At 34.6% G+C, this 72,089-nt stretch overlaps 2 protein-coding genes across 2 annotated transcripts; one reads left to right on the top strand and one right to left on the bottom strand.

The window, feature by feature from the left end:
• The first annotated feature begins 23,133 nt into the window (after nt 1-23,133).
• LOC113749777 (D-3-phosphoglycerate dehydrogenase) lies at nt 23,134-33,775 on the top strand. Its single transcript, XM_027293624.1, has 10 exons — nt 23,134-23,197; nt 24,527-24,656; nt 25,765-25,909; nt 26,013-26,140; nt 27,114-27,185; nt 28,817-28,943; nt 29,025-29,149; nt 29,408-29,449; nt 31,396-31,608; nt 33,422-33,775. The coding sequence occupies exons 2-10, from the start codon at nt 24,549-24,551 to the stop codon at nt 33,488-33,490; spliced, it is 1,029 nt and encodes a 342-aa protein (XP_027149425.1). The 5' UTR covers nt 23,134-23,197; nt 24,527-24,548; the 3' UTR covers nt 33,491-33,775.
• Nucleotides 33,776-37,917: 4,142 nt separating this feature from the next.
• On the bottom strand, nt 37,918-43,137 carry LOC113749235 (stromal 70 kDa heat shock-related protein, chloroplastic-like). Its single transcript, XM_027292921.1, has 8 exons — nt 42,401-43,137; nt 40,886-41,138; nt 40,051-40,130; nt 39,824-39,966; nt 39,649-39,747; nt 39,286-39,475; nt 38,772-39,170; nt 37,918-38,624 (listed from the first exon to the last, which is right to left on the bottom strand). The coding sequence occupies exons 1-8, from the start codon at nt 42,938-42,940 to the stop codon at nt 38,220-38,222; spliced, it is 2,109 nt and encodes a 702-aa protein (XP_027148722.1). The 5' UTR covers nt 42,941-43,137; the 3' UTR covers nt 37,918-38,219.
• Between the last annotated feature and the right edge of the window lie 28,952 nt (nt 43,138-72,089).

Below are 72,089 nucleotides of genomic sequence, written 5' to 3' on the forward strand. Positions count from 1 at the left end.
TAAATTATCCGGTCTCAGGTTTTAAGGGTAGAGTATCCAATATGTCTCCCATATAGATCTCTAACCTAGCGCTAACCTAGCGCTCTGATACCAACTGTGACGCCCCCACTTCTCCCTAAGGCGAACCAAAGGGTATCCGCGGGACGCCTGCCTAACTCTCGCCAGGACTCAAGCAATTCCATTTAAACTTATTGCCGGACCATACCATACGAGTCAATAACTTAGATACAATAAATGCGGAAGCGTTCAAGTTTAATAAAAATCATCCGATATCCAACCCGCACATCGGGTGTTCAACAACCATCATACTCCAAAAGTTACATTCGGATTCCAAAATACAACCCAAAAGTCAAGACAAAGTCAAAAGTAATAGAAACCCTAAACAAAAGCGTAGCAGGAAGGTTTCTTCGATACCTCGCCAAGTTCAATCATGTTAAGGAAAACAAATCTACAGGGTGACCAAAAACTCTCGTGAGACCAAGAACACACATGCAAGCACATTGCTCAAATAACAATCTCAATTTATAAGTCAAGCAATCATATTTTAGTAATTAACAATTTACTGGAAATATAACCAGAAACAATTCAAGGATACAGGAGCCCTCAGGAGCTATATTCCACTTGCACATTCAATAACTTCCACGAATTGACACTCCGTCAATCAGGTAGGTTTAGTCCGTAGAACTCCACTTAACCTGTCCCCTTTCACCTTACATATCCCTGTATCGGGCCCGCCTGTCATTTGTTTGTGGCGATACTACTCAAGTATGCCAAGCAAGACCTCTCACTAGGTCAAGCTTATATATCTCATGGCTCGCCAAGGTTCCCGACCAAACCCATGCCGGCTCGAGTCCAAGGTCGGTCAATGAGATTTGGGCGTCCCCATGTGCACTTGTGTGTCGAGAAGATTCACTCCAACGACGTAGGCAACTATAGCATACCATTACATTTCATTCATTCATTCAATACATTTCAATCATTCATTCAATGCATTTCAATCATTCATTCAATACATTTCAACCATTAATATTTCATTTCTAATGAGAACGAGTGTGGTAAAGTACACACTCGACTCTACTTTCAAGATTTCCAATCATTAATAACAATTAAACATGTAACAAGTTTACATACACCTGACACTCACCAAGTATTAGGTGTAAGTAAGGTCAAGAAAAGTTCAAGCGTCCACCGTGGGATTCTCTTGAAGGTCCTCGTGTGCGCCTGAGCAAATAATAGTGAATTATCATCCAAATCCCAAATATCGAGGAATAATTCGTTCACTAGTATTAATCTAGGGGATTTCGTGAAAATGAACCTCAATTACTCGTAAATCGAGGTTTGAGAGGGGTTTGATAACATTCAAAAGTATTTAAGTCTTTATCTAGGAAATCGGGGATAAAATGTTTAGATAATATTAAAAGAATAAAGGGTTCTTGAAAAACTTATTTCCTTGAAAGTTGGAACATTTCAGTTTTGTTATGAATCTTTGAAAAATCATAACTCACTCGGCATAAGTCGAGAATTGGAAAAATTTATACCGTTGGAAACCTCTTAGAAAGTACTACAAGTTCCTAGAAGACACTTTTCCATGAATCGAAGTGGAAAGTGCTCAAAAATGAGCTTAAAGTTGCTGTTCCAAATCACCCAAGATTGAGCCGGGGTTGATTTTTCGCTAACTTTGAAAATTCAGCAGAATTCACTCGTTGCAAACCAGCCCTTGAAATTTATAACTCAATTAGAGGTGAAAGTAAGGTTTAGGGCAGAACAAGCGGATCGAGAATCGGAGTTTCGAGCACCAAGATATGGTAGCTCAAAGTTGGGTAAATTTCAAGACTGTTAACAAATTTTCAGATTTGGTTCCGATTTTGGACCTTTAGTTAAGTGTCGAAACGGACTTGGATTGATACCAAATTTTGCAGTATAATACTCCTATATGAAGGGTATCTCTCTATCAACTTTCGTGGAAAAATACCTTCGGGAAGGTGGTTAACCAATCAACCAAAGTTTGAAATTACTAAGGCCAAACTGCCTTTAGCTCTCTTTCTCTCCGTTTCCAAACATTCGGCTAAGGAAAACCTCCAAGCATGGTTCATTTGTGCAAGAAAAGTCTAAGGAGTATACATGGTACATTTGGTAGGTGTTTAGTACCAAGAAATTCATTTGGTAAGGCCACAACAAGTCTCACATCTAATCTGTCCAAATCTAAGGTTTTCAAGAACAAGGCAGTCACCGTATTTTGATCATAACTCACTCAATTTAACTTGGATTTGGGCATGGTTGATACTGTTAGAAAATAAATTCATAGGGCTAAAATTTCACAGAAGAATCGTTTTAAGTTTCAGCATGCAACTGGCTCGAAATTAAGCCTAGAGTTGCAGCATCATCAAATCATTTCGGCAGAACGGAGAAACAGGGCAGCTGAATTCAGAAGAGTGGTGCGGTTCACACACATGGAACCAGAACGTGCATTATATACCGTTGGAAAGATGGGTATGTCTAGTTTCAACTGCCGCTAACGACACTTGATTTTGACATCGGAGTACGGAGTTATGGACGAAATACAAACACTGGTCTGGTTACGACGGCAACCGTTTCCAGATTACCAGCTTTGGGAAATAAATTCTTTTGATCAACCAAAACTCAACATTTTTCACTGAAAATTTGTACACAACTTCTACAACATATAAACAACACAATCAAGCCATTAAATCCTCAAATTTCTGCATTAAAGTGGCCGAACAAAGCAGGGGCAAAATGGTCAGATTTGGCCTTTGCACCCAACGTGAGTTTCCAGCAAATTTTCCTTCAACAAACCACTAAATTAAACACTAATCCGACATTATAAACATCATCAAGTACAAAATCAGCAACAACCCAAGAGTGGGAATTCATAGAGCCCACTTTTCCAATTTCTCCAACATCAACCACAACCCATATGCAAATTCAAGCTTATAAGTGTAATTTAACTTCCATAGGACAAATTTAAGGTATTAGATCATTACCTACTTTGATGGTTGGTCAAGACAGAAGTTTCGGCCCTTTTGAAGCTTGAAGAAAACCGTGGATAGCTCCTTCCTTTTGCAGCTAAATGGACTTCCCAAGTGTTGAGGTAGATGTAGTTGAATTTTTTTTGAGAGTTTGGTAGATTGAGTAAGATTTGTAGAGGGAATGTTGAAAGTTTTTGGTTGTTTCTTTGCAGCTGCTAGCCATCCAAGGAGCTTGAAGAAAGGAAATGGTTTACTGATCCTTTGGCATATAAGGAACGCTACTCGTGTAATATTTTAAGTACGTAAAAATCAATTGCAACTAGTGCGCCTACGCGCGCGTTTTGTGTTCGATTTCTCTTAAGTTTGTTGTACTAGTGCACTAAACCTCTAAGGCACTTACATTCATATAAATATTATTCATTCTTAATTGTCCCAAAATAATTATCCAAAGTCCCTCAATTAAGCGCACACGTGAAAACACCTATTTCCAATTTAGGCGCAATAAAATGAAACCTTCGAGAAATTCTTAGAAAAATCGTACTACCAACTATCACTTGAGTTTTTAAACCTAAAATTGCCTATTTTAGGACCATTGTATATATCTCAAATTTTTGAGCTTATTGCACTCCCAATTGGCTAAAGTGTTTAGACACGTTCTCACTTTTTTTTTTCTAATCATGCTTTTAAGAAAATAATTTTTTTGAAATGAGACACTTTAAAAATATAACAAAACTATAAAACCATGTACTTAGGTCTAATAAGGCTAGAAAATATTATTCGTGGCAAAAATCCAAATAAATAATTAATTTAGCCAAAATTAGGGATTTTAAGAATAATAGAATTTTTGAGTCCTCACACTATATATCTATATATGCAGAGTTCACTCACAAGAAGTAAGTCAAAATCAAGACATTCCTAAGATACAAATATGAAAGTAAAAATCCCTAACATCAAAGAAGTGAATTATCTTTTAGTTTGCTTTTACTACTTGTGTATACTAGTAGGGGTGGGCTGTGCTACGCACAACCAAAGCCCATTGAGATTAATTGATTGCTGTCAAGAAATATGGAAAATTTATAAAACAATATGAAAAGGAAATTTTTTGTTTAATGTTATAAAATAGTTCATTTTGAAAAGTAGTAAATGGAAAGAAAAGTATTTTATTGAAATATGTCTGAAAGTTAAGTAAAGATATCAAAAATTTATTTAAAAGTGAAAAATCTTAAATAAACAAAAATCATGAAAAGTTGTTTTGTTTGCTTTTTAAATATTAAACGTTTTGAATTTGACAAAAACTGTCACAGTTATTTTTAGATTACATTTTTCAGAAAGTTAAATATCTATAAATGAATGAACATATGTAAGCTGTTCATTCTAAATTGTAATGATAATAGAATTTTTTTTTCAATATAGCATGACATTGCTAAACCCCAAAAAAATAGGTACACTGGATTTTGAAAATAGTAAAACAATAAAGGAAAATGTTAAAAAAAAGATTTAGTGGTTAAGGTGTCGATTTGAAGAATATATATTGGCAAAAAATAATTTGGGCTCTTTGTAATTAAGATGATGTTATCAAAGATATTCATCATGTGCATGTGTAGATGGTGGAAGAAGTGTACTAAGAAAAATTTGAAATTAACTAACATTTTTTGTAGTTATGTTCATATCAATGTGGTACGCACAGCCAATGCCTATTGAGATGTATTGATTGGTGCCAAGAAATGTGGAAAATTTGGTTGTCGAAGAAAGCATTACGTAAAGGAGAAGAGTTTATAAAGCAATATGAAAAGGAATTTTTTGTTGAATGTGATAAAATAGTTCATTTTAATAAGTAGTCAATGGGAAGAAAAGTATTTTATTGAAATATGGCTGAAAGCTAAGTAAAGATATCAAAAATTTATTTAAAGGTTGTTTGCTTTTTAAATATTATACGTTTTCAATTTGACAAAAACTGTGACAATTATTTTTAGGCCACATTTCCCAAAAAGTTAAATAACTATAAATGAATGAATATATGTAAGCTATTCATTCTAAATTGTGAAGAATAAATAATAATGTTTAGTTAGTAATGTTGGTGAGAATGAAAATTAGTGAAAATGAGTACAATCAAATGGAAGCATATAACGGAACTATATTATACAGGCATATTAGCGAAAATTAGTAATGCTGGAAAGAAGTTTTAATTATACAGGCATTCTAAACATGAAAAGTAGACAAGTTTAATTTTAGGGTAAAATACACGGAACCCCCCTATGGTTTCGTGAAAAGACACATTACTCCCCTATCATTTAGAAACATACACATAAACACCATAAACTTCATAACTAAAGTGGAAATAGACTTCTTAACCGGCTGCAGGTTGAATACCCAAAATACCCTCATTTATAATAGAGAGGGAGAGAGAATCAAGAACTGACTCTCTCTCGTTCATCCTGTGTAAGGAAAAAAAACCCTAAAACAAGGGATTTGTATACTAAATTGTTGCTGAAATATCGTGAATCTGAGTTGAAAACGGCGTGATTGCATTCGGTCGCGAAGAAGGGAAGGTCAGATTGGTGAAGAAATCTGATCGTGAAGCTTGTTCGACATTTCTAGGTGCTAGAGGTGATCTAGCATCTGATCAACCTCATACCCATCCTGTTGACCAGGGAAGCCAATCCATCCCTAATTCAGCACTTCAGCATGAAAACATTCATGTGGTTGGCGTAGATGGTGACAGTAGTTCAGTTGGTGAAGCGGCGGAGGGTCCAGGATATCCTTCCCAGTTTATGAGTCGACTTGAACAGTTGCTGAGGGGAGTGTTTGCTGGTGATCATCTACAGGATGACAGTGGTAATTCCCAGGTTAGAGATGCAGATGGTGTTACCAGGCATGTTGGAGCTGCTGAAAATGGAAATCGTCCTAATGCAGCAGAAGTAGGAGCAAGTGACGAGGGAACCTTTCTGTCCAACGTATTGCGTCAGATTATGCCCATTATATATGAAAACGGAGGAGGATCTGGTTCCAATGACTCGTCTTCAAGTGGACAAACTACTGAAGAGAGGAACACACAAGGGTCATCGACACAGGGTGAAGAGAATGGGAATCGTGCATCCTCCTCTCGTCGGCAGGAAGACCCTCCGGCTGCTGAGCAGTCAGATCCAAAACGGCAAAAATCGGGATTGATTTTTGTTGAAGGTTGTTTTATTATTTGATTCCAGAAAGGACTTGGTTTATGCCTTTGTGGTTGAAGATGAAGATGAAATATCTGCAAATGAACTTGCAACTTGCTTTTTGTTCTTTTCTTATTCATTGATTATTTCTTTTCTTTGTGGAAACAATGGATTAGGCGAGGTCCATTTACTTCTATGTTGGGTTGCATAGTAAGCTTAATAATTTGCCAGATTGGTGAGGGTAGTTTGGAAATGAAACTCAAGATCTTTTCAAAAGAGCCTCGCATACCTATCATCAGTAGGTCGCTCAGCCGGTTATAGGTCTATTTCCACTTTAGTTATAAAGTTTAAGGTATTTATGTGTATGTTTCTAAATGATAGGGGGTAATGTGTCTTTTCGTGAAATTATAGGGGGGTTCAGCATATTTTGCCCTTAATTTTAATCTTGAATGTTTGGGTTGTGGAAGTTGAGCTGATGAATGCCAAGGCATCACAAAATAGCATTTTTTAAATCTCCATCATCCTCTTGGACCTACAGACATAGTACACCAGAACCCATTTGATGTACATTATTTTCTTGGACTCAGGACGTCTTCTTCCCATGCTGCCACGTGGCAGCTCCAAAGTTGAAGTTTAGCTTATTTCTGCTCGGCTGACATTGCTTGTTTCATTGGAGGAAGTCTGTTCAGCTGCTAAAGTTTAGCTTACTAGTATAAATACCCGTGCTACACACAGTAGATTACATTTTTGAAAAAAATTACAATCTATAGAGGAATTTAAAAATAGTAAAATGTTATAATCACGGGCACATGAAAGTATATTTAAAAAAATGAAACTTTGTAACAATAATTCAATATATGATAAAAACATCTTCATTATTTATAAACTATCACTTTGATGAAGGTTGGATCCTGAAAAAAAATAGAAATCTATATCATAAATTGAGCGACATAAGGGTCCAATTAAATATAGTTGAATATTTAATTTGATAAATAAATGAAATACTTACAAACAATCAACTCTAAAGTATTTCACGCCAGTATTGGGGGTTTAATTAATTCTGTTGATTTTTGTGGAGTTCGTACTATAAATGAGAATGCACGATTTTTGCATGAATTAATGTGTTGGTCGAATAATGCACCTCCATTTTCCTGACAATTAAAAGCATACATAATTCAAAATTATCTTTTGTTTTAGACAGTTTGTAAATAATATTGTATAAAAATATATACATATAAATAATGTATACCTTTGTTTTTAAATCTCTAAAATAAAAAGCATCACAACGAAACATGAATCGTGCATACCTGTCTTGAAGAGCAAGGTATAGGTTACCACTGAAATCTCTAACTTCTATGTTAACATTGTATCTGTTAAGAAGAAATTGTGATGTATGATGTAAAAAATTATATTAAAATTCAAAATATATGAAAATAATTACCTGACAATAGTGTCGACTACGTCATTACAATGGATACACACCATTTTTGCAAAATGAGATTGACATGGTTGTCCACAATTTTTGCATAACTCATGGAACATATTGTCTATGTTGATACTTTGAATGTAAGCAAGTATCCGAAAATATTTAATTTAAAACAATCCAAAGAATGTATAGATTAGAATTATTAATTCGAAACTACATGTAGATACTTGTTCATTACTTAATTAATTGAGAGGAATTGTACCGTAGGTATAACTGCATATTCGGATATCCATATTCTCTTAGCATTTGATATCAATAATGCTTGGGACATTGTAAAACTGCATGACCGCAACCACGTCACTAATTTCTGAGCACATTTATCATTCTCAAACCTGCAAATTTTTCAAATATATATTCGCAAGAGTATGAAATATTATTAATAATTTAATATTTTGGTATTTGTAAAACTTACCAACTGTGTAGATATTGAGCAAAATCCAAATAGTAATTGACATACAATTTGCTTGCTCGAATAGTATAAAGTGACGGTCTTGCACAATGTGCTATATTTATTGATAAACTATAAAAATTAAATAAAATAAAGTGAAAATAAATTGAATTACCTTTATGGGAATCATAGTGGCATGACGACCATCTGACATGTGTGGGCTAATAAGGATACCAACAGCAAGTGGAAAGAGATCTTACTCAATCTTATCATGGAATTGGATTTGAAGAGGTTTAATTGTAGTGGGTAGATGTGTGAGGAGAGTTAGTTGGAATTAACTTCTTGTTTGAGGGAAACATGGGAGTGTTTAGTTGGAGTTAACTTCTTGTTTGAGGAAAACGTGGGGGTGTAATGTGCCCATGATGTTTTTTACGAAATAAATTAAATGTAAAATGCTATAAAAATAGAGTTGAGAGTGGGAAGGATTGTGAAGGCTTGTTGCTAAAAATCCCTTCTCAAATTTATATAGATATAGATTTCTCCTCGGCTGACATCGGTGAAACGTTTTCCTAAGTTACTTTTGGTCAAATGCAAGGTACCAGGCTGGTTAAAAGTACATTATTCTTTTACTTCCTGCACGTGACCTTGTTTTTTCTGTCCTTTATTTGGTAGTGCATTGGTCTTCAGACTCTTCACAGGAAATCAGGAACGGCTCCACCAACCCCAACCACTCCAGTCTCGAGACGTGGGTTCCCTTTGCTCCACTGTTTTCATTAGCCATTCGACTCCCTCTCTCTAACCCTTACTTTCTCTTTCTTCTCGTCTTCTTCCTCATTTTTTTCTTCAACAATTGTGGCAGCAAAAGCTGACCAAACTTCTCAATCTAGTGAAAGAAGTCTTGATGATGAGAAAGAAAAAGAGTCTTACCTTGTTGTTCTTGTTGTTGCTCTTGGTCAGAATCAAAAACAAAAAAAAACCTAAGAAAAGAAAAGAGGAAGAAGATGAGAGAAATTAGAGGATGATTGAAGGGAAGATGAAGTGAAGAGTGAGACTGATGGTGAAGAAACGAGAGGAAAAATGGGCATTTCTGACTCCTCGGTCTCCACCCCACCAGGTAATCACGATAAGGTTAAGGAAAAGAACAATAAAAGGGCACAAACATGGTTAAAATTACAAGAAAGCCCAACCAAACATTAATAAACGGACGCACAAATCTCCAAATTTACGGGCAAAACCGGACCACCAAGGACATTATAGAGAAAGAAAATGCAAAGTCAATATCAGAAAATTCAGGAGCCACAAATTTCACCTTTGTGCTACATTGGAAACCCATGAAGCCATGAGAATTACCATCGAAACCGGCATATGGTTGCACTGAAGATGTCACGTGGCAACTTGGGAAGAAGCTACAGTAACACCAACTGGAACTTATATTGTAGTTCGAAACCGACACATGGTTGCACTGAAGCTGCCACGTGGCAGCTTGGGAAGAAGCTACAGTAACACCAACCGGAACTTATATTGTAGTTAGATATATACACACCTTTTCTTGGTAATACTGTAGAACTTGTTTGAGAAAGGAAGCAACTAGGCATCAGATTCTCGTTCTATTATTTTGGTGGGATAATTTACTGCCCTCTCCCAAGGTTTCAAAAGGATCATTTACCTCCCTTTTAGGTATTTGAGATCTAATACTTAACTCATCTTGGTCAAATAACTTTTTATTACCCTTACAACTTTGGAGATTTTATGTAGTTATACAGAGAAAAACAATTGAGCCACTTGTGACTAGATTAACCATAATTTAGAATGTAAAATATTTTAAAATCTTGAACACTAATTTTTTAATGATAATTATTAATACTTTAAAATTCTTTGTTGTCTTTTTTTGTAGTTCTTGTAATTTCTCCCCCCCCCCCCCAAAACAAAGATTAAAATTTCTATTCATATATTATTATTTCTTAGATTTTTTTTTAAGAATAACAGGATGAATACCAAAAAATTTTAAAAAAAAGAGAGTAAAGTATAAAAATATGTTTACAATTAAATTTTATTAAATTATGGATAAAATGTAATTACACGTAATCTATATCTTTCCCATCCTTTTGAAAATATTTGGTGTTTATTTTCTTTTTCTTTGCATATGTAATCCAAACTAGATGGTTAGAAATCGATTTTCTCTACTTTGATTCCTTTTCTTTTCCACAAATCATTTTCTTTATATTAACAGTAGAATTTTCTACCAATATTTTCAAATGTGCATGATGTGCATATAGGCGCTAATTTACTGTATTTGCATCTCACACTCTAGTGTGGAAAATGATATATATATAACACCCAATGGTATATCCTACCACGTAGCAGAAAGGAGTAGTCATTAAGAGTATAATCATCCAAACAATATAGGCATTTGCCACCTTGTAGCATCTATAAACACCTGACTTCGGTACCACAATAGCCAAGAGGTAACACAACCCCACTTCTCAGCTCTTTGCCTATTATTACTTTTTTTCTCTAAACAATCTCTGACTTAAGTATCAGAGTGGCCTCAGGTTTCTATGCCAATGCTTTCGTTGTTTACTCTGTGTATTCCATATCCAGTTAGTGGGACTTGGTAGTATTTGTTCACGCAATATGCTCTTGAAGTTTCATATAGTTGTTGGAAAAATTTATGTCTCAACGCTTGAGGTGTAGAACTGATAAAAAGGTATAAAAGTACATAATAATTCATAAAATCCATAAAAATGATAGGAGACTATAAAAGTGGCAAGAAGTGATTAAATTTTGGAACTTTCTCCCCTTTTCACAGATTTAATTATTGACATAAAGAGAAATAATGGGTAATGTGTCTAAAAGTTTTATGAGTGACGTCAAAACAATCTAGTCATATTTTTGGTATATTTGTATGCATTAGTTGAGTCTTTGAAGGGTAAAGAGCATGAAAGACACACTAACCTACTGAATACTCGAATCAAATTTAATTGAGTTAGAGTTGGTTCGAACTTAGTTGGCTGACTAATTAAACCAAATATGAACATCATTTTGTGTTAGGTAATATTTTAAATTCAGCTCAAATTTGATTAGATGAGCATAGAGCTTAGCTCAAATTTGACTCAATAAAGAATCGTTTGAATTCGGTTCAATAAATAAATAAGTCAAACTTGAATCACAATTTTAAACTCATTTAAATAAACAAATAAACTTGAATCCTAGTAAGTGGAGGGAATTGCAACTATGAGGAAGGTTTCAATGGTGCCTGTAAAATCTACTTTTGTTTTTTTAGTGCAAGTGGGAGGACTTGTAAGATCTACTTAATTAACCTTAAATGCAACAAAGTCCTTAAACCATGGAACACTAATTTGTGACGCTAGTGGATCTCGTGTTATTACCTTGTGTAACTTGCCTCCAAGAAAAAAAAAAGATTGGTTTCTTACCATAATTGTTTACCTCCTCCTCCTTTTTTTGTTTTGTTTTAATTACTACTTGCTCTTATCGGGCGCATAATACCATGTAGTAGGCAAAACTCTACCATAGACTCTACAATGGACAAGTTTTTGCTTGCCAAAATCCTTTTTAACAAAACTTAATTATAGGATTAATTACGTCTACCTTCATTGAGGTTTGGTCAAATTACAAAATATAACCTCTAATTTGATCAAATTATAATTATACCCCTCTAATGGCCAAATGTTTATCAAATACCCCCATCACATTAGTTGCCATTAAAAGTTAAGCTTCCATCATCAAAATGTATGCTTAAAAATTCTAAAATATCCTTTTGCAAATTGAATCGATTACATACACCTCCCCGAAGTTTTTCCAAATTATAATTAGCTCACCTAGAGTTTGTCCAACTGATAAAATAAATCTCTAGTTTATCCAAATCAGTCCAAAACTTTAAAATATTTAAACATTTATCAAACAAACAATTTTTACTAGTCGATTGACTCAATTGCAACAAAATTTTTGAATAAAAGTCTCAAACTACACATAATTAGTAATCCTTTATTGGGGGCATTCTTTCATGTCTACGGGTTACTATTTGTGTAACTAAAATCCTCAACAAATTCTAAGGCTTCCAGATAAAGATACTTATTTGGAAATTAGAAGTCGAAGTTCAAGAAAGAAACTTTTCCAAAAACAAGAATAAAAAGGTTAATATTTTATTATGAATAACAGATCAAATAGTCTAGCTAAATTTTATTATACCACACCAAACACTAGAAGTTATTGTAACGAATTATTGATGTATGAAAAAAGTGGATTTGGAGAGTATGGTAGCAAAGGAAATAAGACATATATAGACGAGATAGGAAGAAAGTTCTTCATTTTTTAATTTTTTTCATTTCTTAGTAGCAACCAATTGATTAATTTAATTTAATTTTGTTTTTTTTTTTATCGTTTGGATCACTTAAGACCCTTCTCATATAGTTGGCTATTCAATTGGTCGAACTATTAGGTTCTTTTTGAAATTTGAACAAATCTCAAGGGAGGCAAATGTAATTTTTTGCAGGGCTATTTTTGCCATTTCCTTGCTTCTTGTTAGTTGGGTTTGGATGCCCTGAGCGTTAACTGTAATTTGGTCAAAACCTAAGGGGAGGAGATGTAATTAACTCTAAATTATATCCTAACGCTAGAAATTCCTTTTACCGTGCTTGACATTGCGTACTACACCATGGAATAGAACAAGTAGCACACTATACGGTAGCCGTAGAAATCAAAACATCAAATGACCAGTTTTTTTGGTCTCACAATCAGGTAATCCTTTTTCCTTTTCTGTTGCGTATGATTATTTTATCAATTCGTTCTTCATTATAACATGATTGCACGTTTAAAACATATAAAGATGCATATTTTTCCTTCTTGTCGTACTACATTGGGATTATATATTTTGTTGGGCACATACTAAATTCAAAAAAAAGGAAGAAAAAGCAAAACTAAATATGAAACAATTCTGTTTTTACATAAAGGAATACTACTGGTGTTGAATTTTCTTTCTGAACATTATAAATAGTATCCGATTGCTACTTGTGTTTCAAGTTTGAGCGGTGGTTTTTCATGGAATAATGTTTATAAAGTACTACAATTCAAAAGCTTCAATTAAACAAAAGAATATAACACAATTATTCGTGTTGGAAGCTATGTTTTCAGAACCGGACCGGGTATCGACTCGGCCGAGGTCAGGGGTCAGGGGTCAATGGATTCGACCGGGGATCGATAGGAGGTCGAACCGGATGACGTCATAAATAAAAATTATTTAAAAATTAAAAAATTATATATAAAATATCTAATAATATGTTAATATTAATAAATGTATATTCATATATATTTGATGTTTCAAATATATTTAACAAGAAAATACAAAGAAATTAGAACAATCAAGTAGCAATTTATGTTATTTAATAAATATTAACAAGTTTAGAATTAAAATTATGAATTTAATTGAAAAATAACATCAAATTTTAGGACAATATTTATAAAGTATGAAATATTTGAGATATATTAATAAGTTTTAACAATTTAGGGGGCCAAAACATAATATTGAAAAGATTGATTTTTTTTTAAAAAAATGCCCATTGAACCGGAAAATCGGTTTTTTCCAGGTCAAACCCGGTCAAATCCGATTTTTGACCGATTTTGACCGAGCTTTAAATTTCCGATTTTTTACCATGACTCGGACCGGACACTTGGCCGGTTCTCGGTTCGACCGGCCGATCCGGTCCGAGTTTCAAAACAGAGGTTGGAAGGCTTGTCTTCTTGGTTGTGAATGTTTTGGAGTCAATGGAACAAAACTTTTCCTCTTTAGAGTTTTTTTTTCTTTTTTTTCAATTTAAAACACTAATTCGACTTTACACCCCCAAACTTGTATTCCATTTTTGCCATGCATTCTAAATTTTAATTTTGGATACTTTACACTATATTTTCTTAGATTGCTCCCACTTAAATCCAATCAACAACATCTTAGCAAAATTAATTAAATAGAGGACCATGCAAAGCAATGATAATATAGCATTTGGTTCCAAATTCAAATCTTTTCCTCTTTTGCTGACCACTTCTAGCAATGATTTACAGAGTCCTCTAATAGGCAAATTTATCCAAATAATCATGAAAAAAATCACAAAGCTAGGGGTCTTTCATATTCTTTTCTTAATCTAGAGTCACCGCACATGGCAATATTTTTATATTTTTTTAAACCAATGTCGGCAGTAGATTAATTTTTTATTTTATATTCCAGTCCCCAAGGATTGGAATGCAAAATTGAAATTTTTTTTAAATCTTAGTGTGTCACTGCAATTATTATTATTTTTTTAAAGTCTTAGTGTTTTGCCGCACGGTTATCAAATTTTTATTTTTTTAGGACACCTTCTTTTCTTGAGAAGACTGAAAAACGAAAACAAGAGTCCAGTATCCTAACGCAAAAAATTAGAGAGATATACAAAAAAAACAAAAATGCACTCATCAAGAATAGGAAGAAGAGTCAAGCTACACTTTTTTTTACTTTTTTTTTTCTTTGTTTTTCCAAAAGCGCATGTTGTCTGATATTCGTATTACTGCAAATACCAGCGGGTAAGTCAAAATTTCTTTAACCTCTTCACCAAATCCAATCTTCTTTTATGGTAATCTATATATAATCTTCTTTTATGATAAAACTTGTATACAAGTGTTTAGTGCTATTACTAAAGATCTGTTTTTTTTTTTCTCTTTTTTCTTTTATTGGTGTTTCTGCAGTTAATCAATTTGGCCTATTGAAATATACACAACTACAGAAGATTAGGGGAGGCGAAAGGCGTGGTGGCTGGTGGGCCTTTTGAGTAATGTCGTGTGAGGCGACACACTAAGACTTTAAAGAAAAAAAAATTGATAAGTGTGTTGCCACACATGATATTTAAAAAAAAAAAAATTCAATTTTACAGTCCAGACCCTAGGGACTGGAATGTAAAATAAAAAAAAATTAATGTGTCCCCATGCACGTTGTTTAGAAAAAAATTTGCCAGCATGTGCGGCAACCCTTCATTAAGAAAAGGATCTGAGAGACCCCTAGTTTTTTGTGGGTTTTTTTTAATGATTATTTTGAGAAATTCGTCCCCCTTATGTGTTAGTTTTGCTAACACTGTTAACGATTCCTTAAGTGAGATAAATATGAAAAAAAGGTAAAAAATCTCAGCGGCCACTAAACTATTGGTCAGATAATGTTTTGGCCATCAAACTATTTTTCGTCAGTAATTGGCCACTAAACAACTTAATCAGTAAACTCGTGACCATTTAATCGATAATTGCTCTTAATCTGTAAAATTAGCAGTTAATCTGTGAAATAGGGTCGCGTAATTGTTGGATAAAATTACCCCGCACTTTGCCACGTGTACAGTTAATTTCACAGATTAATAGCAATTATCGACTAAATGGTCACGGGTTTACTGATTAAGTTGTTTAGTGGCCAATTACTGACGAAAAATAGTTTGATAGCCAAAACATGATCTGACCAATAGTTTAGTGGCCACTGAGGTTTTTTGCCCTATGAAAAATTAGGGTACAAAGTATTTAAAACTAAAATTTAGAATGCAAAGTGAGAAATTTATATAATTCAAGGGTGCAAAGTGAGAAATTTATTCAAGGGTGTAAAGTGAAGTTAGTCCCAATTTTAATGACCGTGTACGATCTGCATTGTTGTGCTTCGCATATAGATTACTGAGCATCGCACATCAATATCTCGTGCTTCTAACTAGCTAATTGCGTCTCTGATTGATTAACCTTCACAAACATTGCAAAATGGATCAAAATTTATGCTTAGGTATTTGCAGCTCTTAGCTTTTAGGAATCCGGTAAGCTAGACATTTTTTTTTCTTACTATAATTAAGAGTTCCTATGACTTGGAGTCTGAGATATTGGATAATTGAAAGATTAACTACTAAATTACATGTTGGACGACGTTTGGCTTTTGCACATCTATTTCAATTAGAACAAACATGTAATGTTTGCAAGAGTTTCTCTCTCAATTAGCTGGAAAGGTGATTGAGAATAATCCGCATCTTTTAGGTAAATCAAATTTCCTCGAGTCAAAGAGTATCAGTTATTCTGGATAACATCATGCCTTGATTTGATTGATAAAACAAGTGTGATTCTGGAAGAATGCAATGGAGGAAGAAAACAACTTAATCAAATTTTATGCTAAAAAATTCAACAGGTTCGGGAAAGCAGTTGAAAAAAGCAACCAAACTGAAATTTCCATGGATGGGCTAAAGGGCTGTAAGAGAACTCAAAGAGAGTACATCTTGAAGAATGAGAAAATAGAGATGCAAGTTTTTCCAGGGCCAGAGGGAGATGACATTGCTTTTGAATGTACTCATTCTACTTCCATTTGATTCGCTCTGCAGACTATCTCTTGTATGCAAGGCATGGTTCAACTTGATCAACAGTTCTATCTTTAGGGATGCTCGATATCAGAAATCCACAGCTGCAACATTCTCTTTAAAGCAACTTGATCAGGGAAAAGTTGATAGATTGTCCCTGCAATCAGTCCTCGGATTGCCTCAGAATTTGTTCAGATATCTGCCATCATTAGGTGAACCATACAGATGTTGCTTCTATTTCTTGCAATTGCCTGATGGGAAGAGCAAAACCTGTTATGTAAACAATCCAAGTGATCATATTGGTTTTATTCTTGCAACTTGTAACGGTTTGGTCCTAGTTACAACAGAAAATCAGAGAAGTGTCATGCTCATGGATCACGGGGAAGCATGTAAGACTCCCCGGAGGAACCATTGGATTTGATGATCAATCATATGGAATCATGAGCAAGCACTACAGCAGTGGATATAAAATCGTGCACTTGTTTCGTGATAGGGAAAGATATGTCAGCTGTGAGATACTAAGCTTTAAAACAAGATATTTGCGTGCAGTTGAAGGGCCATCTCAATTCCTATTTCATTCACTCTCCCTTCCAATTTCAAAATCTGGAGTGTTGTATTGGCTACCTGGTGAGTCTGAGTGCACTTATCTCGTGTATATGAGCTTTGATGAGGAAGGTTTTCTTACGAAAAGTTTGCCAACTAGAAGTGCCTTGCATGATAGACTGATTGAGATGGATGGTTTCTAAGCTTTGTAACTCATTCCTCATTGCATGAAATGCAGTTGTGGATCCTGAAATGCAGTGAACTTGTAGAGGAGTGGGTGAAGCTGTGTAGCATCAGAAGCCATTGCAGCAGGGATTTGATTCCTGTTTGTGTTTCAAGCAACAATGAACAGATCTTTTTCAGGCAAAATAAAGTTCATAATGAGATACAGGCTTGTAATTTGGAAAGTGAGGAGATGCAAGCCATCAAGATTGCACCAGAAAAAGCATGTCGTTGGTATTTACCATATTACCTTCCCTGTCTATAATTCCCTTGCTTCATTAGAGAACTATTCAGAATTTTGTAGAAGTAACATATCATCCATTGAATCTCAGTTTGCGGTGTTCAGATTGATTACAATGTGGCTTCACTGTTCAAGCTCTTGATCGATTTCTAAATCCACAAAATTGTGAGATTTGGCAAATTGAGTGTGCCCTTGATTGGTGCATTCTTCATCTATAAATTGGTCTTTGCACTATGATGCCTATCTCCTACTCCTTGTCACCACTTACAATATCTTCATATATGTACTACTGGTAAAATGTCTGTTTTGTTACTAATATTTTTGTTTTTGATTGTTGACTCAAGCTATAGATTTCAAGAAAAAAATTTTATTTCAAAGTTTCAACATGCAAAGTTGGCAGTTTCGATGCATCTTTAACCTCAATTTTTTGCATTCGATTTTTTTCTTAGCATACTATCCAATGCTATCTAGCTTAGCCTACAGACAGAGCCTGAAAAGGTTGATGCATTGGCTTGAATATTATTTCCTCTGGAAAACAAAAAATTGATGAGTTTATGGGCAGAAAAAATAGTTTCACATTTGTTAGTTGGAGTTTCATGAAACTGTTGGGTGTTTTATCCGTGTAACTTTAAAGTGCTTGTAGCAGTTTACATCTACTCCTACTCTATACTAGGATGGGATCCAAAGGGGTTATGGGGGGAATTCAGAGGGGATTGAAACTATCACCAAATTAGACGGTGCTTACGTATCCGCTGGCCAAATCTTTCAAGAAATCCTGAATTTTTAGAATGCAGGTCAAGAGATTTGATCCCTTAATCTACAGCCATGTAGAACATTAAAACTTTTTTGGTAATTAACTACTCTAGGTTAGGAGTAGTTGGTTCAATACTCACCCGTCAATATAGAAAGATTAATTCTTAAAAAAAAAAAAGGTTTTTGAGCAGAACAAAGTGAGAATCTATTGAGTTTTTGAAAGAAACAAAAAAGCTAGTTAGGGCCAAGAAGTACAATGAATTCAATATCGTTAAGATATAGATATTCTAATTGAATTTTGGTCAATAACTTTCAAGATACATTCCAAGGACCTAAGTCCGTCGCCTGTCGTTTCAAAAAAAAAAAACAAAAATAAAGAAATAAAAAAAAACCAAAATTTCATTTTCTATTCTTTAAGGATGCAACATTCACTATCCTTTTGTTTTCAAAATCTTAAACATAAAAAAATAAGCTGGGTACTGAATTTCTCTGGTCCAAATAATTTGGGTGTAGTTCCATTATGATGGTTCCCAATATTTTTTTAAAAAGGAAATTTATTTTATTAACTTCTGAATTTTGACTAATAGAGGACAATTAACAAAACAAAAATCGTTGGGAGGCAAAATAATGACCAAGTTGCAACTTGGGTTTCGAAATGTTTGGGCTCAAGAGCTACAGGGCCTACAACAATTAGAAATCAATGCGCAATAAACACCACTATTGAAAAAGTAGAAAATATTTTAAGCATAAATTTTTTTTTTTTTTGCTGTAGCATAAAGGGAGTTAAAGTAACCAAACTTTGTTCAAAATTTTATCTAGCCTACTGTATTTTACTGGCGTCAAATGGACTATTAAACTCTTAAAATGTTCTATTTTGACCAGTCCATCTAATAAATTGTTTAAATCAAACAATATAAGCCACATATGAGGCGCATACTATAGTTTGGTGTCAAATGGACTAATAAACTCTTGAAATGTTCTATTTTGACCATTCCATCTAATAAATTGTTTAAATCAAACAATATAAGCCACATATGAGGCGCATACTAGTGTCAGGGCATTATCAAGATTTCACTATAAAATCAGATTATAGGGGCTGAAAATGTAAAAACTATGCAAAAACTGCGGTTAAAATACAAAACAAGAGAAAATTAGTATACTTGATTGTAATTTTTGTAACACGTTTTCATCTTTGATGTGACAAAACTATGGATGCTCCTGGGCGGGTTTTGTGAAAAAGTGAGAAAAGTCATCTTTTCTTGCTCTTGTTTTCACCATGCACACACGAAGTCACCCCAAATTTCTTTCGGAAAATTTTTCAATTTGGTCCCTTATATTTCAAAAAAAAAAAATTAGTCTCTAATATTTAAAATCAGTTAACATGGTCCTTTCGACATAAAAAAAAGAGTATGCACGTTTGGTCCCAAAACTCATTTTCACTCACTTCTTCGCCCAAAAACGCACACCTTCTTCACTTGTTCATAATTTCAAGCGCAAGCCATATTCACAGAGTTAAGCAAGTGAAGCAACCATGCAATTTTTGGTTGGAGAAATAAGCAAAAATGTGCTTTGGAACCAAAACGGCAGACTTTTTTATATGTGAGGGACTATTTTGGTTGATTTTGAATGCAAAGGACTACAAAAAATTTTTCTGAAAGTATGAGGTACCAAATTGGTAAATTTTCATAAAAAAATTTAATTTAATTCACATCAAAAGTTTGTTTCTTTTAGGGATGTTAGTGTTTGTTGCACACTCAATATGTGTGCAATAAAAAAATGCATAATATTTATGATAAACGAATTTTATATGAATTTTTTATTGCTAATGCAAACTTTAGCCTCTTAAAATTTTTTTTATAAAATAATTGGTATAGTAATATTTATGATGCTTAGGCTAGTTATATTGAAAAGTAAATAGTTAAAACAAAAATTTTTTCAAGATAACTAACGATAAACTATGTGTTTAGAAAGTTAAAATAAAGTAATTTTCAAAGGGTAATATGGAAGTTCATAGTGTGGCGAATGTTATTTACACCGAATGAAATAAAGGGTAAATATTTTAATTTTGAACTTATTTAGCTAATCCTAATTTATATTGACAACTACTAATTATGGTTATGAAAGATAACTATCTATTTATTCACTTTATTTTGGTGAATTTTTTACTATTTATATTATCAAATGTATAAACCCAATTCTCCTAAAAATGATTCATCAAATATATTTAAAATATTTTGATAATATTGTTTTATTAGTTGCACGCACATTATTGTGTACCTTAAACACTAGTGACAAATATTTTTTAAAGAATACATACTTTTAATAAAATATTATTTACACACACAGATATATGTGTATGTGTGTGTGCAATTTAGAAAAAAATTGTTTCTTGTATGAACTTATTTTACATAGATTTTTTATTACTGAACATGACTTTCCTCCTTTAAGATTTTTTTTCTTTAAGAGTATAATATGTTGTGTGTTTATGGTTAGTTATATTGGAAAGATATGCTTTGGTAGTCATAATACCTATGAGGGTAAAAATGTAAGTTCAAAAGGTGACAAACAAAATGTTTACGCCAAAACTCAAGGTTCCCACTTTATACATATTTATATATAGAATAGATATTATATATATTATTAATCGGGGCAGATTCCATGTGTGTGCACTTTGGGAAACATATGATGCTCTAAGAATATGAGCAATGTGTACACATGAAAGGAGAAAAAAGCATAAAAGTTTGTAAAAAGAAAAAAAAAACTAGATTATTCAAGTAAAATGAGGTCATGATTTTTTATCAATGGCGAAGGGAGTAGTGCTGTAGCAGATACATAGTAGTTTTAGAGTGTTTCAAATATCGTTAGATAAATACAGAGATTTAGATAAATATAAAGAAATCAAATAAGAGCAACTGCATTAATGTGGGAAAAGGAAGACGCGGTTTTAAGTTTTTAATTGTAACTATACCATGACCGTTTTGCCCTTAATAATAAGTGTCGAATTGACAATTCAAAGAATGATATATTTTGTTAACACGAAACCTGCTTAGACTTTATATATACTACACAAGCTTTATTACTGTAAAGACTAGTGCTAAAGGCGTACTCATGTGTGTGCAATTTAAGAATAAATTAATTTTTATGGAATTTTTTTTAATGAATTGATAGTTATCTTGGTAGTTATGTCAATTGGTACTCATCTTGGAAATTAAACCTTTTTTATTATAATAAAAAGTTTGGATATTTAAACCTATTGGTAGTTGCAACAAAAATTATTATGTTGGTTTTATATAATTGGATAGTTAGGATAAAATTTAGTTTTTGTGAGGATAAAAATGAAAGTTTAAAAGTGACAAAAGATGTTTAACAGATAATAGAGATTGATAATAGAGATAAAGGTTAGAAATAAGGGTAAATTTGAAAACACACAAAGTTAATACCATTTTAACTACCTACCGAGGCTTTATGATTGTGTGTGTGTGTGTATATTTATGATTGTGTGTGTATTATATACACACACAATCATACATACACATTATGTGGTATGTGTTGTATAGATCATGATTTTATATGTGTATATCCATGTATGTATGTATGTGTTGTATAGATCATGATTTTAATGTAATTATGGATGGATTTCCACATTATTGGAAAAAAAATCAGAAAACATGAAAAAGGAAGGAAATCACCTGGAGAAGACATGAAGAGACTTAGATATCATTAGGTGAAATGCCAAAAAGTGTTATATAGATATCATGCACACATTATATGGTGCAAATTCCATGTCGCTTAACTGATTTTTTTAGACAAAATGATAAAAATGAAGCATTTCAATGATCAAAATGAAATATTTCATGAGTTCTGTGGCTTCATTGACATGAAAAGAAGTACAGTGAATTAGATGAGATTTTAAAAAAGTTTGATGATTGATGGTACACTTTGCCCCAAATTTAATGAAACTATCCATAACACCAAAAATAGAAGTGATATACAAAATTTAATGTGCTTCGACTTAGTTGCCAAACTTAAGTCTGCAAAGAGAAGATTGTTCTTAGTTAAGAGAAAAAACTCCAGACAAAATAACACAATTTTAACCCTATAGGCAAATCCTTTTATAACATTCTCATGTAGTAAGAACGCTCTCATCCTATGTGTGTGTACCAAAACACTGAATGTAAATTCAATGACAACAAATATGCACTACATTTAGCAAGAAGCAAAATCACAAATCCTTCTATAACAATAATGTCTAATATTTCATATTCTCATATTCCAAAATTTTAGAAAATGAAAATTTTAGCTAAGATGTAATAGGAATAAACTTGTCTCACTTAGGTTTTAAATTAAGAGTTAGAAATTAGAATAATTATTTGACAAAAAAAGAAATTAGAGTAATTAAACTGTCTTAGTGCTAGAAGCAATAACACTTATTGCCCTGAGACTTCTTATACAAAAGTTTTTTATAAAAATTCTACAGTAAATTTCAGTAAAATTTTAAATAAATTTAAAAAAATTTTATAAAAATTCTACAGCAAAATACAATGGGATGATTTATTTGAGACAATTACTATAACACTTTTTGTGATGTGATGTGATGTATGTGAGATAAAAAGATAATTAAAATTTGTGAAGCAAATTATTTTATTTCAAATCTTTTCAATCCAAACACACTCATTGATGAGTAAAATTTTAAACAAACTAAAAAAAAGGTTCTTACAAAAAATTCTACAGTAAACTATAGTAAAATTTGAAACAAACTCAAAAAAAAAAAAAAAAAAAAAAATCATCCAAGCGGCTGTAGGATGCCGTTTTGGTCAATCATCTTATTCTACGTTTTTCCAGGGTGAGACGTTGACACACTGCCAAATTCCCATTTCCTCCCTCCGTCATGCATCGAGCCGGAAGCTCCACATCTCTTTTCCTAGTAACAGTTACGAAATCATTAGAAGCGGTAGGTTTAGTTAGTAGAAGCAGCGGTAGGTGGAGTCAAAGTCCCAGCAGTCATCACGCTCTGCATTGCCACTTCTTCACCTCAACAATCCCAGGTAATCAAACAAGAATCCCAATTTCCCAGGTAATTAAACTCCCTCGGTCATGTTATGATTGTTGTCTCTAATTATCACTTCTCCCTTGATTAGAGATTACAAATCTGGGTGTTATTTGAGAAAATATTTCCTATTGGGAATTCATAAATTTGTGAAACATGGGTGTTGGGGTGGAAATGTTGGCATCAGAAAGCGTAACTTTATTGACCCTTTTCATTATAACAGTAATATTGGGATCTTGAGAATGTATGATTAAGACTTAACATGCTAAGAGTGAACTGCAACTAGTTGGAATATGCAAACTAAGCAGCGGTGGCATCTGTTGAAGTTCTTGTGACTGGTGGTTGCCAACTTGCCATCTAGAACATTTAACACTAGAGATTCATCAAATTTTGACTACTTTGAAGCATCCTCCATTTGGGTGTTGTTTCTGTTGATTTCTTTTGTTATGGTGGTGGTATCGCACCACTACGTTTCCTGGCCTTCAAAGCCATTTTATGATTGAATATGTTGTTTATCACGGGCTAGACGGTACATGGTTATAATTTTTATCTTCATTTTCACTTACATTTGGCTAGTGTCCATGCCAGAACAATGAGGAAGATTAAGACTGTGACTTACTGCATTAAAGTTATGCTTTTTATTCTGCTTTCCCATGTTAGGCTCTCCCTTTCCAAAGTTAAACAGCACAAGGGTGCAATTAAACGTGGAATAAGTGCCAACAGGTAATGGCAGATGCATTTGAGGTTTCATGGAGGCATTTGCCATTATCTTGTACTCTGTATTTTTATTTTCTGTTGCCGTAGATGAATTGTTGAACTTTGTATAATGATCCGAATTAGTCTCTACACTAAAAGAAAAAGGGTAGCCTACCCAAACAGAAAATCTTGGGAATGGTTTTGTTTCATTGCTAGCTTATACCACCTTAGGTATTCTTATTCTCCTGAATGTTAGATCACATCTTTGGTATCTTTTCTTGATAGAGAACTGTTGAGCAGCAGTAAAATAAGCATTGTGTTGCTTTCTCTGCATAGCCAATGCATTCTTTCTTTGATTAGTTAAAATCAGAAGGTAATGCTGTGAGTTAGAATCGAACGAAAGAGTTTTGAGATGTAACACAGGAGGAGGTTTATAGGTTCCAAAAATGATGACAAGAAACAGTATGATTGCAATTTGACAGTAGGTGATGAATTAAAAATATTACATTCTAATCATGCTGCAATTTGTCTCGATATATGCAAATGTATAATGTATTTTTCTGTTTATTAGAATTGAACAACAAAAGAACATGTTAGGATAAAGTTGTGCTTTGAAGGTACATATGGTATGCTGTTTGACATTTAAGCTTATGAAGGCAGGAATAGTGGGGAAGGCCAAAAAATGGACAATGGAAGTGATCAAATTACACGCGTTCTTTTTTGTGGGCCTCACTTTCCAGCATCTCATGATTATACAAGAGAATATCTGCAGGACTATCCATTTGTAAAGGTAATTAACTTTGTAACTTCCATAATTATGTATATGATTGTATGTCCTAAAGCTAGTCACTTCTCATAATTTCAGAACCAAGTAACATAAATCTATTTGTATTTGGAAATAATGTACAAATTTCTACTGCATGAGTTGTACAAATTGTCAAGTATAGTCATCTGAACAAAGTTTTGCCAAAAATATGAACCTGGGTTTATGAGATATGGAGAAGATCTAAGAGTTATGCAAATAATCTAATATTGTTACTTATACTAACCTCTAAGCTTGACATGTTTAAAATGGGAAGTTTGATTAAATGCAGTTAGTCCCCATGTGTTACATGCCTATCATACTAGAAAAATCATGTGCTTTGGGCGAATAAGGTACTCACCTATGCCCCCTTGCAAAAGCCAAATTGCACCTTTGCTTGAAAAGTGGTCAGCTTTGTAGCTTAAAATATTATAGTGAAATGTGGTACAGTGCATAAAGCTCTGCTAGTTCTAACATGTTCAAGATGCATCCAAATAAGCAAGGAAAAATGATTCAAGAGCATTTGGAACATAATTATAGAAGAAAAACTGTAAATGATTTGGTATAGGTACTGTGAGGAGAGTTAGCTGGTAACTGGTATGGAAAAGGATTTCAACTGAGTTCTGAAAGTGGCAGAGAGATAGGATTAAGAGAATGAAAATTATCACATAACTGGGGACATATCAGAACTGCAATTAAGAACTAATAAGTATATTGAGATTCAAGATATGTATATGCATGTAGGGGAGTGTTTATACTTTTCTATTATTCCCTCATACAGTTTTTAGCAACTACACTCGTACAGTTTTTACCCTCTTAGCCTGATTCAATATTCTTTTTTTTTCCCTCACTTTTTACTGTGCTATTGTCTAAATTTAAGTTCATCGTGATGCTTTCACTTTTGCTTTGTCTTTTCAAAATTGAAGAAATACCAATTGGCTTTCCAAGTTTTGATTAATAGTTGCACAATTAAGTTTTCTCTTCTCTTTCTGGTCTGTTGATGCTTCTCTGACACTTTTTTGGATAGTTGAGTGACAGTTGTAGACTTACATCCATATAAATGCTTTGTTAAGCTTTTTTATCCTTTTTATTGCAGGTTGATGATGTTCCATTTGACAGTGTGCCTGATGTTATTGGAAACTATCATCTTTGTGTAGTAAAAAGCATGCGACTGAACTCAGAGCTGATTTCTCGTGCAAAGAGGATGAAGCTCATTATGCAGTATGGGGTTGGCTTGGAAGGTGTTCTTTTACACTTACATGAAGCTTGTGAACTTTCTTGTCTATGTCAATCTTCCCCCGATGCTATGTCTAATTTAGTGGTTTTTTTTTTGGTTGCATAAAGGTGTTGACATTGGTGCTGCATCAAAGCATGGGATAAAGATTGCCAGAATTCCAAGTGGTGCAACAGGAAATGCAGTATCATGTGCTGAAATGGCTATATATCTGATATTGGGTCTTCTTCGTAAGCAAGTTGGTTGCTTTCAGCCCTTCTGTACTGTATGATTTACCTAGCAACATAGAATAGACATTAAGCAAGTATTTCTATTTAGCTAATGCTACAGAATTTCTGTTAGGTGATTGGAAAATGATGATTACTTGCGTTGGGCTTTTGATATAGGAGTTGCAAATCTACTTTGGAGATGAATCATTTTCACTGGGGGAAGTAGGATGATCTGACTTACAATCATGATGAACTCTTAGAAACCTCATGAATTGCTCACTTTCGTTGTTACCTCTGCTTATGCTTTTGACCTGTCTGGAAGAAGTTTATATGCCTGACCTGGCTCCATAGATGGGGTTTTCATCTTATTTAAACATGTACCTTGATGATGAAACACCATTATGATACATAAATTATAACTTTTTCTGACTGGTATTTGGGAGTCTAGAGCCTTGCCTACGACCTATTTCTTCTTAAAGAGGCACAAGTAATTAAAGCCTGTCATGACTTTTTACTTTAGCATATGAAGGATCTATTGTCAAACTGATTGACTTATTTGAAATCATTTAGGCTTCCAAGTATCTCTGTTCACAGCTTTTTTACATCTGCAGTTCTGTCTTTGTACTCTTTTTCTACGGTGGTTACGTACATGTACTTGTAATGTGATCAAGGTGGTCTGTATGCTTAAAGTTGCCTTTTTTTTTTGGAAGTCTATTTTCACTTTTTCTTCCTTGTCATGGAGTGAGATGGGGTTAGGTGTAGGGGGAAGGGCATCACTACAATTGCTTATTTATCCTTTATCATCCGCATCCATAATATCTCCACAATTTTAACGTGTAGTCAGTGTTTTCTTGGAAGCAGAGAGTGAGAGGGGGGTTTGTTGTATGTCACCTAATTAAGAGTATGAGTATCAACATATAGTCTAAGGTGTACATGTAGCCACTTACTTGGTGGTCCAGAAATAGGTAAATTTTGTGCTTAAGCATGATGCTATTATTTCAGAATGAAATGCAAATTGCAGTGAAGCAGAGAAAACTTGGAGTGCCAGTTGGTGACACCTTTCTGGGGAAAACAGTGAGTTTCTGAGTTCCTTTCAGAATGAATACTCCCTTTCTTTTTGTGCCATCTTTCCTTATGCTAATTTTATCTTGCATGGCATTACACCCTACTTTGAAATTGAACTCCATATTTAGAGTGGCACCCAACCTGAGGTGCATTGGGACCCATAGAGGGGAAAAAGGGAAAACATGGCATGACAAGCTACTAATCTACTACTAAACATATCTCCTATAATTTTTGTCTTATGGGATGTCATGAAAAGGAAATTCGATTCAGTGAAAAAGAAGAATCTTTTCAATAAACTAATAATGAAATGTGAACAGTTAGAATGAAACAGAAAAGGAGTTAGTTTTTGCATCTTCCTATTTGCTATGGTACTGTATATAGTAGGATAGATAACTTTCTGGATAAGTAATTTCATCTAGTATGGACTTATCACTTATGTACAAGTGCAAATGAACTGAAAGTTGTGAGCTCATGTATATGGGTGCTTTTAGGTCTCAGAGTGGTATTCTTTGCTGAAACTGGCATATACCAAACAACTTCACCTTATTGAAATATTTTGTCAACATCTGACCGTTTTAAGGCCTACTTTGCTTCCAACTTGAGATGTGATTCTTATTAGCTGAGTTAATCATCTTAGCAGGAAGAAATTGGGTACAAGAACTAAATCGACAGTTTAAAGGAGGTTAATATAGGGAATGTTTGTTTGGTTCAGCCTATCTTCATTTGGTAGTTGTATTCAAGGTTCAATTAGTCAATTACTCAAGTTGACAGAAACTGAAAACTAAGTTTAAGTATGTTGTGTTAAAAAGGAACTCCCACTTAACAAATTGAATGCTAAATACTCTGACATGTTATTGTGGATGCTGAATAGTGTAAATTTTTAAAAGATTTTTGCGAAAATATACGACAATTTGCAGTTTAAGATCTTCAAAGTGAACCTTAGGGAAAGGGAGAGAGGATCTGGAGATGCATGAGTATGTCCAGGAGAAGGACTGAGCATGATGCTAACAACCTCGGAGTAATGGCAACATGCAATGCTATAAAGGGGAAGGGTGTTAAGATTGCTTAGGACTTTAAATCAGCTGACCTGTATGGTCATATTTGTTGCCAAGGAACTGCTGCATGAAATGGTAGGGAAGTATGAAGGACATACAACATCTTGACAAGTGAAGTTTGCAAGAATAACACCTATTGTATAAATGTATTTGTTTTTTATGTTAATAGTATTTATGGGTAAAATGCTCACTGAAAATGGAATTGTTGGGGATGGTTAATCTCCTAATTGTGGTGTCTATAATTTCCAAAATGTCAAGCAATTTTCAAGCGGAGGGCATATTTTATTTTAACCAAACTTGACATTCTTGTAGCTAGCTACTAGTTTGAATTATAGTTAATGAACAATGTCAAGCTCGTTACCATTTATGATTTGCATGATGGGTAAGCCCAATCTCGGCTAATGTCTATCTACTTCATTGCATTTACAGAATGAATATGTCTACCTAGTCATAATGCAAATTGCCATTAAAATTGGACTTGCATCTTGGTAAACTGTGGTTAATATCTTAGTTGGAGACCTTTTTAGTGTTTCATCATTTTGCTATTGCTGCTGTTTGTGAACTTGTGGTGCATAATTCCTGTAGGTATTCATTATGGGATTTGGAAATATTGGGATTAAGTTAGCACAGCGTTTGCGTCCATTCGGTGTGAAGATAATTGCTACCAAGCGCAGTTGGGCGCCATACTTAGACAAGTCATGCAAAACTGAAGGTATGAAGCCTGTGTATGAAAACTTGCTTGCTGACATCTTTTTGTGAATGTTGTTTTCAATGTCTTATCATATATTTACAGCATTCTGCGCTGAAAATGGCACTGAAGATGATCTAGTTGATGAGAAGGGAACTCATGAACATATCATCGATTTTGCGAGTAAAGCTGACATAGTGGTCTGTTGCTTAGTAATGAATGCAGAAACGGTTAGGCCTCTCTGTGTTGCATTGATGTTTCCTATATACTTGCTTCTGACGAAATTTTAGTTATATATTGGTTCATAACATAATCTATGAGATGGGCAATAACTTACCAACAGAATAAACAGGACTTATGTTGTGCACTTCCATTTGTTAGCTCAAAATTCACAACTGATTCAAAGTTATCCCATCATGGTGTTGCTACATTGTCTTATTTGTCAAACTATGAATTTTGATCTTTTAATTTCCCAATTTTGCTTCCAGGCTGGCATTGTGAATGAGGGTTTCATCTCTTCAATGAAAAAGGTTGGTTCCCTCAACATGACTATTCTTGATGCATGCATATCACTATACTTGGGTTTTAATTAAGTCTGTGAAATGAAGGTTATAAAAGCCTTTCACATTGAATTTCCAACTAAACTTTTACATGGAAATATATTAAAATTGTGAGTTTTTAGATGAGTCAATATATAGTTGTCATGTTAAACCATTGTGATGAGTTCTAGTTACAAAGAAACCTGTTTTTTCCCAATTTTTTTAGTACAATTTTGGGTATGGAGTTCGAACCTGGCATGTATTGTATCTAGGTCAATGTCCTTATTGCTACTAAGATGGCTGGACTGCAATTATGAAGTGTAAAATCATTAATCGAAGAATAAATTCAGGAAATGTACATTTTGAATAAAATCTAATGTGGCATTTCCCAATATTCTTCTGTTGGGTGCCCTTTTTTAGCGATAGTTGTTAATATCTATATGCAGTAATGATTTTTTATCAGATAATTAGTTGTCTGGTAGTTTATGAACACCAATCATTTTTGGTTTCAGAATCCACTTCAATATCTTTTAGATTTTCCAGTGATGATCTAGGTAACTGACGAGGATTCATCATGAGAAATATTTTGATCCCTAACTTCCCAACCATGTAAAAAGTATTCCAAAATTTTGAGGAAAGTGATTTGCCATGATATTGGTCAAAACCATTGTTGTCTACAGTATATAATTTGATACGCACAGGAAACTTGTCTGGTTTAAAACATGATATAACATCATACATTTAACTAATTATGACCTTCTAAATTTCACTGAAAGAAAAAATCAAAATGGATCTTTATCGGCTTTGAAATTGGGTAAAGGACAAATTCTCTTCCTGCGAGTGAAACTTATAAATAGCTGTCTAACCATCTGAGAGCCCCGTGCATCATAAGCCTCATGTTTTTACAAATTCGTGTGTCAGCCTTCCGTTTAAAGTGGATGCTTGGAGCTAGTTTTCATGCCAAAATGACCTATATAACCTTTCTTTTTTGACACCAACATGGTTAGGCTTTGAAGATTCACTTAATAGTTTTTAAGTGGGAGGGGTTAACAACAGAGTGTAGAGGTTCACCCCCCATCCCAAATGGAGATTCTTTAAATACTTTTTTCAAAATACATTTTTATATTTAGTCGTATTTTTATCTGATAAAAAACACATTAAAAAGTGCTACAATGAAAAAACATTATCAAATAATCTTCATTCCAAATGCACTAATTAATTTTATTTCATTTAAAATAAGTATTGCTTTTGGCATTGAGATAAACACATTGAGTTGTTTAGACTTCTTTTTATAGATTTATCTAATTCATTTTAGATCTAAAAGGTCAAAATGCATAGTGTAATTGTGTTTAAATGCATTTAGCAACTACTCAAGAAATAGGTGTTTATTATGTTACAGTTATTATGTGTGTTTGAGAATTAGCCAAGGGTATTTTGGTCATGAAAAATATAACTTTATCTGAACCCTGTCAAAAAGTTAACCATGAGGGGTAAAGTGTATATATTTGAAGTTTAAGGGGGCAAAGTGTTACAAGAGCCCAAGTTCAAGGGGAAAAGTGTAATTAACCCCAAAAAATTTAACAGAGGTTGATTATGTAGCAAAGCTATATGTCTGATATGGAAGTGACCGCATTTTGTTTGCATGCTTGTGCTTGTGTGCTTGGATGCATGTCTCTTGTAGAGAGGGAAGAGACAAACTTAAGCGTACCTTTAACAACACCATTAAGTTTCAATTATTTATTTCTTTATCACTAATTTCTTCTTATTTATGGTCGAATCATATAATGTTTTGTGTTTATTTTCCCATTATATCTTCAATAATCTCTTTGTGCTTTTTTACTAGTATTTTGATGTTGCATTGATAAGAAAAGCATTCATGATTAAAGCAACTTTTCAAATAATATGTTGGACTGTTTTTGCATTATTATGGGTTTCAGGGTGCTTTGTTGGTTAATATAGCTAGAGGAGGCCTCTTGGACTATAATGCTGTTCTTCATCATCTTGAATCAGGCCACTTGGGAGGATTAGGAATTGATGTTGCTTGGACTGAACCTTTTGATCCTGATGATGCTATCTTAAACTTCCCTAATGTCATTATTACACCTCATGTTGCTGGGGTTACAGAATATTCTTACAGATACATGGCCAAGGTATGGACATACTTAAATTCTCTACATCATAGCTGGAAATACTGTCCTAATTTACTTAAGCCCTCAAGTTACATTAGTTGTTCAAACATTCATATATTTGTTTTTACTGTAGCTCATACACAGACAATCACATGATCGTATGTATTTGCCTAACTGGATTTAATCAAGTTCCAATTAGTAGTGAATGAGGACTGTAAGATTCAGGTAGTCCTAGTGTATGTGGTGTTGGTGAAAACGTTGGAGGGTTGACAAGCTTATAGGATTGGGTATTCTAAGCTTTAAATGGTGGATTGTGGTAGTGTGGTGAAGTGGAAAGATTGTCAATGGACTGGCACTTTCTTGGAGGTTGTATTGCATTGCTGAGAATTGTAGATGCAAATCCTAGTTATCTTAACATTGTTATCCTAAATGAAAGCAAATTGTGACGGAAATATAGTCTGTGTAGGAAAAGTGATCAAATTTTTAGACCTTGCTGGAAATACATTGACACCAAATACCAAGATTTGGATTACATTGTGCCTGGAATTGAACATGCCACTTGCTGCACATAGAAACAAAAATGGAGTCTAGGTGGCCCCTTACACTGAAGTATTCAATCACTAGCCTAAATGCAAATTTGCAACAAATACATGCTTCACTACAATTCCATGAGATAATAGATAGATAATAAAACCTTGATATAACACAATTACTTTTGCTGTTGGTACTTGCTCTGGTGGTGAGGTCCAGTAAGTGCTCCACTAGGAGTGCTTAGGTCTCCATGGGACTCTTTCCACTAGGAGTGCTTAGGTCTCCATGGGACTCTTAATTACTAGAGGTCTTACATTGTGAATTTGTTTAGATTAGCTTGTCCTGTTGGCAATTTAGGCTCTGGTGCTATCCATCCAAATATCATTCATGATGACAGTTCCATATTTCATCATTCAAGCATCTGATCGACTTAAAGGTTACTAATCCATTTGTTCTTTAGTTGGTCTAGAAACCATCTACCTTGTCTAGTTGGATTGTTTGTCAAATCCCTTCAAACTCATTGACAAGTCTATGTTGTGTTAAGCACGTTGTGATTATTTTCAATTATTTTACTATTTAAAACTAAAATAGAACCTTGTTTTTCCATTTTGTTGTGAACAAAATTCTATATTGATGCAGGTACTTTTGACTGTCATTTGTGTACTGAGTCATCCTTTTCTCTAGGGAATTTGTAAGAAAGCCATTGGAATTTCATTCATGATGTGCACCATTGTGCACTGAAACTAATTTTCTAGAAGTTCCAGTCGTGATGGCCTCAACATGACTCGAGTTACAGTCTACCCACCATATACAACTAGAAATGACTATTGACATGCCTTATGGAGTTGCACTGAAGAATCAGCACAATGAACCTGTTGAAGCTTTAGATAGATGAATTGATGTTATTTATGCTTTCATTGTAGAGAGCTATGTTACTTAGACCCTTCACTTTGTCCTGCCGTAACATGTCCGACCCTTCACTCTGCACTAGAGTAGCCATGTCAGTGGGAACCTGTAGCCAAGTCCGAGTAACTTAGGTAGAGAGTAATAGTAGCAGGGGTTGGAGGTCCTTGACATAAAGTTGCATCAAGTTGAACTGCTCCTCAAAGCTTAAATGGCCTTAAACAAGATACCAAATTCTAAAATCGGATTAGACACATTTAAAAATACTTTTTCATTGCAGGAAGAAAGGCCCCAAGTAATTGGTGCCCCTGTGCCAGAAACATATTGCTACTTTTCTGATTCAAAGTCATTCATACCTCTTGGATGCTAACATTTGAATACTCTTATTCAATTTTTTCAGGTTGTTGGAGATGTTGCCCTTCAAGTCCATGCTGGAAAACCTTTGACAGGGATTGAGATTGTCAACTGATTTAACTCAGGATTCTTTACCTGAATTACACATATTGTTCTGCCAGCAACCATTTGGCTGTATGCTGTAACATATAAGAACTAGAAATGGAGTTGCGCATGATTCAGCAAAGCATGCCAAGGAAATTTGGTTGTAAGATATTCCTGAACTTGTGATGCGTTAATATTGTAGCGATATCCCTTGACTCACTCATGTTACAGTGGCAGATCTACTGTGTGCAAATTTGCAGTACATTGACATTTATTGAAAATTTACTGTTACTGGAAAGATTGTCGTCTTTTATTATAATCACCCCCAACATAATTGTGATGGTTTCTATTCTCTATGAAATAGTCTTCAAACTAGTGATATATCTTCTACCAACATTAGTTTCCATTTCAGGAGATAAAATAGATATGAAAGATGAGAGAAGAGTAATGGAATTTTGAAAACTAAGGGGGGATGCTTTAGTTGCATTTGTGGAAAACTTCATGAGGACTTGTTCTGGTACGCTCTATAAATTGTTTTAGATGTCAGTATAAAATCTTTTCTGCCTAGCAGGCTAGATTTTGAATTTTCTCTCTCTCTTTTTTTTTTTTCCCTTTTTGCTAACTGAAAGTCACATCTAGCCAAAGGTTAAAATTGAATTCTGGAGACACAATTTTGAAGTTCTTGAACACATAGCCACTATTTCAAAGGCCAAATTGGCAGTCTTCTGAAAAAACAAACTACAAAGAATAATATCCCCACTGTTGTTTATTCATATTTGACAACATACGTCAAGTCATGCTCACGGGCTAAACTATTTCTTGTAAATTATTTCCATAGGCATTGGATTCTCTTTTACATAAACAGGCTAATGCCATGTTTGATAATCCAATGCAGTATTAAAATTTAATGGATTCAATTCTTAATATATTCAAACACGTTTGATAATAAAAAAAAAAAATTGAGCATCTGAATTAATTACATGATACTGAATTTCTTAGGCAAAACTTGTTTTAAAAAATAAGTGGTAAGTTATTCACTTATCACTTAGGGTGCGTTTGATAAAATGAAAATTTGAAAATTGAAACATATTTGAGTGTATATCATATTCAGTGCTAAGTGAAATTTAGTGCCACTTAATTAATTCAGATATTCTTTTGACAAAAAAAATTAATTCAGAGATTCAATTTTTGGTTATCAAATGCATCTGAACATATTAAAATTTGAATTCATTAAGTTTAAGTGTTGAATTGGAATATAAAACAGGGCTTTAATGTGATATACACTCAAATATGTCAGATTTAGTATTTAATAATTTAATAGTTTAATGGATTTTCAAATTTTAGATTTCAGTTTTCAAATTTCAATTTTATCAAACGCACCCTAAATCCAAATGTAATCAATTCTATTTTCTTCTACATCTTTAGTGTCATCATGCTTGTGAATTTTGTTCTTAACAAACTAAACCCAAAAGACTTGTGCCTTGGGAGATATTTATTCTTGTCACCTTCTTTGAATACTTCTATTAAGTTCTGTTTGATGATAAAATGGTACTAACCTTCAAGACTGGCCTCCTAAACTCCTTTCCGTTGATGATACCAGGACAGAATACTAATGGTTTACAAAAATTTTCACGAGACACTCAATTACGTATTTAAGGGGATCTAGTGATACCTAATTATCAATCAATAGATTAGTTTCACATACCAAAATTCCCGAATCTTATACGCCTTGACTATTTTAATCCAATTTTCAATCTAGAAACTGCATGGTGAATACTCCCTTAAGAAGGCTGTTAGGCAAAAACAACGCTTGACACCACCGGCCATTATGGAAAATGACAGAAGAACCTGGTATTGGAACTTGGATGGAAGTGGCAATATAATGTTTTGTCACTTCATGGAAGCAGACAGTTCACATGGCCAATTGCCGGACAAACACGTTAAACAGGCAGACATGCACAAACATGAAAGGGAAAATGTTTCAACAGGCTTACCAAAGGCAAGTTGGAGGAAAAAGACAAAGCCATGGTGTGTATTGCAGTGCCATTTCACACCATAGTTGTCATGGATGGAGTCAAGAAGATTTCCCCATCAACCCATATTTAACTATGTCTTGATGCTGAAATCTTTGACAATATGAGGTATGGTTTTCCACATTTTCAAAGTAATTCCAACTACCATTTCTGGCATTTTTACCTGACTTTGATAACCCCTCTTTTCATTGGACCTCAAATTCAGTGGGAAGTGTCTGTTTCCTGTGCCTTAGATCCAGCTCAAGCATTTAGCACTGGTCATCCTTTCTTCTTTCTTCTTTTTGCCTTTTTCTAGTAAACGCTTATAAGATTAGCTGTCTTATTTGGTGATCAAGTAAGAATCAAGAGTCAATTTAGGCATAGTTGAAATTAGCTGCTGCATGACACATGTTTAGTCTTTTTCCCTTTGACTCGACCTTTAGGCATGGCGTGTTTGGATGGAAAGAAAGAAAACATAATGTCAAAGATAGGATTAGGGGAAAAAGATATAATAATAGCTTGTTTGGAAGTTTTTAAGTGAGAGAAAGGAAAAGATCTTTTTTTAAAAAAAAAAAAAAAACGTCCCCATATTTTCCTACCAAAAGTGGAATAAAATGGAAGCAAAACTCAAATACTCTTTACTACCAAATGTAAAATACTAATTGTAAAGAGAGTTTCTCTTCTCTTCTTTTCTTGTCCAACTTAAGTTTTAGTTTCGCCTTCTAAGTCCTCTTAAGCTTCTTTCATAGAAAAATTGAGTCTCTATCACTATTGGCTACACCACCCTACTTGAGAGTTGTAAGCAGAAGAAAGGAAGATGAGTGGATACTCAAGAATGAAAGAAGACAACACAGGAAGATCAAAATCCATAGATTTTTCTGATCTTTCTTTACCACTCAAAGCACCAAAATCTATTTATGGTCACAAGCCTAAACCTAAAGAATCCAGAATAGACCAGAACAAGAATATACCAGAACTTACCAACGTTGATATCCATGACCCAACTCAGGAAGATCATCATGGGGACTCTGCTGGAGAGGTATTTGGAGTCATTTTGAGCCGAAAATGTTCGGTCTCCTCAGCTTCTTCTCAGAACTATTTCATGTGTGAGAAAGAAACTGCATCACTCCCAAATGCAGTGAGGAGGGTACTTTCTATGAGGAGATCATCCTCGGTCACCGAAGGCTACTCTAGAATTCACCACCAATGGGATCCAACAGAACAGGATGAAGATGATGAAAATGTAACTCTGACTGCAGTGAAGACAAGATCCATCAAGAAAAGAGGCAAGTTTTTCAGAGCCTGTAAACGAATATTTGGATTTTAGTTTATGTACTTGAGATTTCAAACACCTGAAAAGCATGCTTGTTCTCCAGAACTTGCCACAAGGAATATTTGGATTTTAGTTGAGTTCTTCCAGAGAAATCTAATGTCAAAAAAGACTATTTTGTGTTCTCTATTGTTGAACTTTGATTGTTTTCGGTGGTATTCTTTTGATTAGGGGAGGGGTAAAGGGATTCAAGCAGTGAGAATTTACTCTCATTTTGGGAAAGAAAAGCAAGATACACATGATTTGATAAAAAAAATCCTCCACTTTCTGGCACCTGCAGCAAATCCTGTTACTTTCATCTTTTGCAAGCACTTTCGCTGGACCGGTATACATATTCAAATGTTCTGATGAATTCTAACAGACCATTGCTTATTGATTTTGGCGAAAACTTGTTCACCACAAAAATTTTAGTTTCTGGCCCCCGTGGGCTGCAGCAGTTCCTAGGATTTTATCTTCCCCAGCAAAACCAGATTTTCTGCGATTAAGAATTCGTCTTTGCATGTTACTTCCCGCAACTGATGACATATTCCTGCAAAATCACCATCCGTATAACATAAAATTAGCTAGTCTTTGCAAATCTTTAGCAACTCAACAGAACCACAGAAGTTGAGTAATGATGTTTCAGTACTTCATTAGAGATTTGGAAGCATGTAAGAAGAGGTTCCAAGATTACTTTTCTGGCAATCATGAGTTCTTGTCATGATCCATTCCCTTTTCCCAACTTCATGATTATTGGGGTTAAAGATCGAGGAAATTTGATGCCTTGTTTCCAACTTTACGGTTCTCGGCGTTAATAATTGTAATTTGGAAAATGCCAAAAAAAATGCTTTCACGGTTTAGAGCCTCCAGGCTTCATGCCTGTAGTACACATGCCATTATTAATGTCAACCAGAAGTAATCAGCGGTGGAGGTTATAGAGGCCAATCTCTTCAACTCAGGAAGCAAATGCAAACAGCAAGAGAGACTTCCACTTCGCCAAAAGAAAAGAATATTCAATTTCCGTGAAAACCACATGATAAGCCTAACTCTCGCATAGGGTTCTATGTACACAGCGAAGGGAAAAATATAAAGCTAGACGATTTATCCAGAAACAATCCTTTTCACACCCAAGACTCGTGTCCAAAATCCGCTCGAAGACTCTGATTCCAATTTTGTGACGAAACAATGGCGCAATTGAGAAGAAAAACTCGTTGAAGAACCATGCACCGTAATCAAGCTCAATGTACTATATACAACTACAATCCCCCCTCTTACTAAGTGAATATGGCCTCAAATCCAGGAAACATAAAAAAATTCTGGATGGCTATAGTATCTGGAACAGTTTAACCACCAGCTGAGCAGTTTTACCTGATATACATACCCCTACTATCAAAAATTCACACTCAGTCCACAAAACATCAGCCATTTCTTACTTTTCTTCATTTGCTCTCGCTGAAGTCTGCATCAATAACATCACCATCATCTCCACCAGATGATTTACCTGTTGAACCAGATGCTCCAGCATCAGCACCAGGTGTAGGTCCATCTCCTGGAGCGCCCGGCTGGCCATACAAAGATTGTCCGAGTTGCATCACTTCCTGGTTTAGTGCAGCCATGGCATCCTTAATGGCTTGGGTCGAGCCACCAGATACTGCATCCTTTAGCTCTGTCAATTTAGCCTCCACCTTCTCTTTGACGGCAGCAGGGACTTTTTCTCCTAATTCCTTCAGCTGCTTTTCAGTTTGGTAGATGATGGAGTCCGCTTGGTTCTTGGTGTCAATTGCTTCCCTCTTCTCCTTGTCCTCCTTTGAAAACTTTTCAGCCTCCTGAACCATCTTATCCACCTAATGTTTACAAGGCACCAGAAACAAATCAGTGATTTTGGAACCATTGCAGAACAATGAACTCTTCAAGGCTCAGAATCCAAACAAGATATGACTTTTCAACACCAGAACAACCATGACGTCTGACATAGGATATAAGATACGTACCTCATCTTTGGGTAAAGTGCTGGCACCAGTAATAGTTATGTCTTGCTTCTTTCCAGTACCCTTGTCAACAGCAGTAACAGATAAGATACCATTGGCATCAATATCAAATTTGACCTCGATTTGGGGAACACCACGAGGAGCTGGTGGGATACCATCTAAACGAAAGCTTCCAAGAGATTTATTGTCTCTCACAAACTCTCTTTCACCTTGCAACACATTAATTTCGACGCTTGTCTGTCCATCTGCTGCTGTAGAGAAGACCTCTGACTTGGAAGTTGGTAAGGTTGTATTCCTGGGGATGATTTTAGTCATTACACCACCCAAGGTTTCAAGGCCAAGAGACAATGGAGTCACATCCAGGAGAACAATGTCACTAACATCTCCAGCTAAGACCCCAGCCTAAAACCATTCAGAAAATTAAATGCATGGCTCAGTAAGACTTCATGTGCACGGCAAAAATAAGTACCAGATACAAAGGGAAAACAAAGTATGGCAATTCAAATGAAAAACAAACCTGTACTGCAGCTCCAAGAGCAACAACTTCATCAGGGTTCACAGTAACATTAGGCTCCTTGCTAGTCAGCTTTCTGACAAGGTCCTGGACAGCAGGTATTCTTGTTGACCCACCAACAAGAATTACTTCATCGATATCATTGAAGGAAAGCTTCGCATCCCTTAAGGAAGTCTGAACAGGTGTCTTTAGCCTATGAAGGTATTCGCAATCATCAGGGGAATACCAAAATTTTCAACAGCAATAAGATAGCAGTCGAATCAATTCAATTAAAAACCTGATTCGATTAAAAACCTGAACATTTAACTATCCACACGAGTAAGACAAATGATACTACTGACACAACCAATTTGAATAAATACCTACCGGTCTAGTAAATCTGAGCATAATTCTTCAAATTTGGCCCTTGTAAGTGTCGTTTCAATATGTTTTGGACCATCTGCAGTAGCAGTAATAAAAGGCAGACTGCAAAAAAGCTCACTAAGTCAAACTGGACAGAGGACATACAAGCAAGTAAACAATAAATGCTATTTATAATTACCTAATATTAGTTTGGGTCAAAGAAGACAATTCTATTTTTGCCTTCTCAGCTGTCTCTGTTAGACGTTGAAGAGCTTGTTTATCTTTCAGAAGATCTATTCCTTCATTCCTCTTAAAGTCCTCAGCAAGCCAATCTACGACTCGCTGTGCAAATCCACAGATATACTTATCAATAATGAGAATCTCCAATAAGAAACTCATTAAAAGACTAATTAGGTCGTTGTATACCTTGTCAAAGTCATCACCACCTAAATGTGTATCACCTGAGGTTGAAAGGACTTCAAACACTCCATCTCCCACCTCAAGAACTGCAAACAAAAGTCCAAGATTTATTCCAAAAAGACGATATTAGGGTTAACACAACCAAAAATGTTCCTAAAATCTAATCTCTCTTTAAATAGAAATACTACTTATCTCAAATCTTATACAAAATGATACTGATGCAAGGCTACAAAACAAGAAAAACATATCAATCATGACAGATATCTTAAATCTCCTCCAAAGATACATTTCACAAAATTGTTGCTTCTCAGGAAGAATATTAGAAGGAATGGTTGAACATCTCGGAGCATTTTTAATACCCATCATGGATTACTGAAGATTCCATCCCAAGATTGTATTTTTCCCTTGTTTTTTCATATGCACGATATTACTCAGAACTTGTAACCACATTTTCTACACACTATGCAGCATTACCAAGTCATAACCAGTGCTCAACCTGCCTTCAATTGATATGATACTGGGAGATGCAAAGAATACAGCAGAGACTAAATTTGGTAATTCTTCCTTAGCGACCAAAGAGATGAAGAACACAGAATGGCGACGAAGACTGCCAGCAGCATAAGCTTTAAATGACATCAAAAGCTGACAGTAATATCACCAGGACATGCCAATCTAGCTATCTGAAATATTTATTTGTATGGCATGAATTTAACAATGAATAAGAATAACATTTTTGCCGAAATGACTCTAGAGAAACTAATAAGGACTACCAAATGTGTTCCTGAATAACAAAATAATACTAACACAACAAACAGGGAAGAGGATCAACAATTATCCATACCTGACACATCAAATGTACCACCTCCAAGGTCAAATACCAGAATGGTTTCATTATTCTTCTTCTCAAATCCATAAGCCAACGATGCAGCAGTTGGCTCATTGATGATCCTGAGGACATCCAAACCAGCAATCCGACCAGCATCTTTGGTTGCAGTTCTTTGTGAGTCATTAAAATATGCTGGGACAGTAATCACTGCCTTGGTTACTTTATCATTTAAGAACTTTGATGCATCATCAACTAGTTTCCTCAATACCTGAAAGGAAAAAAAAACATTTCAGTGCATTATATTAGCTAAAGATTATCGTCCAGTGTGGTTAATGTACAATTAATGAAAAAGTCGTCATACACATAATGATGCAAGCCTTAACCATCTACCACAAACACACCAGATAAAAAACCACCAAAAACATTTCTTTCTCATAAAAGGTTAAACATCAACCGATGAAGAATGAGATATCCTAGTTAAAAAATAACAGGACAACATAACCAAAAATGAGACAGCAAGAAAGGAGGAAACCTTTTGTTATTGTTTATTCTCATCTTAAAAGACATCCTATCTTGAATTTGAATTTTGACATACATCAGACGGATTCTTGCCTATTCTTCCTCTCTCCCCATTCACAATACCAAGTCAATCTAACAGTGCTTGTACTAAAGGCAAAAGTGAAAAATTGATTGGAAGCAAAAAGTCCATGAGTTCCAAATACCACTACCACATAGAAGATAAATGGCGTACCAAAATTACACTTTCTTAAATTTCCTAGACAATTAAATCATCAAAATAAACTCTAAAAGTTGCAATCAAGCTGCATTCTTTTAAACTTAAGATAATAAAGTCCTTGACCTTCGACAATAAACCCCAAAAGCTGCAAGCAATATACCTGTACTCTTTTAATCTTAGACATAAGTGGAAGAAAACTTGTAATTAGACATGTCAACATGCATGCCCTGTGTGGAGGCCAATTGTGGATTTGTCCACCTCGGCACCGTCTTGGGGTTAAGGGTGAGCCCTTTAAACCCTGTTGGTGTACCTTGGGGGCCTCCCCAAGATTCGAACCCAAGACCTTAAGGTCTTTAAGGTCTTGGGTTCTTAAAGACCTTAAGGTCTTGGGTTCGAATCCTAGGGAGCCCCCCAAGGTACACCAACAGGGTTTAAAGGGCTCACCCTTAATCCCAAGTCGGTGCCGAGGTGGACAAATGCACAATTGGGCTCCACACCCTCTGCATATAGACAAGAGGTAACAAGGCGAACCAAGAAACTGGTCGTCTGATTTATTTGACATTCGCTACAGAAAATACAACAGTTAACTCTCCAATCCATCTCAAGTTAACAGATGCATATTCAGCTCAATTGACGGGTAAAATGAATCAAATACCATAAAACTCAAATCGAAAAAGTACATAATTAAAAAATTCAACCTCAATGGCTTCAACATCGTAGGATTAGTATCATGTGACATTATTACATCTGAAAGAACACTAAAACTGACAAAACTTATGAACTAATTTACTAACCTGTGCAGAAATCTCTTCAGGGGCAAACCTTTTACCAATAGCAGGGCACTCAAGTTTAACATTCCCATTCTCATCTCTCACAACTTTATACGAAACCTGCTTAGATTCTTCATCCACCTCAGACATCTTCCTTCCAACAAACCTCTTCACAGAGAAAAACGTGTTTTCAGGATTCACCACAGCCTGCCTTTTTGCAATCTGCCCAACCAATCTATCCCCGTTTTTGGTATAGGCCACCACAGAAGGCGTCGTTCTTTGCCCTTCAGCATTACTAACTATAGTAGGCTTCCCTCCTTCCATGGCAGCCACTGCTGAATTCGTTGTCCCCAAATCAATCCCAACAACCTTTTCATTCACTACCCTCAAAGGCCTGTAGAACTGAGGTTTTCTGCCATTATTACTGCTTCTTGGCTTAAAATTACAGAAAGAAATTCTACTGCCATTTGGGCTCAATTTATTGCCTAAAAATGGAGTTTTATAATGCAAAAATGGGTTCTGAAATTGGGTTGCTGCTGCTGCTGCTGCTGATGAAGACGCCATTTTTATCAACTTTCAGGCTGATTTTTGGGCCAAAAGATAAACTTTATTGGTGAATAATTTGAGCAAAATCGAGGGAACAGATTGGCTCTGGATAAAGTATACACCAAGAGAGGAAAAGGGTTTATTTAGTAGGTAAGGGAGAGGTGAGACGAGAGTGACGTAGGAGATAGAAGACGGGGTCTCGGAAATTCTAGAAGGGTCGGACGTCGTTGGATTCTGAATGGTTAAGGGAGGAAGTATTAGCCGTACGATCTCAGATTTTTGGACTGTGTTTGTTATCCAGTGGAGTGGGCCAATAGGACAAAGGGGAAGGTCGAGGAGGTTCTGGTTCTAGCAAGTTATTATGCCTTGTTTGAATTGCTTGTTTTCGTTGAAAAATATTATCATTTTTCGTGATCACATTTCTCTATCACCTTTTTCCCTCACATATATCAAATCGTTACAGTAATTTTTCCATGAAAAATGACGGAAAATGCAATCCAAACACAAATCTACTACACACTCGGTTGAGCAGTGGTTTGGAACGGATCAAGGGCTTCTACCCTAGTTTATACCATAGTTAGTACTCGTGTGCTCCTACCTTCTACCCTGAAGGAAGGGGTGGCCCTAAATGTGTCAATGGGAAACTCAAGAGACTGAAGACTGAACCATCTCGAATCCACATGGGCGCACCAAGCACCCCTTTATAAAATTTCAAAAAATCTTGGATTGAAATGCAAGTCAAATTTTGAACCCTTTAACTTACAGTTAAGGAGGGATTTAAGTTCATCCCTGATCAAAGGCTTCTATAATTGCCAAATAAAAATTGCATATGTATGGTGTAAATACTAAAAAACAAATTTAGATACTAAAATAATAAATGTAGATACTATGAAGTTTATGAAGGGGTATGGATCCTTTGCACAACCTTTTACTGCATTGTTGAAGAAGGATGGGTTTCAGTGGAATGAAAATGCTAATAAGGCATTTCAAAAGTTGAAGATGGCAATGGGCAACACCCCTATGTTGGCTCTTCCAGATTTTAACAAGCCATTTGTAGTGGAGACTAATGGTTGTTATGAAGGAGTGGGGGCTGTCTTTATGCTAGATAAGAGACCAACAGCCTATTTGAGTCAGAACTTATGACCTAAAAATATGGGGCAAACCATCTATGAAAAGAAGTTATTGGCATTAGTGAGTGCAGTGATCAAATGGAGATACTATTTGAAGGGGCACCATTTCATCATCAAGACAGATTACCAGAGACTAAAATACTTGTTAGAGCAAAGGGTTACTACTCCACTCCAGCAAAGGTGGCTCACTAAACTGTTTGGATTGAGCTGTGAGATGCAATACATAAAGGAAAAGGAGAATGTTGCTGCAGATGCATTGTCCAGTAATGCCAGCAAGGAGGAAGGAGACTGCTCAAAGTTGGTGAGTTTTGTTCTGGTGAGTTTTGTTCTAGAATGGATGAAGGAGGTGATAGAGAGCTACCAAGGGGATGAACATGTACAAAAATTGATCAAGAAATCAGTACTCATTCCTGATAACTTACCAGATTACTCCTATTAGGATGGAGTGGTGAGATTTAAAAGGAGAGTAATGATGGGAACAAGTGGCGGAATAAGGAGGTAGATTATCAACACACTTTATGACTCACAGTTAAGTGGTCATTCTGGAGTTCAAGTAAGCGACTTAAAGGGCCAAACAGATTTTCCACTAGCCTGGAATGTATAAGGAAATCAAAACTACTGTGCTTCAATGTGACACCTGCAGGAAGTGCAAGGATGAATACATGGCATATCCAGAACTACTGCAACCTCTTCCCACTCCTCAGTACTCCTGGAGTCATGTCACAATGGACTTCATTGAGGGGTTGCCAACTTCAAAAAAGAGGGATACCATCGTGGCGGTGGTGGATAGGTTCACTAAGTTTGCTCATTTCATCAGCTTGACACATCTCTTTAATGCTCCCACAGTAGCTAGAACATTCTCTTTGACATATTGCATGGGATAGCGTTGAGTATACTCTCTGATAGGGATAAGTTATTTACCAATCAATTCTGGACCGAGTTGTTTACACTATTGGGATCAGAGTGAGTATACTTTCTGATAGGGATAAGTTATTTACCAATCAATTCTGGACTGAGTTGTTTACACTATTGGGATCAGAGTTGAGTCTAAGTACTGCCTACCATCACCAAATTGATAACCAGTCTGAATGGGTAAATCAGAGTTGAGTCTAAGTACTGCCTACCATCGCCAAATTGATAGCTAGTCTGAATGGGTAAACCAAGTACTGGAGATATACTTGAGGTGCATGACACATTTGGAGCCTAAGAGATGGAATCATAGTTACTAAACCTGGCCCGACCCCGCGGTCGAACTGGTGACCCGATCATTGGACCGGATTGGGTTTTAAATCAGATTGTTTGAACAAGCAAACCGTTGACTAATCAACGATCCGGCGGTCCGACCGGATTAAACCGGAAATCCGGCCGATTTTGTCCACGAATCGGGTTTTGTGTAAAAATTTTGTTGCCTTTGCTGGAGTTCGAACCTTGGACCTCTAACCAACACTACAACATGCTTACCGCTAGGCTACTTCAAAATATGTTAATAGAATAGCTTTATTATAATATATAAACGTTTTGTCAATTCTATCTTTTTTTTTTATTTCTCTAAAACAAATTTATTTGGAATCTTTTAATAAGTTATAAAATGGATTTCAAAAAAAACATATTACATAATTTATTTTAAAGACAAATATTATTTTTAATAATTTTTTGCAGTTAAAATTCATAAATAAGCTAGATAATTACACTAAATATAGATAAAATTTTACACTTGAAGTTTGGTGTATTACTAAATACCTATATATTTGATTGACTCTTATATGAATTAATTATTTTATAGCACATTAAATTAAATGAGCTTTTGCTATGATATTTTTTATTACAATTTATATCATATATCTTATATCAAAAATTATAAAATATAATATTTAAATATATTTAGTGACCCACCGATTCAACCACTCACCCACCGGTTGAACCAGTAACCCGTTGACCCACTTCCTTCGCCGGGTTCCTTCCCGTGTTGGGTTTAATAACTATGGATGGAATGCTTGATTATCACTAGCTGAATGGTGGTATAATACAACATATCACACAACCATACGTATGAGTCCATTTGAAGCCTTGTGTGGTATGTCACCTCCTCAGCTAGCCCTCGGGCCCTACTCAAACTCAAAGGTTGCTAGAGTGGCTGATCATCTGAAGGATAGACGAGGTTGAATGAGCTGCTCAAAAGAAACTTACAAGAAGCTCAAAACAGGATGAAGGCTTATGTTGATCAAAGGAGAAGTGAGAGCGAGTTTAGTGTGGGAGATTGGGTTTACATAAGATTGTAGCCTTATAGACAAACTTCCATAGAGATGAGCAACAATGCTAGCTGTCTACTAAGTATTTTAGGCCATATTAGGTGGGGCAAAAGATAGGAAAAGTTGCTTATAACTCAAATTACCAGTAGAATCTCGAGTACACCCAATGTTCCATGAATTATTACTTAAGAAGAAGGTAGGGCCAGAAGTAGCTCTAGTGTTGCAGTTGCTTGAAATTGATGAATGGAAATATATGAGAGTGGAACCCATGGCTATATGAGACAGGAGGATTGTTACGAAAAAGAATGGAGTGGTTGTGTAATGGTTAGTTCAGTGGTGGGGAACTTCTCTTGCTAAAGCCACCTGGAAGGATACAGAAACCATTGAAATGAAGTTCCTAGAGTTTCAATCGTGAGGACAAGATTAACTGAAAATGGAGCAACTATTATGGAGTAGGAGTTGAAGCATGAAGAATTGGGGCTGAAGTCGTGGTTCCAACAAGGAAAGCGTGAAATGGAAAGAAAGAGGCGAGGTCAGAGGCGTGAAAGGGAAAGCACGCCTTCTCATGGGATCATAAAATTTGTAATCTCTATATCTTTCAGAATATCTAATAAAATAACAACTAATCGTCCTTGAGTCCAATTTTTTTTTCATTTGGCCTATAGGGTCTTATCTTATCTAGACATCCCCAAATACATAAATGCTTCAAACTACGTCTGTTCCTGGTCCAAATCTTATAAGGGATTCTAGTAGTTGCCTTGGTTGAAATTCTGTTAAGAATATAAGCTACAGTCTTAAGTGCTGCTCCCCAAAATGACTCTGGTAAGGTTGAATGACATATCATACTCCTTACCATGTTCTTTCAGCAACGCTAATAATAGTAGGTGAATCCGGCATAGTATACTGTGGGACGATACCACATATTTTTAGGTATTTAATAAATGGTCTTGGATGTTGTTCACTTGAACCATCATATCTACTATAGTACTAACTACCATAGTTAGATTTGATGCTTTCGATTCTTTTGTTGAGTTAGTTTTCAACTTTAACCTTAAAATTTTTTAGCACGTCCAGTGACTGTGATTTTTTAGAAATGAGATATATGTAGTTATATCTTAAAAAATCGTCTATACATGTTATAAAATATTGCTGACCATTCCAAACAAATATAGGAAATGACTCATAAATGTCTATATGTATAAGTTCTAAGACATTTAAGGTTCTATTGGTTTCAAATTTTCTTTAGTTGGTTTGTTTCTTTTTTATATAGTTAATACAATCATCAAAAACTGTAAAATCGAGGGGTCGAGAATTTCATTTAACATAAGTATTTTTATTCTTTGTCTAGAGATATGATCCAATCTCATATACCATAATGCCACTGAATTCTTGTTGGTTAATTTTCTTTTACTTTTATAGTACTCAAATGTAGAGATTTATTAAATGAGACAATTGTACCAATTAAATATAGATTATCGTAATATAACAAGAACTAGAACCAATCAATTTTGAATCATGAAACAATTTAAAAGTTTCATTTTTGAATGAACAAAAATAACCAAATTTATCCAAAATAGGAACAAAAATTAAATTCTGTCAAAAAGACAGTATAATAACTATTTCATTGAGATTCTATTCAATTTTTAATAATAATTTAAGAACTCTTGTTGGCTCAACTTGAACTGTTTTATCATCGTCCATAGCGATATATCTTTCATTATCATTAGTCTTTCCGTAATTCAGGCAACCCTATATAGACACACTGATGTGAGTTGTTGCACTAAAATCTAACCGCCATGTGTATTTAAGTACCGAAATTAAATTAATCTCATAACAAATCAAATTAAGAAGTATATCTTTTTTAACACGCCAAGCGTGATAGTTGGTGTAATACTTCTTTTTATGGCTTTCAACTCTATAGAAGAACCAACTGTTCCTTTTTGGTTTAATCAATTTCTTTTGTTATTTCTTTTGAGGTGCCATACCTACAGCTTCTTTATCTTTCTTTATTTTATGTCCCTTACTTTTATTATTAGTGGTTAAAATTAGATGAGCACTCTCTGTCTGATCTTATTTGAACATTTTCTCTTCTTCTGTACAGTGTGAGATGAATTTATTTAGAAATCGAGTCTCTTTTTGACAGTTGTAATTATTCTTAAATTAAATTAGCTAAATTGTATAGGAAGAAATATCAAAACCAGATGCACTAGTAACTCCTCGGAAAGTACTAATTTAAACACATTCAACTTAGAAGTAAGATGAGATATCTCCATAGTGTATTCTCTGATATTATCCATTACTACTATATCTCATTAAAACTAGGCGTGCCAAGAGCGCATTTATTCCAATCTTTTCATTTTTAATAAACCTTTTCTCAATGTCCTGAAAGAACGCCTTAATCGTAGTTGTCATTTCTGACATTGGGCGTGTTTGGAAGCCAGGTTTTTGAACAAGTTTTTTACCTACTAGTTTTTTAACAACTTTTGGTACAGGAACCTCAAAAAACTTACACACTTAAAATATCCAAAACACAAAAGAAAAAAAAAATCCCTTTCCCTTCTCTTCTTCTTCTTCCTCTCCCACCCCAACCCACCACCACCTTGTCGCCGGCCACCATCTCTGCCGCTGGTTCTGGCACCGATCACCTCTTCCGGTGCTGGTCTTCTTTTTTTTTTTTGCCCTTTTTCCCTCTCCCCCTCTTCCTCTCCTGCCATCCTTCCCTCTGTCTTTTTTTTTTCTCTCTGCGTCTCCCCCACTCCTCCCCCACCACCCTTCCCCTCTGGCCAAGGGAAGAGTAGAGATCAACATAGTTTTTCAAGTGCCGCTCCTGACTTGACATCCATGCAAATACCACAACTATTCCTTCCACGTCTCGCCCTCTTTCCTTTCTTCCCCATTAGTATCTCCCTCCAAATCCCTACATCTTCTTTCCTCTGCTTTCCTTTCCTCAAAAATGAAACCCAAATCCCAGATGAGAAAACAAGTCAAAGCACACAATCAATTGTGCATTAGATAAATAACATATTGGAGACGAGCAAAACAAGCTTTGATTTTTATGCAGAGGGGGTGGCGGGGCAAAGGGGAGGAAAGGGATGGTGGGCATAGGGGGGTGACGGGGGAGGGAGTGGGAGGGATGGCGGCCCAAAGGGGGTGGCGGGCAAAGGGGGGAGGAACGGGGAAGGGAGTGGGAGGGGGGTGGCGTGGAAGAGGGGAGGAAAGGGGTGGCGAGGGAGGGGGGAGAGGAGAAAAGAAAAAAAAAAGAAGAGAGGTGGGGCTGGCGGAGGTGCTGGAGATGGGAGGCAGAGGTAACGAGGAAGGGGGAGGGGGAAGGAAGAAGAAGAAGAAGAAGAGAGGAAAGAAAAGAAAAAGGAAAGAAAGAAAAAGAAAAGGAAAAAAAAAATTTTCACCTTACAAAAACTTCTACAAAAATTTTTCACATTACAAAAATTTCTATAAAAACTTCTACAAAAATTTTTCAAAAACTTTTACAGTGCACTACAGTAAAGTTTTAGACAAACTCACAAAAAACTCAGGTTCCAAACAGGCCCATTGTTCCTTTGAATAATTCCGCAGCAGTCTTTTTAATGATCATTAAATACAAACAATTTGATCTCTCCCACCTTTCTTTATCCCTTTTTGCATTAGAGGTGCTCTCATCTGTAAGAGATAGAGGAGAATCAACCCTTAACGTAAAATCGAAATTCATTAGTCCAAGAACTGTTAAGAGAACTATTAAGAGATTTTCTTTTCAATACTTGAAATTTGTACCATTCAACATAAGAATATTATTGATATTGACAGTTATATTTGTAAGATCATTCACAACTAAACAGAAAATATGAAATAATTAAAATGAACTTATACAGATCAAAATAATAATAAATTTAAATAAAGGTAACCCCATTTCAAAATAGTGATATTTCATTACTGTTTCATCTTTGGACAAAACTATTAATTTCTAAATGATATCTTAGTGCAGTGATAAATACTGACATAATAACATATCAAAAAATAAATTTTTCTTTGAGATAATTTATAATTCACATGTGAAAATTGAATAATAATCACGTGTTTATTACTACAAGTGCACGTGCAATTTTGTTAAATATTGACCTTCTTTTAGGTAGATCAATATTCATAAAATTATAAATACCAACTAGTTATATTTTAGAACAAACTAATTTTCACAAAAAAACTCACTTTGGTGGCATCTTGTTTCAATTAATTTATTTCAAAATATATAATCATACCAATACTCAAATTTAAAATTGCATAAATTATACAAAATTTTGGATCAAAGTCAACTTTGGTTAACTCTATTCGAATATGGTCAAACTAATCAAATCTAGCTAAATTAGTTAATCCTAGTCACACAAGTCAATTCTATTCAAATCAGTCAAATGGATCAAAACTTATTGGACTAAAAGTCGATATCCATAAATTTGATCCAAAATTTATCGTTTAAGCCCAAAATCTTCTTGAAACCCATTAATGCTTTCATACTTAGTGGGCCAATCTCTTGGATTTTGGAAAGCTTAATTTTGGTCCCCAATCTATAATCCATGCTCGAATTTAGTTTCCATTCTATTTCTCAAAGCAAATGTGCTCCCCAATTTATTTAATTTTGCGTGAAAGTGGGTAATTGATAAATTTCATCCAATTATTCACGGAATAACGACACATGCAGTCACGTGCTTCTGCATAAAAGCCTTTTTATCATTTTTAAAACTCAGAAATCGGTAAAAAAAATGTCAATTATCATTATTTTTGTTTCTATATTCATTAGTTAAAAACGATAACATAGATTTACACTAGTAATTAACAAAATAAGAGTGATTTTAGAGTTAAGATTGGTTCATAAAGCCAAGGAAAGAGAATGAAACACATTGCAACCAAACCCTTCCTAATTTAACCGAGCTTCCCATTGTATCTCAGAATAAAGCTTACAAGCCATGAAACAGAGATCTAATCTATTCACGGAGAAAATCCAAAAGAAGATCTGGTTCCTTATTTAGATTTGCAAGGAGATTTGTCTATTTCTCAAATTAGGGCAAAAACCTTAAACCTTCTTCATCGAGTTTACTTGTAATTAGTGATGGCACAAGAAAAAATTTGCAAGTGTGGTGAGCCAGCAAAGATGTTTACCTCTTGGACAAACAACCCTAGGAGAAGGTACTACTCTTGTGACATTAGGAAGGTATGGGATTTTATGTACCTTTCTAGTTATGAATGCAATTCTCCCTATTTTAATTTTTTTCTCTGTTTTGTGGATTGAAAGTGTAGCAGAGATTGCAATGGTTGCAACTACTTTGAATGGCATGACCCAACCATGTACCAAAGATGTACTGCACTAATTCCTGGTCTGTTAAGAATTATGAACAACAAGGATACGATGATTGAAAGACTAAGAGCAAGAGAACGGAAGTTGGTGATGGAAATTGTGGTGTTGTTGATATTACTATTGATTAGTTTGCTAGTCTAGAGCTCCATTGATATTTAAACTACATCAAAGGCATGGGATGAACATTGACAGAAAGATGGGAACAATTCGGCCAAGTTGTTGAGGTAATGTTGGCCACTGGATTCATTGGCGACATGTTTTGTGGATGAATGTTTAGTTTGTGATGTAATTGTAATCTAGCATCTATGTTTTGCACATGCTAATGAAAAATTGGTTGGCTAAATGGTCATCTTTTGGATTTTAGCAATTGCAAATTGTTTTGTAGTACTGTTAATTTTTGAAAACCAAATTGCACTTGCCAAGAGTAAACAATCTGGTAGTCCAAAACACTAGAAATATGTAGTTATGTCCAGAAATGAGTCATTAAAGTTTGTCTTTCTAAGATTTTCATAACTTTGGCATTATGCAAACAAACATCAAAGACTTGTATTATAGATGTTAAAAGGTTTAGGAAATCCTGCCAAGACAACATTACAAAGTTCACAAAAAGGATTAGATAATCCTACCCATAATTCATTACAAACTAAAAGTTGCATTGAGTCAAGACAATGTTAACATTACATCAACCAAAAGATGAATAATCTAGAACTTGAACATTAACAAAATGACTAAAATAGCAGCTCCTTATCCTCAAGCATTAGCAACACCAATTCATCTTCACTTTGAGAGTTCGAGATGGATGTGAACATCTCTGATCCTATAAGGTGTAGTAGAAGATGGAATTGGCTGCGTTGGTAGACCAAAAATTTCCCTTAGATTTGGTTGAGCAGCAAGGGCAGATGATATGATGTTATCCTCAATAGCATCAGGATTATTTTGGTCTTGCGAGCCTATTTTCCTTACACTTATTCTACTGGTACTTCCCTCTAACAATCAACAGCAAATGTAATTAAAAATCAACCACCACATAGTAGTTGAAAAACCAAATACATATCTAAATTAATTATCATAAAAAGGGAATTGATTTACTCACAACAACAAGATGTCTTTTGGATGCTTTTCTTGTAGCTTTATTTGTAGTAGTATTGGTATTTCTAACCTGAAATAAAAAAGACATACCGGAACCATTAAGATAAACACAAATTGTATTAGCACACAATAGGATAATTGATTTACTCATAGGAATATTCTCTATCAGGCTATCAACTTCTATTTAGGATAGGACACTTGCACATTGTACATCAAACATTCCATCTCGAACTTGTGAAAGACTTACAACCTCTGTTGCATGACTGTCTTGACCAGTTTCACAGCTCTGACTAGCTGCAGCAGCTGCTTCATTTCTAAGTTTACATGTCCTTGTGTTATATTCCCAGTCACCACAATATGTGCACTGACAAGCTTGCCTAATTCTTCTAGGCTTCTTTTTTGTCTGTTGTATCTCATCAGCAAATTTCTCTTCTGCTTTTTGGGTCTGCCTGGTGCTCTTCCATAAGATAGTGGTAATGGCGACTTAACATTTACATCCATCCACTCATGGTCACCATTCACAAGAAGAATAAAAGGGTCATAACACTTGAGACAAGTATTGACAGTGTAGCAATCATCAATAAAATCTATGAAATTTTTCATTGCAGCCCAATTGGCTGAAATGGAATGAAAACAAGATATACCTATCAAGTCCCATTTCCTGAAGGAGCATGTTCTGTCTTGAATGTTAACAGAAAAGGTTTCACCATATGGACACATAACTTCATATTGTATCTCATTAGCCTTGTAAGGAATATAGTGAGTAGCCTTTTGAATATTGTCCCTCAATCTTTTTCTGATTTTTTGGTAGAATTTGTGCTTACTCCACCTTTCTCGAGTTCTGTCCCTATTTCCTTATATTGTGGACATGATAACATGCTTTAAGGATTCCATCATTTCTATAATGAGCCCTTCTCTAGCATCTAAAATTTTGCTATTGAATTACTCACAAATGTGATTCAATAGCAAATCACACTTAGGAAAAGTTCTAAGGTGTGATCTATTCCATTCAACAGGATTCTTGTCATCAAGCCACTTAGCAGCCTCAAGATCCAGTTCTGCAAGTTCCTCCATCCTTCTAACAAATTGAGGCACAGTAGTTGCCTTAGCAGCCTTCCATAAAGCCTTCCTTAAAGCTATTCCTTTGAACCCAACAGCTGACCAATTGCTATGTAAGTGTTTTACATAGAATCTATGGTCAACATTAGGAAATACAGTGTCACAAGCTTGGATGATTCCATTCACAGTCCCTAACAATCTGCAAATCTTCTTTCAATAGTATTAGAAACCAGATCCATGAGTCGTTTATTTCTCCCTTAGTTGCTGTATAAGCAATAGGATATAATCTATTATTTGGATTAGCTCCTACTGTTGTAAGTAGAACTTCACTATTTGGACCCTTCAAAAAAGTTCCATCCAAGCCAAATATAGGCCTACAACCAGCCAAGAACCTCTATTTCACCCTAGCATAACACTTAAAGTCTCTGAAATTTCCCTTGCATTGTGACTGTGTCACAGTAGTCATCTACTAGTTTCAATATTATAGTATTACCTGGATTGCTCTTTTTAATTTCATTGATGTACTTAGGTAATTTGTTATACTGGTTCATCTCACTGCCTTGGGTCAATTCACTAGCAATTTTTTTGGCTCTGTAACCTTGATGCTTGTTCAAATGATATTTCTTGTCTTTGATAACCATATTCTTGAAACTTACATAATCTAGCCTTGAATTTTGTCTAAACGTCTCAATATACCTTTTTCCTATCCACTCGGAGTTCACACTTTTGTTTAGCCATGAAAAACCACACCTATGCTTTTCTTGGAAGGTTCTGATTTCCAAAGTCCCAGTCCATTTCATCTTCCTATATATGCACCAATCCCAGCCTTTCTTGGGACATATAGTTCTAACTCTTAACTTGTCACTTTTTATGAATTTAAATGGTCTCCTTCTCTTGATATTCCAGATTCTAATGGCTTCTTTCAATTATTTGAAGTTGGTAAAAGTTTACCTAATTCTGAGTTTGGGATTATTTGCATCCTTAGGATTAAACATGGGAAGTCTTTCTCTCTCATCTTCATCTGATTCATGTAGACTTTCTAAATCAGAACCGAATTTGGGGCAACATCTATGTCAGAGTTATTAATCTCAGAATTAGAATCTTCAGACATTGGCTTTGTACTTTGAAGTACTGCTCTCTCCCTAGCATCTCTTCTATTCTTCTCTTTCCTTTGATTTTTTACCCCTAACCATTTTGAAGTTTGATCAACATTTCCATTATAGTCATCATCATCAAAATTTTGATTATAACCAGAATCTTTCTCTGAAAAATATCCAGACCCACTACCTGAACTACCCTAAAATTCGTCATCAAATTCATCATCTTCCTCTTCTAATACGAAATCATCATCATCAATGTCAGACCCCTATTGTGAGTCTATCAATTTCCTAAATGAGACCTCTATGAATAGATTAACTACCCTACCATATTCAAAATGATCAACACGATAGTGATATAGCTCTTTATCATGTTGCAACAAACTAAATCCATATGTTTCTATCAGAATATGGTACTTCTTGTCCCTATAAGCTCTAACTTGTTCTTCCAGCATCCTATCCATTTCAAATAAACTAATGGCACTAACCTCTACATGATCAAATACCCTCAATTCTCCTATCTTATAATGAACATCAGGTTCTATTTCACATTTGCCTTATAAACAATACTTCATAGTAATTTCTGTGCTGTCATTTTCTGAAGTTTAACAAAAACACAGAACAACCAAAAAAAGGAAATATTCTAAATCAGAATATGTATATAGCATATCAAACTTTAAAAATTGCATACTTGTATACAAAGTTGAGACCAGAACAAAAACAACAAAGATTGTAGTCAAATATGTCCAAATTAACCACTATCAAAACCCAACACATATGGATGTTGTTTGGCATGAAACCCCTTATAGCGAGACACATGGGACCACATCAGAATTGACTATATATTCTATTTTACGCCTTTTTTGAATATCAAAATTTTGACAAATTATGTGCAGTCTACTATAAAGATTATCTTTTCATGGGTTTTGGAACCACATTAGTAAGATTTATATATCATTAAAAGAGTTTTAAGTGAAAAGTGCATATCATAGTTGGGAGGTGGTGCCTTGTTCAATTTTATAGGGCTCACCAACATTTCTTCTGTTATAGATCCACCACCACTAACAATCGCATGAAGATCTTCAAGTTTTTTCTTACCAACTTGGAGCTATCGTCCTCTCTCTTTGACTCCTAAGATTTTCTCTCTCAGTTGTTTTTAGAAGAAGAAGGAAATTTGTAATTTTTGTTATTCATTTTAAAAATGTAGTGTGTTTTAGCACCTCAAATTAACATAAAAGATGAAACAAATACAATAGTTGACCTTTTTTTCTTTACCCTTCTTTGAGTTTTAAAAAGGATGAAAGGCTTTTATACGGAGGCACGTGACTGCACGTGCTATTATTTCATGAATAATTGGATGAAATCTATCAATTGCCTACTTTTGCTCAAAATTGAATTGATTGGGGACTGCATTTGTTTTGAGAAATAGATTGGGGACTAGATTCGTGCATGGATTACAGATTGGAGACTAAAACTACAATTTTTTCAAACTTAAATGTCTCATTTAACTTTGTTAGAGTACACTAAAAATAGAGAAACCCTAGTTGCTTAACATAAATATATGCATATTTATTTTTAAACAAGGAAACAAGCCAAAGAATCCAATTTTTAACCAAACTAATATTCCTAATCTTATAATTCTGAAAATATTCCCACAACTTTAATAATCAAAAGGAAAGCCATGTCAATAAAAAAACTTAAAAGAAAAACATAAAACTAGCATTCATGCATGCCGAAAAACATATTGCTCTTGAAATATAATCTATAAGAAGGCCAATGATCTTTATTAATTTGATCATTATGGCTAGAACCTAATGATAACTATGCCAACGAAAATATGATCATTCGGGTCCATATTGTATGAAACAATTAATCAGCTTGTAAGTCCGGACATGAAACATGACCTGTGCCTTTAGTGATCATAGAAAACATGGTGATATCCACAAGATAGTTTAGGGTTGTATATGATAAAGATATACCTTCTTGATTTAGTGCCATATGGCCATGCCGTAACACTAAAGTAATAATACTATTTTTCATGAATAACACCAATTTAATCACAAACTTAAAACTTCAGCAATTCAAATCCTGATATTGGGGGCTCTGATACCACTTGTTAGATTTTTCTAAGATCCCAACATCAGATATTTGAATGCAATTGTAATATAAACACGTATCTGGATTCATGTTGATTGATTGCTACTTGAATCCTTAGAGATTTGAGCTGATCTTCCAGATAAACATGTATTCATTAATCCTTTGAGAGAGTCTTTAATTTTTCTTTGGTATCTTTTTTGACAATGAAATATAAAAAAGAACTATTTTATGATCCTAAAAATATGACAATAAGAATATGTATGACTCGGAGATCATAATTCTACTTATAGATAACTTTCCTACTATCTTTTCTATTCCTAATTCAACCCATTATAAAAATAAAAATTATCTTTAAATCTCTACGGATTTGTCCACGTCCTATTGGATACAACAAAATCCAAACTATAATTGATCAGTTTAATTGGACTTAACCTTATTTAATGGTCTACAACTAAAGGTGTCAAAATAGGTGATTTGGGCAGGTTTGGATAGGTTAAAATGGATAATGGATATAAGTAAGCCAACTCATTTATATCTATTTAATTAGATGAGTATAAATTGATAAGTCAAAAAATAAATTGGATAACCCAATTATCTATTTACAACCCCATTTATTCTAACTTTTTACAAACTCATCTAAATTCATTTTGTAAACTAAATTATCAATTTATACCACCGTTTGCAGTTTGCACCTATCATTAATTTTAAATATTTATTTATAATGCCCAATAAGTCTAATTACCATTTTTTCCATCCGTGCACTGTCGCAAAATTACATATTATTTAATAATTGAATAATAAGTGTGACGGCCCCACCTCCCCCTAGGGCGTACCCCAGGGTTCAGCGGGTCGCCTGCCCGGCTCTCGCCGGGACTCAGTTGTTCCTTAATCAAATCCAGAATAAATCACAATAATAAATAGGGCAGCAATCCAAACTTAAAACGGAACTTATATACATTGCTATCTCAAAAGGAAGTACAGCCATCAAATGTACAAAGGTTCTCACTTCACCATACAACCAGCCCGTGCCAAGCACTAGGGCGAGAACCATTACAAAAGAAACAAAAGACCTAGACTAGGCTAGTCTATGCTCTCATCTTGCTCGCCATCCCCTGTTAAGGAAAACAAAACTAAAGGGGTGAGCTAAAAGCTCAGTGAGGTTCCGAACAGATAATCAAACAATCAATTCAATACATTAAACATGGAGTATCAATAATTCAAGAAACATTTACAATGGAAAGCAATAGTAACATTCATTAAAAGGATACGGGCTCACATGGAGCTATTCGTTCTTTCGTTCGTTCCCCTGACATTTTCCCTTGTTCCTCCAATTATTTGAAAATTTTCTTTTTGAGAAATAAAACCTTCGTGCCTTCGTTCGTTCATTCATCCCTTTCCGGACATTGACCGGACTCCACCCATCCGGACGTTGACCGGACTCCACCCATCCGGACGTTGCTGGACTACAAGGTAATACTCGAGTATACCAAATTCACCCAGGGTCACCATATCGCCCGACCGAGTCCGCTTCTGGCTCGAGTCGATCGGTAACGAAGGGCAGTGGCCAGTTCAGCCAAAAGGCTTACATTCATGCACAAGTAACATTTAATCCTTAATCATTGAAAATTTTACATTTATTTAGGTCGAGTGCGATAAAGTACACTCTCGCCTAGAAAACTCGTTTTAACAATCATTGAAAGCACTTAATACAGTATCAATCAATAATAACAAGCCAATAAGTCAAGGAAATATAGCAAACAAGGAACACTCACCTAGTTATGCAAAATAACGTGCAAAATATCCTTCCGGATATTACCCTTAGTCACCAATGAAACCTAAGATTGAACAAGAAAACGTATTACAGTTTATCGAGCAAAACATTTAAGGGAAACAAAGAAACCCGACTAATTAGGAGTAAAACGTGTAAAGATGACTTTGAAGTAAAAGAGGGTTGTTTGGACCCAAGGATGAAAATAACTAGGGTTTCAAAATCAATCACAAAACCAAGCTCAAAAGGCTTATAGAATTCCAACGGAAAACATTTGACCAACGACAAATCAAAAGACAAATAGATAGGCTAAGAAAATATTCTTTCGGAATCGTAAAGAATCGTTTGTATGACTAAAAGTCACTATATATTCAAGTAGAGGTTATATAACAAGGGTTTTGATGAAAATCATATGGAAAAGGAGGATTCTTAAAACCATACTTGAAAATAGTTCACTTGTGGCCGATAACCCTAACTCATACTTCTATATTTTGGGAAGGAGTAATTAGCATTTGAAGTGTTAAACTAAAGAGGTATCATGTTTTAAAATGGAAAGCCGGTCATGGTATTGGCCAATCAAAAGTATACAAGTTCAAATAGAAACCTAGCCCTCGAGCAAAAATTTAGGCAGCACGCCCTTTGTGTTTACCTAATTTTCCAACCATTTTGACTTCATTATTTTTCCTCAACCAGTCCCAAAGTCATACATATCATAGATTCAGGTAAATAGCCGTTCCATAGGCTCATAACAACATAAGAACAGAAATCAAAGTGATAACAAGTGCGGAAATGTAACCTAGCAAAAGACAGATTTGATGTGTGGTTGCGGAAATAACACATCCGAGGCTACACTTATCCGATTGAGGTACAACTTATACTGTTTCGAAGCTAAGACATAGGGCTACAATGTTCATGAAGATCACTTAGTCCAGTTTCCAATGTAACCTAGTCAAATTGTCCAATTTACAGAACCAAAATCCAACTAGTCGGCTAATCAACCGCACTGCACTGGAATGGTCATAACTCAGGTTACCAAGGTCCGATTAAGGTGTTCTTGATAGCATTTAAAAGCTAAGATAGAATACTAAAACTTTCATTTTTTGTCAAAAAGCTAAATCAGTACGGATCCTAGTGAATAAATGTGATAAACTGGATAAACTGATCAAACGGACTACTGGGAAAAACCTTAAAATAGTGAGGGTATTTTGGTCTTTTCACTGGCTACGTTGCTCCGATTGAGCTGAAATTTTGTAGGCACCTATAAATTACCATTATCTACAACTTTCATGTTTTAGGCCAAGCCTAATTTGGCCTCTAACTATGAGTATTAAAACCGGGCAGAATGTAATCCTGAAATTCCAGAAATCTGGAATTTTTGAAATCTCAAGTCAATCCTTCCATTTTCTTGCTTCCAATTCTACCAAAGCCCCTTATCTACTCTTATATACAACATATACTAAGTACAAAACAAGGTTAGGCAGAAATTAATCAAACCCTAGCTTGCATATATCATCCAAGAATCATCACAACAACTTGCTTATCTTGTAATCAAGCTAAAACATGATCTAAATAACATCTTAAACCAAAATTTAAAGGAGCAAGGATCATGATCAGATTTTTATACCTCAAGAACAAGGCTTGGAAGAGTGATACTTCACCCCCTTTGAAATTTCTTAGTTCCTCAAGCTTCCCAACTCACAACCCACACTTTAATCGGTTTAGAATTGGATTTTCTCACTTGGTTGAAGCAAATCAAGAAGGAAATTTGTTTCTCTTGCTCTTCTTTTCTCTCTCTCTCTTTGTTCGGCTATGGGGCAGAAATAATGAAGGGAAATGAGCAAAAATTGGGCTAAAAAGGAAGACCATCTCTCTTGGTCAAGAAACCCTTAGGTGGCGACACTTGTCGCCACCACCACCTTTCATTTTTTTCTCTTTCTTTCTTGCATTTCTAGCCTCAAATTTCAGTCAAGCTAGCTGGAAATTGAGAAGATATTTTGCTCAAATATCAATAAGCTTGTATGGTAAGAAAGTGGTGGTCAAGTGGTGCGTTCAATCGGTAGTGCGCGGTACCCGTCGGTTCGCGCCGTTTTTCCTTAAATCGCACGTACTAGGGTTTTTTTACTTTCCATTCACAAACTTTTTATCATTGCTCCTAGTCACATATTATTTCTCACTTAAAAGTCACTTTTAATCACCAAATTTAATCCTTACTCTGTACCGAAAATTCATCCGGCGAAAAATCGCGAAAACCCTAATTTTGCTCTAATCTTGAAACCAAAAGGGAAACCCTACTTTCTAGGTTTATTTGCACATATTGTGGAATGATTGGGTGGTAGGGCTATAATAAATGAATAATTTCTAAATAAAAAGGCATTTTTGAGAAAAAAATATAAGAAATTTGCGAGTCCTCACAATAAGAATATAAAATTTTTGACTAAATAATATGAAAGTTAACATAAAAATTTAATTAAAAAGTTTTTAACCCGTAACATTTTTTTCGTGCATAAATTCAAATTTTCATTTTGGAAAAATAGGAAAAGAAGCTAAAGTTTGTCATAAATTGATAATACTGAAAAATGAGTAAGTTAATAAACTACGAGAAAATAAAATGATAAAATAAAACTAACAAATAATAATAGTAATTGAAACAAAAGTAGTTAACATCATGACAAAATAAAAAATCTGAGAACTTGAAACTGGATACCACGAAAATACAAATGAAAACACAACAGAAAAATTTTCAAGTCTATAGTTATTATTTATCTTTAAGTTGAAAACTGGCCAACAGATTCTTCCACATTTCCATTAGATTCTCCATTTTTTGATGCTATGTTTGGACAAAGGTGATGAAGAAATTAGGATACTATTGTTAAAGACAATTTCAAATGGATGTGATTATCAAGACTATTATAAATGGGTTAATTGAGTTTGATGGGTTATCCAATTATATCAATTTATTAAATATGTATTTTTGGGTAACTCATTTATAACCATATATAAAAACTTAAGATACTCATACCCAATTAATCATGCGCGAGTATGAGTAAATTTAACTAAATGGGTTTGTTTGACACATATATCTGCAACACATAATTGTTCACATAAAAATTCAACGTTGGATTTGTGACGCCCCCACTTCTCCCTAAAGCGAACCAAAGGGTATCCGCGGGACGTCTGTCCAACTCTCGCCAGGACTCGAGACAAATCCAATTCAAATCTAGTCTAATACTAACAATGAAAATCAAAATAAAGGTGCGAAATCATTTCCATACGTAAATATCCAGTCTTACATCACAATTCCAAATTTACAATCACTTTCCCCAAAATATATAACATTCAAAAGTGTCTAGTCGATTACAATTAAAACACTAATACAAAAGTGCCTCAAGTCGGCATTTGCTTAACTCCTTCCAATCGGGTTCCTATTAAGGAAAACAAACTAATGGGATGAGCCAATACTCAGTAAGGCCAAGAAACACACATGCAAACACGTAATCCAAGTAGCCACAATTTATATAATAAATAAAACTATCAACTTCGAATAATTCACATTTCGAATAGGAAAATTGAACAGAAACAATTCAAGGATACTGTAGCTCTCAAGAGCTAAATTCCACGTAGTCGAATCAAAGTCTTGATCACATCTCATGTTGACACTCCGTCAACCACATAAGTATCAAATCCGTAGATACACCACTTTTTTTCGAATCCCGTCACCATTACACCCCCTTACCGGGCCCGCTCATCAAAATTTTGATAATACTCGAGTATATCAAGGCAATACTGCGCGAGTAATGCCGAGCAAGATCTCTCCAATAGATCAGACTCTACGAATATCTCATGGTTTGCTAAGCTTATTGACCAAGCCCATGCTGGTTCGATTCGCAAAGTTAGCCAACGAGTTTGGGTGTCCCCCGAATACGAATACGAATATAAGTCGATGACCAACGCTCAAATCGACGATTCCAAATAAGAATCACAAATACGAATCACATATACGAATCACATCCACATTACTATGTACAAGTCGAATATGAATTCACATAGCAAAATACGAATATAATTTCGTTCGAAAGAGAACGAGTGTGGTAAAGTACACACTCGTCTCAAAATTTCAAATTCGCATAACGGATAAGAAACAGTTAACCATTTAGCAATAAATACATGCACTTGACACTCACTGTGATTCAAGTAGCAAGTTCAAATAATGGTTTAGGCGTCTTCCGCGAGATCCTCTGGAAGGTCCTCTTGAGCGCCTGAGCATTTATTAATAAACTGTCACTTATAAACCCCAATTAATAAGGAAGATTGCACTCTTGTATAATCTAAGAAAATTTCACGAAAATGAGCCTTAATTATTCGTAAATCGAGACTCAAAAGTGGGGTTTTAACACATAAGCAAAATCTGATTTACATCCTTAAAATCGAGTGTAAAACAACCTAGTGACATTAAAAGGGAAAAAAAGAGTTTGAACAACTCCATTTCCTTTCAGTTTCGAAATTTTTAGATTTGTAACACTTACTTTGAAAAATTGTATCGTACTCTCTACAAGTCCAAAATTGGAAAACTTGATACCGTTGGAAACCTCTTAGAAAGTACTAAAAGTCCTTAGAAGACAATTTTCCATTATTCCAAACGGAAGGTATCCAAAAATTAGCTCAAAGTTGCTGTTATGGGGCATTGAAGACAGGTTTAGGTTGGTTTTTGGCCAACTTTGAAAATTTGGCAAAATTCACTTGATCCGAACTAACCTCTGAAATTTGGAACTCTATTAGAGTTACAATCCAGGTTTAAAGCAAAACAAATGGAACAAGATTCGGAATTTTGAGCACCAAGATATGGTAGCTCAAAGTTACTAAAATTTCCTTGTTAATCAAGGGTTTTCCAACTCAAATCATGAACTTTGGAAGTTTAGTTGAGCAATGAAACGGACTCGGAATGGCACCAAATTTAGCAAGAATATACTACCATATAAAGGCCACTCTCTTGCCAAATTTCATAGAAAAATATGTACGGGAAATCAGTGAACGAGACCGTTGAAATCACAAGAAGTTCTAAGGCTAAGCTGCCTTTGAACTTTCGTTTTGTCGTTTTCAAACATTCGGCCAAGAAACATCTCAAATATGGTCCATTCCAGTAGATAATGTCTAAAATATGCCCAAGGTACATTTGATAGGTGATTTACACCGAGAAGTTTCGGATAACAAGTCCCAAAGCATCGTTAGTTTCAAATCTGTCCAAATGCATGGTTTTCCTTCACAAAACCAGTTTCGAATTTTGATCATAAATCACTCAATTCAACTTGGAATCGAGCGTGGTTGGTGGCGTTAGAAAATAGATTCATAAGGATACATTTTCTAAGAAGAAACCATTTTCAAAATCTGTTCATAACCAGCTCATACATGAGCATCAAATCGCAGTTCATAATCTGCCTCCCAGTGACAAACGAAACAGGACAGCAATTTTCAAACAAATAGTTTGGCTCACTCGAGTGGAACCAGAACGTACATTTTATACCAAATGAAAGCTGGGAATGTCTAGTTTCCAATGCTACAAACGGCACTCGATTCCGACATCGGAGCGATGAGTTATAGCCGAAACAAGGTGACTGCCTGGGCAGTGACGGGAATCATTTTCCAGTTTTCTAAACTTTGGAAATCACTTCATTTAACCAACCAAATCAAGTTATTTTTTCATGAAACTTTTTACACAATCAATATAACATGTAAAAAACATAAACAAGCCATTAGATCCTCAAAATTTAGCACCAAAGTGCTCGAACAAGACAGGGGCAAAACAGTCACTTTTGGTCAATGCACCATCCTTGAGTTTCTATCAATAACCCAACATTAATCCACTAGTTTAAGCACTAAATAAACATTTTTACCATCAAAACACCACAAATCAGTCCATATATCCAAGGTGGGAGTTCATAGAGCCCACACAACCAATTTTTCATCACAAACAAGCTACCCATAAACATGCAAGGGCTTAAACGTGCATTACTACTTCCATGAAGCAAGATTTTAAGTGTTGATCGTAGCTTACCTTCTTAGATGTGCAAGACGGAAATTTCGGCTCTCCTTAGCTCAAGCAAACCCGCGGATTGCAGCTCCTTTTCTTAGTTAGATGCAATCTCCAAGTGTTAAACTAAGTGTGGGTGAAATTTGAAGCGAATTGGAGAAGATTTAGTAAAGGAATTAGGATGGAATTGGAGTTGTTTTTCTCCTTTGCTGGTTCGGCTGTTGGGAATGAGGAATAGAGAGTGTTTGCTGATGGTGAGGCTTCCGTGAGAAGCTTAGCAATTGTGGGTTTTAAGTGTACAAAAGTCAACTCTCCAATAGTGCGCGTACACGCGCGTTTTGTGCTCGATTTCTCTCGGGTTTATTTCACTAGTGCACTAAACTTCTAATGCCCTTGTATACATACTATTATTATTCACTCTTAATAGTCCAAAAATAATGGTCTAAAGGCTCTCAATTAAATGCGCACGCGAAAATGCGTACTTCCGATTTATACGTGATAGAGTGAAATTTTTAAGAAATTCTTATAACGATAATATTACTAACTAATAATTGAGCACTTAAACATAAAAATACCTATTTTGAGACTAATGTACAAGTTTCTAATTCTAATTTTCCAAACTTATTGTATTCTCGAATCAATTATTTACGCCATTTGTGTATTCACTATTTTCACTTAACGAGCCTTCAGAAATTAAATTTTAAAACGAGTCACTTTAAAAATATAACTAAACTATAGATCCATATAATTAGGTCTAAAAAGGTTAGAAAATAATATTCGGGGCAATTGGCCAAATAAATAATTAAATGAGCTCGAAATAAGAATTTAATATAAGAAAATTTACGAGTCCTCACAGGATTAAGGATCCAACATTAGATCCATAAAATCTCAAATTTCATTAAAAAAAGACAGAAACTACATAAATCTTATAATTAAAAATCTAAAAGAGAATAAAACTCCCATTGGAATAATTTAGAAGAAAAGAAACTCTTACTAGGAGATTATACAAGAAAAGAATCTCTCACTAGAAAATTCTATGAGAGAAATTATTCAAATATTAGAGAGAGTGCTCGCTCTCCTGGAGAAGAAACCAGATGGTCTCTCTTACATGGACGATATGAAAGAGATTTTAACTCGAAGAGTTCTAAAGAGAGAGAAGGAGAATAATCTATAGAGCATGTGCGTGTAGTTGAACAATAGAATTTGTCCAACATATTGTAGACCAAATGATCGATTATTGATTGTATGATTAGAGAATCGAATGAAGATGCAATTGGTAAGATTTTATTCTATATTTTTTTACACTATTTTACTATCAAGAAGTTGACAAAGAATCCTTCTCATGTTTTAGTAGCCATTTTGTAGAAAATTTTACGTTCTAGACTAGTGTGGGCTTGGATGGTTCCAGATTCATGAACGTTGGGTAATTTTGGTGGAGCTTTTACGTGGGAAGGTTCTTAATAGCTAGTTTGAACTTGAGTTTCAAAAATTATGGTGAATTTGAGTATTTTTCTGTTTCCTCTTTTTTTTTCAAATCTTTTTGTAACTTAAGATGTTTGATGTCATCTACCAGAATTAGAAGGATCACAAGTTGAATGGGTAATTTAGGAATATTATTTTAAGGCTTGACAGTCAACTTGATTGACTAACATCAATGAATCAATGTCAAGTATACATTCCTCTAGTAAATAGGATTAACCTTAACCTCAAGTGCAGCAATCCTGCTCCAGTGTTAGCACAGGAATTTAGAAAAACTGCCTTATTAGAAAAAATAAGAAAGAACATAATGTACATATAAATAAAACTCATAGCAACAAGGTGAATATCATAATTTTAGTGGTTTGGTACTTAGCATATATTTGAGCTTGATCTTGGGTTTAAATTTTCCTTCCTCCCTCCTTGTTTTATAAGTCCCACTCTTCTCCTGTTAAAAAAAATAAAACTTAAAAAAAAGTTGGCATAAATTTGGGCATATATTCAGTGGGGGAAGATATAAAGTATGAAACAGAAGAACATGAAATGAATTAAAATAAATAACAAGTTTTTCTAAAATGATACATTTAGATATAAAAGATAAAATGGGCATTCTCAGTAGTATTTGATGTTTTGAGATCATGTTTTTATTTCTTTGACAATGAACATATTGTTTTGGGGTTCCATTAAAAGGTTTCTTGGACAAAAAAATGATGTTTGAAATTCATTCTGGAACCCATAAGCTTGAGGCACTTGGTAAGCTTGTTGCTAATGCCAATGGGAGGTCACAATTGCGACTCCTATATGTGATGTTTTGAAAAGCTCTGAGCTAGACTTTTTGTTGTTCCTTTAGAATTTGATATGCACGATCAACCTGCAAAACAAAGGTTAAAGAAAGAGAAATTAAGTAGTTTTGGTTAGGTGAGGCACGGACTAGGTCACTTTTTTAAAACGATTCGCGTCCCTCTCGGGATTATACTCGGCATAGAAGGTTGATGATACGTTGCCTCTGGAATACAACAGCCCAACCTATGCTATTACTTCTACTAAATCTACACAATTTAGAGAAGTTAAAAATCTTATTAACACCTAACTAGTGCACAATAGAAGTGAGAGGAAGATAGTTTATTGAGATAGCAAGAAAGCGCCTCAAACTTGGTTGATAATGGCCTCTATTTATAGGTTAAAACTTTAGGAGTATTAGAATACCACCATTAAATGGAATAAATATGTCATATTTTTAATTACAAAATTTGAAAAAGTCTAGGTCATCATTGTATAATAGTTAAAATTCACTAAATAAATTCTTAAAACTAAATCATTATACAGGTTACAAATACAAGGCATAAATCTCATAAGTTACCCTTTTGAATGGTTGATTTTGTAACTGAAATTTCATTAAAAAATTTGTAACTTATTGCATTTGAATTCAAAATAAGCATGTGAATGAATTCAAACTAATAATGATATTTTTATTAAAATATCTAACAATCCCCCACTTATTTTAATAAAAATAGCTTGGACATATAGTGAGAATATCATGCCTTATGAAAGTGTCAATGCCTTTAAACTTCCACTTAGTGTTTTAGTTTTCTTGTATTAGAATCATTGTGGACTTAGCCTTTAAACTATATTACTTGAGGAAACGTAGAAAACTTAACACACATGATATTCAAGGTGTTCTTAAACAAGCTTTTCAAGCCAGTACATTATGGTCATGTACTTTACCCAGTTTTCATGAATGCTCTAGAGAACTAGCTCAAATTCTCATACGGGTGACCAACCCCTTACACTCATATAGGTGAGTCTATCAAGGATGTTTCTATGACTAAAACATCCCATCCATAAAGGCCATAGAACTCATTAAGAGATTAGTTCTCAATCTCTCATATTCGTCACAGAATTACATGCATAGCATCATATGATTAGACTAAAAATTTGCATATATCACAACAAGCGACTCTATGATTCGTTTGTCGCCAACTTAGTTCTTGGGATCTCCAGTCCCTAGGTGGTTGAATCCTCATAGGTAGCTTTTACATTGTTGGATTTTAGTCTAATCTCTCTTGATGCTTTCCAAATCTTTTCTCCAGCTAGAGCTTTTGTAAGCTGATCGGCAAGATTATCACATAATCTCACAAAATCAATGGTTAACGAACCGTTATTTAAATATGATATCACAATATTGTGTTTTCTCCTTATAGATTTGGATTTTCCATTATAATATTTATTGTGAACTTTGCCAATAGCAGTGGTACTATCACAATGCATTAAAATAGGAGGTACAGGTTTATTCCACATTGGGATTTCAGATAGTAAATAACGTAACCAACCTACTTCTTCACTTGCAGAAGCAAGAGAAATTAACTCAACTTCCATGGTGGACTTTACGATTATATGTTATTTTTTGAATCGCCAACAAATGGCTCCACCTCCCAATGTAAATAAATAACTAGTATTGGACAAAAAATTACTAGATTGTGAACTCCAATCTGCATCACTAAAACCTTCAAGTACAGTAGGATATTTTTTTTTATAAAATAGACCATAATCTAAAGTTCTCTTAAGATATCTCATGATTCTATGAATTGCATTCCAAAGTGTAAAGTTGGGTTTACTAGTGAACCTACTAAGTACACCAACCACGTATGCAATATCAGGTGGGGACATCTCATTAAGATTGAATTCAAAAATTCTCCAAAAAAGTACCATAAGTCTACTTTGGAGTGTGAGCATAAGCAGTATTTTGATCTTAGTTTCTGTTATTCCAATTATGCCCTTTTAAATTTGTTATTAAGGCTTCATTTAATCTTAATTGTGGATTAAAGTTTAATTATTGCACCCAAGGCAAGACAAAGGGTCACAAGTGACTAGAACTTTTGTTATTTCAATTATGCCCTTTTAAATTTGTTGTTAAGGCATCATATAATCTTAATTATGGGTTAAAGTTTAATTATTGTTCCCAAGGTAAGACAAATGGTCATAAGTGACTAGAACTCCAAAACTAAAAACGTCATATTTAATAGAGAAGATGTCATCCATTGCATATTCTCGGGACATGAAACCACTGCCCAAAAAAAAAATAGCATCCGGGATATAGCTGTAAGTGGTAGTGTATAAAAAGTGCCATGAGTCTACTTTGGAGTGTGAGTGTTAGCAATATTTTGATCTTAATTTCTGTTATTCCAATTATGCCCTTTTAAATTTGTTGTTCAGGCTGCATTTAATCTTAATTGTGGGTTAAAGTTTAATTATTGTACCCAGGTAAGACAAAGGGCCACAAGTGACTAGAAATTTTGTTATTCCAGTTATGCCCTTTTAAATTTGTTGTTAAGGTTTCATATAATCTTAATTGTGGGTTAAAGTTTAATTATTGCACCCAAGGTAAGACAAAGGGTCACAAGTGACTAGAATTCCAAAACTAAAAACATCATATTTAATAGAGAAAATGTCATCCATTGCATATTCTCGGGATATAAAACCACTTTCCAAAAAAAAAAAAAATAGCATCCAGGATATAGTTGTAAGTGGTAGTGCATTAATAGCAACCCTCAAAACAAGAAAAACTGAAAAACCTGAAAACTATTCATAAAATGACATAAAGTGAATAGCAAATGAACCAAGAAGATGAGAATAACATTCCAATAAGATTAACCATTGGAGAAGATTTTTTAGATTTTGATTCTTTCAATAAGTCACACATTATTTCTAGGGAGATGCACTTGCAAATTGATGACAGCTGGGGACATCTCATTAAGATTGAATTCAAAAATTCTCCGAAAAAGTACCATGAGTCTACTTTGGAGTGTGAGCGTAAGTAGTATTTTGATCTTAGTTTCTGTTATTCCAATTATGCCCTTTTAAATTTGTTATTAAGGCTTCATTTAATCTTAATTGTGGATTAAAGTTTAATTATTGCACCCAAGGTAAGACAAAGGGTCACAAGTGACTAGAACTTATGTTATTTCAATTATGCCTTTTTAAATTTGTTGTTAAGGCTTCATATAATCTTAATTATGGGTTAAAGTTTAATTATTGTGCCCAAGGTAAGACAAAGCATCACAAGTGACTAGAACTCCAAAACTAAAAACGTCATATTTAATAGAGAAGATGTCATCCATTGCATATTCTCGGGACATGAAACCACTGCCCAAAAAAAAAGCATCCAGGATATAGTTGTAAGTGATAGTGTATAAAAAGTACCATGAGTCTACTTTGGAGTGTGAGTGTAAGCAGTATTTTGATATTAATTTTTGTTATTCCAATTATGCCCTTTTAAATTTGTTGTTAAGCCTTCATTTAATCTTAATTGTGGGTTAAAGTTTAATTATTGTACCCAGGTAAGGTAAAGGGTCACAAGTGACTAGAAATTTTGTTATTCCAATTATGCCTTTTTAAATTTGTTGTTAAGGTTTCATATAATCTTAATTGTGGGTTAAAGTTTAATTATTGCACCCAAGGTAAGACAAAGGGTCACAAGTGACTAGAACTCCAAAACTAAAAATATCATATTTAATAGATAAAATGTCATCCATTGCATATTCTTGGGACATGAAACCACTTTCCAAAAAAAAATAAATAGCATCCAGGATATAGTTGTAAGTGGTAGTGCATTAATAGCAACCCTCAAAACAAGAAAAACAAAAAAAAAATCGAAAACTATTCATAAAATGAATAGCAAATGAACCAAGAAGATGAGAATAACATTCCAATAAAATTAACCATTGGAGAAGATTTTTTTGATTTTGATTCTTTCAATAAGTCACACATTATTTCCAGGGAGATGTACTTGCAAATTGATGACGGTTGGGGACATCTCATTAAGATTGAATTCAAAAATTCTCCAGATAGCTTCCTGAGCTGAAACCTATCTTGCATCTTGAAAGAGTTGAATTTCATCTACCATAGTCTCACCATCAGGGTGTGCTATGTACTACTGACCTAATGCGGGTTGCACCTTTTCAGTTTTCAAAATTATGGCTTGCAATCATGCAACCCCTACAATCATTATAAAAATTAAAAACTGAACAGTCAGGTTACAGAAAATCTAAAACTGAAATAATGCTATGAATCATTAACACCAACTGAAATACCACTACGAATCATTTACACCAATCATTAATAGCTAAAAAACAAAAACTGAAAACCCCTACCAAAACTTAAAATACAATCTTAAAATCATATGAAGCTAAACAACGAATTAATCACAGAAACTGAAAAAATTAATTCATATGAGATAGAAAACAACATTACATTTATATAAATATCGCATCTTTACTAAGTTCTACACCCAATTTCCAACACCCTTAGACACAGAAAAGAAAGAAAAGAAACAGAAGAAGAGCAAAAGAAGTATTATAGGTACGTGTGCAATACACATACCTTTCTCAAACTTGGTGAAACCTCTTTACATTCCCTTCAATACAACCATGCAATACAAATTCATCGATCAACAGACACAAATAGAATAGTTTGATTTTGCCAAAAAAATATAGAGAGAGAGAATTGGGCAGGAGAGGGAGGAGGTGGAAAGGAAAGCAGAAATTGTCTGGTTTTACGTGTAGATGTTAGGAAAATATTGCCATATCTGTGATCTGCTATCATTATTTCCTTTCCTTTTTTTGTTTTTTTTATTACCATTAATTTACTTTCTCAAATACCCTTTTATGTATTATATTTATACTTAAAACCTTTACTATACTTGTATTTTCACATTTCATTTTACTAATCTACCAGTTTCGAGTTTTTTTCCCTCATATTTTTAGGTATCATGGCAATACAAAGAACCGTTTCATCGGTTCACTAAAGCCAAAAGAAAAGATGTGGACAATTCGAGTTT

The sequence above is a fragment of the Coffea eugenioides genome, chromosome 10, assembly GCF_003713205.1.
Source record: "Coffea eugenioides isolate CCC68of chromosome 10, Ceug_1.0, whole genome shotgun sequence".
Taxonomy (NCBI): Eukaryota; Viridiplantae; Streptophyta; class Magnoliopsida; order Gentianales; family Rubiaceae; genus Coffea; species Coffea eugenioides.

Coding starts and splice junctions, on each gene's coding strand:
- LOC113749777 (XM_027293624.1), top strand. CDS start 24,549: ATGGACAATGGAAGTGATCAAATTACACGCGTTCTTTTTTGTGGGCCT. Junction 27,186..28,816: donor ACACCTTTCTGGGGAAAACA/GTGAGTTTCTGA, acceptor TAATTCCTGTAG/GTATTCATTATGGGATTTGG. Junction 29,450..31,395: donor TCATCTCTTCAATGAAAAAG/GTTGGTTCCCTC, acceptor TATGGGTTTCAG/GGTGCTTTGTTGGTTAATAT.
- LOC113749235 (XM_027292921.1), bottom strand. CDS start 42,940: ATGGCGTCTTCATCAGCAGCAGCAGCAGCAGCAACCCAATTTCAGAAC. Junction 41,139..42,400: donor CTGAAGAGATTTCTGCACAG/GTTAGTAAATTA, acceptor TTTTCCTTTCAG/GTATTGAGGAAACTAGTTGA. Junction 40,131..40,885: donor TGGTACATTTGATGTGTCAG/GTATGGATAATT, acceptor TTTTGTTTGCAG/TTCTTGAGGTGGGAGATGGA.